This window comes from Aphelocoma coerulescens, chromosome 8 (genome assembly GCF_041296385.1).
Source record: "Aphelocoma coerulescens isolate FSJ_1873_10779 chromosome 8, UR_Acoe_1.0, whole genome shotgun sequence".
Lineage (NCBI taxonomy): Eukaryota > Metazoa > Chordata > Aves > Passeriformes > Corvidae > Aphelocoma > Aphelocoma coerulescens.
In genome coordinates this window covers 434,094-505,127 of record NC_091022.1, presented here as the reverse complement: position 1 = coordinate 505,127, position 71,034 = coordinate 434,094, and the positions used below count along the sequence as shown (strand labels likewise).

Here is a 71,034-nt window from a genome sequence, read left to right as displayed (position 1 = left end):
GTTCTGCACAGCTGCTTTGGCCCTGGGTCAGAGAGAGAGAAGGGAAATGACTTTTTAGGGCATTGAAATTTCTCCAGGCAGGAGTGGGACGTGGTCTTGCCCCTCCCCAAAGCCGTGCAGGCGCATGGGAGTAGCTCAGTGCCGGCGCAGCTCTCTGAGCAATAACAACGCTTGGGAGGTTCGAGTGTTGATAACAACTCTCCTGTCTCCTGGGGCCCAAGGTTCGGTCTCACGGCCCCAGACCGGTGAGGGAGAAAAGGAACTTGGGCTATTCCTGGGAAAGCTTCTGTTATTCCTTGTGCAGCCTTTTAATTCCGTGTTCTGATGGACTGTCCGCTGTCTTTCCAACAGGACTTGTCAGAGATTGAGATTTGGGAATTGAATTTGGGTCCGTTCACTACAGAATCTTGCCAAGCCTGAAGGCCTGGGGCGATGACTGCTCTCAGCGAGGGCTCTTTATGAATCCTCTGTCAGATTTCCCTCAGTGCTGGGCAGGAAAGGCGAGGGTTTGGATCAGGAATTCTGCAAGCAGGCCCTGTGTGACCGTTGGCCTCTTGTGTGTGTGTGTGTGCATCAGTGAGCCAAAGTCAAGAGCAAAGGCTGGTTTGGTTTTAAGAACTTACAGTAACTTTAAAAAAAAGTCATCAACTTTTTCTTCTTTTTTAAATTTAGGTGCTGGAATTGGCTCTCTGGACATGTGCTGAGCTCTCGCTGCTGCAGACTGTGCAGCCTTAATTGCTGCAGGTTCCTCTTCCCAGCCCAGGAGAAAGTTGGTGTTCCCTGAGTGGCTGCAGTTCCCTGGATGTGGCGGGAGGAGGTCTCTGCTGGGGAGTGGGAGAAATGTCCCTGCCCGGTGCCGTGTCCTTGGTGGGCAGAGAGCGCCGATCGTGGCAAGGGGGGTTTGTGAGTATGGAATCAGTCCTGCCTACGGCGCTGACGGAAGAGAGAAGCACTGGGGCAGAGTACGGAGAAACTTGGAATTTCAGGTGTGGCTTAACAGAAAGCTCAGGGTGCAAAAAGGGGGGTTTTGTGTGCCCAAATTGCCTTGAGACGGCTTTGCTGTCTGTTCTCTGCAATTGTGCCTTCTGAACACGAGAGCGTTTTACTCGTGGTGCCGTGCGCAGCAGTTCCCACAGTGCCGGCCGGGAAACAGACAATGCTGAAAATTGAAGGGATTTGGACGCGTAAAAACGAGCTGTTCGTTCTTCTCCGGTGCGAGGGGTTTGATGTTGGTTGGCAGCAAAGTTTCCTGGTTGTCTTCTACTCTTGCTCATTCTCAAAGTCAGTGTAGGATTTCCAAAGAACCTGCAACAGAGAAACCTCTCCTCGTGTTTGTTCCGGGCACACGGAGATACCGGGAGGGGAAGAGAAGGGGTAAAGATGAGATTTCCCTGAGAGAAGGTTCGGAGATCGGGGTGCGTTCACTGGCGCCACGGGCTGGGATTAGGGCTGAGCGGCACCAACCCCGGTGCGCATTATCCCCTCGGCTTTCCCCTCCTGTTCCAGCAGGGGATTCATGGCCCTGCCGAGAGACAGATGTTAATTAGTGAGTGCCAGGCCGAGCCGTGCCAGCAGCAGGTTCTGTTCGAGCCGGTGCTTTACTGGCACTTTCGTCAGCCACACTCTCTAATTAAAGTCCTGGCGTTTGTTCCTGATTTTCTTTCACTCTTGCATCCAACTTTGCAGCTCTTTTCTTCTCTCTGTCCAGTGTGTCTTTTGTGTTGCTTTCTTGTCCTGTGTGCTCCCCATGCCATTGCCTTTCACTGCCTCCTCTCTCTTGTTTTTCTTTTAAGAAATAAATACTCACTCTTTATTTAATAAACACCGCAGAGAGGAGAGGGGGGAGAAATGTTCCCTTACAGCTGTGAAGTTGAAGCAGACAGCAGAGTTCCGTGATAGGGATGTCCTGGTGTTCTTTTAAGAAATCCATACTGACCTTTATTGAATAAATTCTGCTCAATCCCTCTCCCTGTTCTGTCTCTCTCTGTCTCCCTCGCCGCCCGCATCTTTCTCTTTCCTTCTTTCTTGCTCTCCTTTTTCCTTTGTGCTGCAGTGTGACTGTATTTCTTTGTCCCTCTCACTGTCCTTTTGCCTGTCCCTGTCTGCATCGGCTGCTCGGTCCCTCTCCCTCATGGTGCCCTTCTCTTGAGAGCCCCCTGTCCTGCTGCCCATCCCTCTCTTTCCCCATCCCTCTGCTGCACCTTCCCTGTGTTTCCAGCCAAGCCCCTTTTTGGGGGATGTATGCATGGAAATGGCTTTATTAAAGTGCCGTTCTGCTGTCCAGGGCAGTTTGTCTCATTTGGTGCATTCTTTGGAGGTGAGGAAAAAAGGCTGGGGGAGGGAGTGGAGACTCGGGGGCTCTGAATGTCACTTGGGGCACCCCAATGTCCCTGGGAGAGCCACGATGCAGTGGAGGAGCAGGTGAGTGGGGAATGAGGGGGGCCAGTGCTGGGTGCCCTCCCCCAGAGGGGCCCAAAACTGCCAGAAAATCCACCGGGAGGGATGTGTGTATGACAGTGTGGAATCCCCAAACCTGTCAAGTTCTTTGTTTTTACATCTATAGACAAATGCTACTGATTTAGATGTAGATTCATTTTGAAATAAGCCAGCCCTCTCTCTCTCTACTCTGTTGCATATAGGAATATAAGAAACTGGGACTAGAGATGAGCAAGTTTTGAGCATAACGAGCCGGCGTTTTTCTGTAGGAAGGGAAGAAGCGAGTGCCTGGCGCCAGGAGCCGAGAGGCTGGGGCTGCAGGAGCTGCAGAGCGCCCTGAGCCGGCTTTTGCCTCTGCTCTGTCCGTGCCCCGCAGCGCGGCCCGGCCCCGGGCTGAGCTGGGCGGCGCTGCTGCCGCCCGGTGGCGAGAGCGCGGCACTGCCGGCCCCGGCACGGCGCCCCGGCGCTGCTGCCGCCCGGGGCCGGGGGAGCCGAGAGGGCGGCGGCCTCGGTGGCTGCCGAGCGTGGCAAGGGCAAGGAGCGAGCGGGGCCGCGTCTGGCAGCGGAGGGGAGGGGCGAAGGACGGTTCGGAGCGCCAAGGGACACGGGCGTGCATGAGCGGGGCCAGAGCGCTGCAAAGGAGCGGGCGCCGTGCGGGGCGGTGACCGCGACGAATGACAGCGCGGGGGGCGGCCCGGCGGGGCCGGTTTTGCCGGGCAGCAGAGGCGCGGTCGCAGCGCGAGCCGGGGCGGGGAGCACCGGGCGAGCACGGTCGGAATAGAGCCGCCCGCGTGCCGCTCTCAAGGGGGCGGCTCGGAAAGGAAGGCGCAGTTCGGCGCTTTCGGGACAGCGTAAGTGGCGTTTTTATTCGAACCTGCCAGGACCTTGCAGCGGGTGGATGACACTTCCGCCACACTCAAGATGGCGGACGCAATAGGCCCCTAAGAGAGGTGTCCCTGCCGATGCCTGCCGCCGGTCGCGGGACCGTCGCCCGCCTCCGGCGCCGGTGACCCCACCACCCGTGTCCTCGCACCGGGGACCACCGCGGAAAATCGCGCGGAAAGCGCGGGGCCGGCGTCGGAGTCCGGGCTGGATTCAGGCAGCTGAATAGACAGAAGCCCTTGTGAGGGGCGGGGGCCTTGTGCGTACCACACTAAAGATGGCGGCTCGACCGGAAGTGGCTTCTGCCAGCACCCAAGATGGCGGCAAAACCGGAAATTAGGTCATCGCCACACTAAAGATGGCGGTCGTTTACGCTATTTCCTGACCTTCTCAAGATGGTGGCAGGGAAGGCCCCCTCTAGCTGCGTCTATTCGGCTGCCTGAACGCGACGCCGACACCAACGCCAGCCCAGCGCTTGCACGCAATTTTCTGAGGCGTTTCCCGCTATGCGGACACCGACTGTGGGGTCAGCGGCGCCTGGGGAAGGCGGGAGCATTCAGGCAGCCGATTAGACGGAGCGGGGGGGGGGGGGGGGTCCTCCACCGCCGCCATCTTGAGAAGGTCGCATCGCCACATTGGTGTGGTACCGGTAATTTCCGCCCTTCTTCGCCCGACGCGGCAATGGCGGGGAGTCCGGGGAGCAGCGCTGCCGGGCCGGGGGCACCGGGGCGGGTGCTGCGGGCTCGGAGGTGAGCGGGGAACGGGGACAGTCCCGAGCGGACGGTGGGGGCCGCAGGGGATCGGTATTCCGGCCCAGGGATGGGTGTCCCGGGACAGGGGTGGGGGTCCCGGCCCAGGGATGGGTTGCTGGACCATCTAATAAGATTATATAACGATCGTACAAGGAGAACTATGTAAAAAATCCTCCCTTGTTACCCTTCTCCCAGCCCCGCTGTGTTTTCAGGATCCTGGGGGCAGAGTTTGGGTCTGGACAAGGCTCTCGGGCACAGGGTGGGATTCTTGGGGTGCAGGACCAGGATTTGGACTCGATGCTCCCTGCGGGTCCCTTCCAGCCCAGGGAATGCTGCGATCCTGTGCCTCTGGGGGTGAAAGAAAGGGGATCGCTGGGGTTTTTGCCCGCTGTGTTCACGGCCCCGCCGGCTCCGGGCGGGTTAAAGGCGCAGCTGCCCCGAGACAGCGGGACCGGCCGGGGCTGCTCGCTCCCGGTGCTGCCGCCTTGTGGGGAGAGCCCGGCACTGCAGCCCGGAACGGCGCTGGACACGGGATCGGCGTGGAACAGCAGCCCAGGGAATGCTGAGGCACCCCAGGGAATGCTGAGGCACCCCAGGGAATGCTGAGGCGTCCCAGGGAATGCTGAGGTGTCCCAGAGAGGGCTGAGGCGTCCCCTGCCCGGGGCACTCGGCAGCAAATCCCTGATGTTGAGCGGAAAAAGGAAGGTTCTGGGTTAGTGGGAGGAGGTTTCTGGAATGGAGTTGGGACAGGTGCTGATCCACGCAAGGAATCACGGGGTGGTTTGGCTTGGAAGAGCCACCAAGATCATTTATGCTCTGTTTGTTGTCCGATTCCACAGCAAAGAACATCCAGAACTGGCACCTCACCCTCACGGACAGCAGGAATGTCTTCGATAGTTCTTGTTTTGGAATGGGAAGGGCCATTGGGAGCTCTGGCAGGACCAGGTAAGAACAGAAATGGGATCATTCCGGCTGCTGCTGGAGGTGGTTTTCTGCTTTCAGGCTGTTCTTCTGATTGATCCTTTCACAGCACTGTTCTAGGGCACGTTTGAGGGTAATTCCAGGAATTTCAAACCAGATGAAAACTGGTGGGGAAAAAGTGTGAACCCGATCCATTTCTGGTAATTCCAAGCTTCTCGCACAACACCGTTCCAGGGGAAAGCTGATGAAAGGGTGAAGATGCAGAGGAGCAAGTGCTGTAAACCCCCCAGGCTCTCTGACAGAGCAGACCTTGCAGTACTCCCAGCAGATCTCTTGGAGAAAGTGTGGGATCACAGGGTTTTCCAGGAAAGCAAAAGGAGGGCAGAGATGAGGGAATAGGCTTCCAGTTATTCCTTTAGCTGAAAGCCTGGGGGAATTGAGAGGGGCCACAAGAACTGTTTGTGTAGGAAAATGGGAGTTTGGGGGCTGAATCGGAGTTTCTCTCTGGGGCATTTTTGAGGGAAAAGCTGAGGTGCTGTTTAAGGGAGGGAATGCACATTTTTGGGGTGGAAAAGGTTTAATCAATATTGTAGAGGAAGTAAAATGTTGGGGGTAAAAGTGGATGCAATCTGGAGGGGACAGAAGGAATATTTTGAAGGCAAAATGGGGAACTCAGTAGTGGACAGAGGGGGAACATTTTGGAGGCAACACTTGACAAACTCTCTGGGGTGGAGAACGAAGACATTGAGGGAAAAATGAGGTGGTGAGCAGTGGGCACGTAGGGAAGGTTGTGGGGGTAAATCTTGAGAAAAGCCCCGTGGTATTCAAGAAATTCTTGGAATCAGGACGGAGGAATTCAGCGGTGGAAAAGCAGGGGAATTTTGCGGGGGTAAAACTTTAAAAGATCTAAGAGTTGAGAGTGAGTGTTTTTAGGTGAAAAGGATGTCTTGGTGAAGTTGGGCATCTGGATTGTGGCATTTATGGATCAGAGGGTGTGTTTCCAGAAAGTAGAAGATAAAGAAGACTCCCAAAGCCTCGGTAGCTGTGTTAAGAAATCCCTGCCAGGGAAGAAAGGTACCTAAACCTCCTAGGAGTAGGGACTAATTAGCATGGGAAGGGAAAAACCCAGCCCAGTGGGAGAGAGCAGGCCGGGTAAGGGAAGAGAAGGATGCCCTTAAGAAGAAGCAGGGAAGGGGAATTTCTCGGTTTGCTCAAATGTATCAAAAAGTTTGGAATCTGGGTCTGTGCGGAGGCCGGGATTTTCTCGGCCACATCCAGAGCCCAGCACTAGGAATAAAGTAATTCCAGGCTTTACAACGCCAAAAATGCAGTACCAGAGAGTTCTGTTGTCCCGAGGACTTGGGGGATATTTGGCAAAAATTTCTGGGGGCCCAGGCTGGACCGAGCTTTGCACACTCCCCGGATTCACGGGATCGGGGATTCTAGCGTGCCCTGCACGGGTTTTTCAGGGAAGTCCCAAATCCGTGTGAGCACGAAGCAGAATCCCCTGGGAGCTGAAGGCAACGGGATATTTCTTGGGAATTTTGAAGGATTAGGTGAGTCCTCAGTGTTAGGTTGGAATGAACGCAAATTGTCCGGGAGTTGCTGGTTTAGGGATGGCCAGGTCTGGATTTGGATTTGTGGGCACCGAGCGTTCCTTGTGTCAGCTTTAGGTTTGGGTTGGTGGGAATTGTCGGAGAAAAGAGAAGGGAATTGCAATGCACAGCTCCATTCCTGGAGAAAGGATCAGGATGGGAGAGGAAAGGCTGTGGAGCTGCTGGGAGCTCCTGGAGACCAAAAGGATCTGAGGTCCAGAGGCAAAAGCTGTGGAACAAAGGCTGAAAAGGGTGCGGGGTGGGGCGGGAGGGGGAGGAGGGCACCGCGGGGGGTGGGGGGAAAGAGGGAAAGGATCCCTGCTCCGGGAATCCAGCAGGGACCAGGAGAGGATCATTTTCCATCCACTGCTCTCAGTGGAATCCTAATAAGGAAGGTCGAAGGAAAGTGATTCATTTGTTTGTTCTTAGGTTTGGAATGAAAGGTGCTCTTCCAGAGGGGAATATTCACCTGTTAAAATTCTGTTGGATCCAGGAAAAGAGGGAGGCAGCAGCTGGGGAATGAACGGGTGGATTTTTGGTGGATACAGGCAAAGGCATGGGCAGGGGCACTTAGGTAAAATACACTTCATGGGCAGCACCAGGAAAAGCCTCAACTGCCCTTTTTTTCCAAGCTCTGACATTCCAGAGGAGTAAGCAGTGGTCAGCACATCGCTCTCTAGAATTCCTTGGATGGCCAGTGCTTTGTTGGGAAGAGGTGACATTTGGAAAGGAACAAATCCGGGGATATAATTCCTGATAGTGAGGCCCTGGTTTTGATATCCTTCCAGCACCCGAACGCAACAGAGGGAATCCTGGAGGAGGAGGTGGAAAACGCTGTCACTCCGTTGGTGGAATTCCTGGGAAATGGAAAGCAGCAGAAGCAGCAAGAGCAGAGTTGGAAGCAGGCTCCAGCCGGGTAAGGCAGACACCAAATCCTTTGGAATTAGAACTGGGCAGGGGTGGGAAGAATTAATTCTTACATTCCCATGGATTCCTAAGCAGGATCCTGGCAGGGAAGACTGCAGGGATCGGCCTGGGGACTGTTCCCGGCTGGGGGCAGCGAGGCTTGGAATTGGCTGAAGGGAAGAAAGGGGGATCCTTTGAGCACAAGGATCAGCTGTGAAATGTGGAGATGGCATCAGACAATTCCTCGGGAGGGTTCGGTTCCTGGGTCAAATGGATCTCCTGCCTTGTGAAGGAGCTCAGAGATCTGGGAAGAGCCCAACCAACACAGGGAATGCACTGGCAGATAAAACTGCTGGGGAACGGTGGGGAAAAGCATCCGAACAGGGGGCCTCGTTTTGTACAGGAATGGTACAAAAATATCCAAAGAGCAGGAATCCAATGGGATTTACATGTTCCTTGGAGACCACAATCCAGTGGGAAGTCTGAGAGATGGTAACAAAACCTAAAAAGGCAAATTAGCCTAATCTGCCCAAAGCCTCCAATGGCCACATTCCCTGGCATTGCTGAGGAATTCAGCCGAGCTCCAAGCAAAAGGTGAGCCCCTATGGAATCCTTTCTGGGAGACCATATCCAGCTGGGACTCTTCCTGGAGAAGGCCATGGGATATGGGTTATCCCAGGTCCAGAGAATATGTCATTTCCTGGGGAAAAACACTTGGATCGCTTATTGTTTTAGGCTCACCAGTCACCCGGGCTATCCAAGTCCATCCTCCCCAGCAGGGAGAGCGGGAGCGCGTCCGGACATGGAGAATTTCTGGGAGAGCCCGGGAGAAGGAAGAAGGCTCCAGCTTCACAGATCTGTGTCATAACCCATCCTGTCGGCCGCTCCTGTTTAAACCTGGTGGATTGGGCCTCTTGGATTCAACCTGAGCAGCGCTAATTGCTGGGAATGAAGCAGCCTTTGGTACTTCTTTTCCACGAAACCTCTCCATCCTGCCCTTCAATCCTGTTGCAAACACGGGAAAAACCTAAAACTCTGGTTTTTTCCCCCTCACTCCTTTTCACTTTGCCTCCTCTTTTCTTGCAAGCTTTGGGCTATCCAGGCTTGGATGTGGATTAGGCAGAGCACCCTGTAAGCTCAGCTCCAGGTGGGATTGCAGCGGTGTTGGAAGCACCAGGGATTCTCCCAAGGTTTGGTGTGAGGAGCTGCATCTTGGGAGGGGCTGGGATTTTGTGCACTTCTGGCTGTCCAGGTACAGGGATGGGTTCCTGGGCGATCTAATGATATTATATAACGATCGTACAAGGAGATCTATATAAAAAATCTTCCATTGTCATCCTTCTCCCAGCCCCGCTGTGTTTTCAGGATCCTGGGGGCAGAGTTTGGGTCTGGACAAGGCTCTCGGGCACAGGGTGGGATTCTTGGGGTGCAGGACCAGGATTTGGACTCGATGCTCCCTGCGGGTCCCTTCCAGCCCAGGGAATGCTGCGATCCTGTGCCTCTGGGGGTGAAATAAAGGGGATCGCTGGGGTTTTTGCCCGCTGTGTTCACGGCCCCGCCGGCTCCGGGCGGGTTAAAGGCGCAGCTGCCCCGAGACAGCGGGACCGGCCGGGGCTGCTTGCTCCCGGTGCTGCCGCCTTGTGGGGAGAGCCCGGCACTGCAGCCCGGAACGGCGCTGGACACGGGATCGGCGTGGAACAGCAGCCCAGGGAATGCTGAGGCACCCCAGGGAATGCTGAGGCGTCCCCTGCCCGGGGCACTTGGCAGCAAATCCCTGATGTTGAGCGGAAAAAGGAAAGTTCTGGGTTAGTGGGAGGAGGTTTCTGGAATGGAGTTGGGTCAGGTGCTGATCCACGCATGGAATCACGGGGTGGTTTGGCTTGGAAGAGACCACCAAGATTATTTATGCTGTTTGTTGTCTGATTCCACAGCAAAGAACGTCCAAAACTGCCACCTCACCCTCACAGACAGCAGGAATGTCTTCCATAGCTCTTGTTTTGGAATGGAAATGGCTGTTGGGAGCTCTGGCAGGAGCAGGTAAGAACAGAAATGGGATCATTCCGGCTGCTGCTGGAGGTGGTTTTCTGCTTTCAGGCTGTTCTTCTGATTGATCCTTTCACAGCACTGTTCCAGGGCACAATTGAGGGTCATTCCAGGAATTTCAAACCAGATGAAAACTGGTGGGGAAAAAATGTGAACCTGATCCAATTCTGGTAATTCCAAGCTTCTCCCACAACACCGTTCCAGGGGAAAGCTGATGAAAGGGTGAAGATGCAGAGGAGCAAGTGCTGTAAACCCCCCAGGCTCTCTGACAGAGCAGACCTTGCAGTACTCCCAGCAGATCTCTTGGAGAAAGTGTGGGATCACAGGGTTTTCCAGGAAAGCAAAACGAGGGCAGAGATGAGGGAATAGGCTTCCAGTTAAGAATGGTTTGGTGGGTGTAGGAAGGATTCTTGTATGTGTGATGCTTCCCTTTTTATTCCTGAATAATTAAAAAAATCTTGCTTTAATAAACCATTTAAATTTAGGAATTCAAATTTGAGAGGGAACAGTGCAAAAATAATACCGGGGGAGGTCATGGAATGATGGAATGGTTTGGGTTGAAAGCCCCATCTCTGAGCCTGTTCTGGGCAGGCTCCTGCCCATCGGCCACTCGGTGCAGGTGGACATGGAAGTCATGGAGGCGTTCAGGGAACGCTGATTGTTTTTCCCTACCTCTGGCAGTCAGGTCATTACAAAGACTAATTGACCTCTTCCAGTGGGGAGACATTTGAACAAGAGGTGCCAAAAAGAATTGGAGCTTCTGCACGATGAAATCTGCAAGAATCCAACTTTAAATCCCCCCTGGATGGTCACCGGTGCGATTCCCACGGACTGGTCACCTTGGCCAGGAGTGTCCAATCCTGCAGTCAATGCACTGGACCAGGATGTCATTTTCATTTCATGTAAAGACCCTCTGGGTGCCCCCCAGTCACTGGAAGGACCGGACTGGGCTCCCAGGGCAGTAATTCCAGGTGTTCTCTTCATGGGAATAGCACAGGGGCCTTCCCCTTGCCCAGAGGAGCAGCCAGTGCCTCCCTCAGTCCACAAATCCCCAGGACAGAACACAGAGAAAGTAACAGGAATATGGAAATCCCCCACAGTGGGAGATTCTGGTGCTCTGGATTAAATTTTGGATTTATAATGTTAAAGGGAGGGGGGTGTGGAGGGGTTTTTCTCCCTCTCCTGTTCATTATTGTTACCACTGCTCTTGTTGCTCTCACTGTTATTATGTGTTGTCATTAATCTCAAATGATTGTATTTGTCTTGGTTTCCATTCTTAAACTGTTCTGAGCTGGAATTTTGTCTCTGGTCTCTTCCCCATCCCACGGGGGGTGAGGGAGCAGCTGCTGGTGCCCAGCTGGGGTCCAGCTGTGGCCCCGGGCACTTCTGGGGGCTCCGAACCCGAGGGACAGGAGCGGTTTTGGGCTCACAAAAAGAGACCCAGTGCTGCGTTTCGGGGGCTCAAAAGCAGGCGCAGAGCTTAAAAGCAGAGACTAAATCCTGCATTGTGGAGTCCTATTACCGCAGGCCGAGGCCCTAGGGTATATCACTGTGTCCCGCAGCCGCAGGGAGGAGGAGGAGGAGAGAAGATCCAGCAGGCAGGAATTGTGCAGCAAGATTCATTTATTTAATTATTTTACAAACTCTATTATAGACTTTTTTCTTCATAGTCTAATTGGACAAATGATCAGCCTCCCCTTGGGGGTGATTGGCTAAAATCCTAAAACATCCACTCTCAAAATATTTTTCTACTGTACCATTATCAAGACTTTTCAAGGTTGCAGGTGGTGGTTTGGTTGTTTACATTCCCTGCCACCTCTTCTGTGAGAGAGAGAAGTCTCTCACAGACTTAGAAAATAGCAAGAGAACCCTTGCTAACAGCATTTCTCTATCTAAAGAGTCCTGAGAGCAGGCTGGTATGGCCAGAGCTGGGACTCAGAAACAGTGACTAAATCCTGTTTTCAGGGCTTGAGGAAGAGAGTGAGTCCTGTGTGTTTGGGCTCACAAAGAGAAACTGCAGTGCTGCGTTTTGCTGGACCTGAATTAAAGCCTAAATGCCGTGTTTTGATGCTCAAAGCGGGCTCTTCGGGCCAGGGCGAGTCTGTGTCTCTGAGCTCCGAGTCCTGCCTTAGGCACAGCCCGAAGCCGGGCTCCCCGGCCTCACGCAGAGCTCGGGAGCAGCGACTCAGCGCCGCGTCCGGGGCTGGCGGCAGAGCCCGGGGCCGCGTCGTGGGGCCCAAGGCGGGCTCCGGGAGGGGCTCAGGGCTGAGCGGAGCCCGGCCCGGCGCGTCGGGCCCGGCTCGGGATCCCGGGGCTGCCCGGGCGCTGGCACAGCCCCGGCTCCCCGCGGAGAGCCGGCCGGAGCAGGAGCGGCAGCGCCGGGCTCGGCCCCAGCGCCCGTCCCGGAGCGGCTCCTCCCGGTCCCGATGCCAGCCCCAATCCCGCCGGGGAAGAGGCGGCGCCGCCCGGGACCCGCAGCGGCCCCCAGCAGGACCCGGAGCCCCGGTCCCGGGAGCGGCCCCGGTGCGCGGGGCGGGTCCGGCCCGGGAGAGAGGGGCGGGGCCCCGAGCGATGGAGCCGCCCCCGTGCCGGGCAGGGCGGGCCCCGGGGCCGGGCGGGGCCGGGGCTCTGGGGCGGTCCCGGGCGGGGCCGGGGGCGCGGCTTCAGGGGCGGCCCCTAATCCGGCTCAGGTGCGCGGGGCGGGGTCCGCACAGGTGCGCGGGGCCCCAGCGCGGCTGCGCGGGGCGGGGCCGAGGGGATTTAAGGCCCGGAAATCGCCCCCGCCGCCATTTGCGCGCTCAGAAATCGGTGAGGCTGCCGCCGGGCCGGGCTCCCCCTCTTTCCTCCCCCTCTTTCTCCTGCCCCTATCCTCCTCCTTCTTCCCCCGCTTATCACCTCTTTCCTACCCCCCCAGTTCTTTCTCTCCCCCACACCCTCCCTTTCCCTCCCAGCCCCCCTCCTGCCCTCTCCCCAGCGCCCCCCACCCTCTCTCCCTGCTCCCCTGCGCATCCCCGACCCCCCCAGCCCTCCTTTGTCCCCCAGCCCTCCTTTCTCCCCTCTCCGTACCCCGCTCCCCAACCCGACTCCCCTCTCTTCCCCTTCTCCCCCTCCTCTGACCATCATCCCTCGCCCTCACCCGGCCTTTCCCTTCCCCCCTCGTTCTCCCCAACGCACCCCGACTCCTCTCCCTACCCTATCTCATTCCTTCCACCTCCCCGTGTTCCTGTTCCCGCTTTCCCCCTCTGCACCTTGACCCCCCCCCCCACCTGTGCTCCGTCCTCGTCCTCCCCCCCCTCCTTTCCTGTCCCCCCACCCCGCCTCTCCCTGCACACCCCGAACCCCCCACCTGCCCTCCTTCTTTGACCCCCTCTGCTCCCTTATTCCCGTCCTCTGTCCCGTCTTTCTCCCGCAGCCGCGGGGCTCGGGGCGCCGGAGAATAAAGCCCAGAGGGCCGGAGCCCGGCGCCCCTGCCCTCGCTGGAGCCCCACACGGGGCCGGACCCGCTCGGCGGGTCCCCTGTGCAAACAAGAACACCGCCGGGGCTCCGGCTTTCCACACACACACTGGGGATCCCCTCCTCAGGAGGGGGTCCCGGGAGGGGGGGGTGGGTTTCAGGGAGGGTGGTGGGTTGGGGTGGGCCCCCTCCGGAGGAGGGGGTCCCGGGGGGGCTGGGTTGGGGTGGGCCCCCTCCGGAGGAGGGGGTCCCGAGGGGGGGGGTGGGGGGCGTGGGGGGGGGTGGGGGGGGGTGGGCCCCCTCCGGAGGAGGGGGTCCCGGGAGGGGGTCAGGGTGGGCCCCCTCCGGAGGAGGGGGTCCGGGGGAGGGGGGTGGGGCGGAGGGGGGGACTTTCCCCCCTCCAGTCCCCGCCCCCTCTCCCGGACCCCCTCCTCCGGACGGGGCTCCCCCAGGCCCCCTCCCCGGGGCCCCCTCCTCCGGACGGGGCCCCGGGGGGGAGGGAGGGGGGCGGGTGGGGTGGGGGGGAAGCAGAGGGGGTCACGTCACTCTGCAGCATGAACAGACATAGAGACCACAGGCCAGACCAACAGCCCCTCCCGTCGAGCCCCCCCACCCCACCCGCCCCCCCTCCCCCCCCCCCCTCCCCCCCCCCCCCCCCGGGGCCCCGGTCCGGAGGAGGGGGTCCCGGGGAGGGGGCCGGGGGGAGCCCCGTCCGGAGGAGGGGGTCCGGGAGAGGGGGCGGGGACTGGAGGGGGGGAAAGTCCCCCCTCCGCCCCACCCCCCTCCCCCGGACCCCCTCCTCCGGAGGGGGCCCACCCTGACCCCCTCCCGGGACCCCCTCCTCCGGAGGGGGCCCACCCCCCCCCACGCCCCCCCACCCCCCCCCTCGGGACCCCCCTCCTCCGGAGGGGGCCCACCCCAACCCACCCCCCCGGGACCCTCTCCTCCGGGGGAGGGGGCCCACCCTACCCCAACACACCCCCCTCCCTGAAACCCACCCCCCTCCCGGGACCCCCTCCTGAGGAGGGGATCCCCAGTGTGTGTGTGGAAAGCCGGAGCCCCGGCGGTGTTCTTGTTTGCACAGGGGACCCGCCGAGCGGGTCCGGCCCCGTGTGGGGCTCCAGCGAGGGCAGGGGCGCCGGGCTCCGGCCCTCTGGGCTTTATTCTCCGGCGCCCCGAGCCCCGCGGCTGCGGGAGAAAGACGGGACAGAGGACGGGAATAAGGGAGCAGAGGGGGTCAAAGAAGGAGGGCAGGTGGGGGGTTCGGGGTGTGCAGGGAGAGGCGGGGTGGGGGGGACAGGAAAGGAGGGGGGGGAGGACGAGGACGGAGCACAGGTGGGGGGGGCGTCAAGGTGCAGAGGGGGAAAGCGGGAACAGGAACACGGGGAGGTGGAAGGAAAGGTGGGAGACAGAGGGGGAGGATTGAGGGCAGGTGTGGGAAATTGGGAGGGGAAGGGGAGCAGGGTGAGGGGGCAGGGGGGACGCGGGATGGGGGGGGGGAGGAACGGTGGAGGAGGGGGGGGGATGGAGGGGTAGGGCAGGGTTGAGGCGTGTAGGGGGAAAGGGAGGGGGGATGGGGGGGACCGGGCCGGGGGGGAGGGAGGGGAGGGCTAGGGGGGAGAGGGGGGGGGGGGTTGGGGGGGGGGGGTGTAGGGGGTGGGGGAGGGGAGGCAGAGGGGGAAGAACAGAGAGGGTTAGAAGAAGAGAAGCAAACACAAATATAAAGAAAAAGAAATACAGAGACACAGAGATATAGAAATATAGAGATATAGAACCCGGTCCGGCCGCAACCTCTCCCACCGAGCACCGAGCGCGCAAATGGCGGCGGGGCCGATTCCCGAGGCTTAAATCCCCTCGGCCCCGCCCCGCGCAGCCGCTCTGGGGCCCCGCGCACCTGTGCGGACCCCGCCCTTCACACCTGTGCCGGCCCCGCCCCGCCCCGCCCGCGCCTGTAAATGCCGGCGGATCCGCGCCTGCTCCGCTTTGTGCGCTGGATGCTCATTCTGCTCGTCCCGGGCCGCGGCGGGACCGTCGTTCGGAGCGCTGTGCGGAGCCCGGCCCCGGGGGCTGCTCCCGGCGCTGCGCCGAGCCCGAGGCGCTGAGGTGGGACCGGGAACGGGGTCCGGGGATTCGGGTCCGAGTCCTGTCGGTGTCTGCTGGGGGTCCCGGGCCGAGCCGCTTGTCCCTCGGCGGGCGGGGTGTGGCTCCCGGGCTCGGAGAACTGAGGTGGGACTGGGGATGGCATTAGGGATCGGGATCGCCGCGGGTGGTTAAAAGCCGCTCCGGGATTGGCGCTGGGGCCGAGCCCGGCGCTGCCGCTCCGGCTGCGGCCAGCGCGGGGCTGCGGTCGCGCCGGAGCTCCGGCTACGGTCCCGCGGCGGCCGCGGGGAGCCGGGGCCGTGCCGGGCGGGCGGCGCTTCCCCGGAGCAGGCGCTGGATCGCGCCTGGAAGCGGGCGGGGCACGGGGACCGCCCGTGCTGGCCCCGGCACCCCCAGAGGCCGCCGCTCCCGCAGCGCCGCCCGCCCCGTGGGGCGGAACCGGAGCGGTGGCGCTCCCGGCCCGGGCCCGCCCGCAGCCCCCGCGGGGACGCGCAGCTCCCCCAGCCCCAGCGCTGCCGAGGCCGCCGCACCCCCTGCGCAGAGCAGCGCCCGCCTCCCCCCGCCCCGGGGCCGCTCCCCCGGGGGCCTCCCGCCCGCCGCGCCCCCCGCCCAGCGAGCGCGGCTGCAGCGCCGCGGCCGGGAGGAGCCGCTCCCCCGGGCCGGGCGCTGGCGCCGAGTCCGCTGCTGCCGCTCCTGCTCTGACTGCGCCCGCTCTGGGGCCGGGGCTCGGGCCGCTCAGCCGGTACCTGATGCTCTCCTTCCCCCCCCCCCCCCCTTTCTCTGCGCCTTGCACTCTCCAGTGCAAAAACCTCTGGCTTTGAAAGTCCAGTGGAAACTGTTTCTTCTTTATTTCCAGAGCACAGCATCTCCTGAGTGGGAATGGATACACAAGGAGCACCAAGTCGAACCCTTATGTGAATGCCTCATCTGGGCCTTGAACCCACACCTGGCCATTCTCAGCACCCTGCTCCAACCAAGCCAATCTCAGCTCCTGCCAATGTCCTGCCTGGCATGGCAATGCCAAGTGCCAGCAAGGTAATTCCTTTGCAAATACAGCTCCTTCTTTTATGCTAATGCTGCTTTACACCCCAGCCCCTGCCATGGCCACAGGGCAGAGCTCCATGGCCAGCACCTGATCATGGAACACCACAGGTGATCGCTTGGGGGACAGCACAAAACTCTTCCCATAGCCCTGATTTCCTGCCCTTTCCAGGATTTCCCCAACAGCTGTCAAGGTGCTCATTCCATGTCCCTTTCCAGGGAGAAAGAAGCAAGGCAAGTCCTGAGGGTTCACTTGCTCCATGGCCAAAGTTCTGGAGAGTGTCAGAGCTGCTCCTGCCTGCAGAGGGGCATTTCCCGCAGGTGAGTGTTCACAGGCCAAAATCACAGTGGCGGCTGAGGCAGCTTTTGTGGCCCAGAGCTGCACAGAGCTCTCAGTGACTCCTGCTCATTGCCAGGAGTGTTCCTTGGTGCTCCTTCTGTGTGTCCCAGCTGGCAGGGAACGGGGGGGAGGGAGAAGGCCAGCAGCCCCAGGAAGGGAACCAGCAGCTCTTGTGCTTTGGATTTGCAGAGAGGAGCTGTGCCTGCAGTGTCCTGCCTGTGGCACACAGCATGCCAAACACACATCCCGGGAACGGGCACTGGGCTGCCTGGGCAGCGCTGGGATGGACATGGATAAAGGGCGGCCCCTCGGCCAGGGGCTGCTCTGAACAGGCACCTGGAGATGCTTCGGCCCCGACAGACCCCACTGACGCCCCAAAAATACCCCAAGGAACAGCTGGCACCGGGGAATGTCGGCACGGGCTGTTTGCAGAGGGGCTCAGACAGCAATTCCCGCTGCCGACCTCCCACACACCTGCCAGCTATGTCCCAGCCACCCAAAATGCCTTCCCTTCCAGCCTGAGGACATCATCCCTCAGCAGCGTTAAAGCCAAGGCAAGCTTCCCCCACAGCAATGAAATGCCAAGCAATGCCCTCAGAGATGCCTTCAAATGAAAGGTCAGAGGCAGAGAAATCTCTTTGGATTGAGTTGGCAGTTTTTGGGGAACCAGCTGGAACTGCACAACTGATGGAAAGCTTTCACAGGTGGCTCACACTGCAGGTGCCCTGAAGGCAGGGATGTGCATCCCTTTCCTGAGGGAAAAGAACTTCCAGAGGCTCTGCAATGAAATAGCTCCTGCAGGGAGAGAACTCCTCCCATGGGCACAGGGGCTGCCTCAGCACGGGCTGGGAGCGCGTCCGGCCAGCGCCTTCTCCTGCTTCCAAATATCACCCGAGCCCGAGCTCGGGGGGTGCAGGCAGCTGAATTCCAGGGAACTCTGTCAGGTGCCCCAGGGACATGGTGGGGGGGGCTGGGGGATGAGGGTTACAAACAGCAAATTCTATGGAACATGAAGCTGTCCTTGCCCTGACCCTGCTGAGCTTCCCTGGAAGCTCTGCTGCTTCCTGACACCTGCTGTTAAATAGGCAGCTCTGCATGGGAATATCCATGCTCCAGGAGGCACTAGGAGGCTATTCCAGTGGCAATTCAGGGCTTTGGGTAGAATTCATGTGAACTAGCAAAGCCTAACCCCAAATCTGGGCACCACACAGGGAACAATCTTTGTGCTGCCCTGGCAGCCAAAGCCCCTGGGCTGGGAAATGTCAGCAGGCAAATGGATAGAATGATTTAAATCCCAGCATCCCCCAAAGGGACAATCCACTCACCTCCCTTTGCTCCCAAAGTGTCCACTCTGTTCCCCACAGGTGCCCTGGGGATGCCAGGGAGGTCCCTTTGCCCACAGTGCCTTTCTCCTGCCCCTCTCCAGCCCGAGGCCTCTTCTCCCTTCCCTGCCAGCTGCTGCCAAGGAAGGAGGACACAGTGAGTCCTGAGTTCACCTCCAAATAGTCCTTCCCTCACCTTGAGATGACCTGAGACTTTACCCCCAAAATGTCCCCATCTGTCTCCTTCTGAGTTCCTCATTTTTTACAAGGAAGCATTCTTTCTCTGCTCTGGAGATTACCACAAGATTTGCCCCCAAAACTTTCCCCACCTGTCCACTACCTCTTTCCTCATTTCCACCTCAATATTCTCATTCTTTACCCTACAGACACTTTCAATTTTTACCCCTCAGAACTTCCCTACCTGGCCATAAAACCTCAGTTTACCCCATCAAGTGCATTCTCTCTGCTACAGATCACCTCAGATTCTACCCCCGACATTTTCTGTACCTCTCCACCACGGAGTACTTCATTTTTACTTCAAAATACTCCTTTTCTACCATGGAGATTCCCTCAAGTTTTACCCCCCAGATTTACCCACCTGTCCACAGCAATTCCCTCAGTTTACCTCAGGATGCTCCTGCTCTCTCCTAGAGATGACCTCACATTTTACCCCCTCAATTTTCCCTACCTGCCCAATTCTGATCACCTCCTTTTTACCTCAAAATAGGAGTTCTTTCTTCTACAGATTAACTAGGATTTTATGACCAAAATGTCTATTTTGTCCCCTGTATACTGACCAGATTGTAAAACCAAAACCACGCAAGTTCTGTCTGTCTTATCCCCAAAATGTTCATTCTGTCCCCTACAAATTAGGTCTGATTTTTTCTCAAAAACACTTACTGTTCCTCCATAATTACCTCAGGGTTTGCCCCCCAAATTCTTCCTCCTCTTGACTACTGGTCACCTCATTGCTTCCTCAATATGTTCATTCTCTGCCCTACAGATCTTCCCACGTTTTACACCCCAAATTTCCTTGCCTAGCCCCAGTGACTGCCTCAGTTTATGTCAGTGTGTCATACTCTCCCTAGAGATTACCTCAAGTTTGACCCCCAAAATTTTCCTTAACTGTCCACAACTTACTACCTCATTTTTACCTCAAAATATTCATTCTCAACCTCTAGATTATTTCAAGTTTTACCCCCCCAAAATTCCCCTACCTGTCCACTACTGATTCCCTCTTCTTCCTTCAATATTTATTTACTTTCTACCACGTAGCTTCTATCAAGATTTACCACCAAAGTTTTCCATCTGTCTACTACTGATGACCTCATTTTTACCTCAACATGTTCTTTCCACAGCTTATTTAATGTTCTTTTTACACAAGTTTCCCTACCTGCCCACAACTGATTCCCTCATGTTACCTCAGTGTGTTCATGCTCTCCCCTAGAGATTAGCTCAGATTTTCCCCACATGCTCAGTACTCATCACCTCATTTTTCCCTCCAAGTGATCATTCTCTGCTCTTGAGATTTTGTCACGCTTTGCCTCCAAAATTTTCCTTATTTGTCTACTCCTCTATGCCTATGCCAAAATATTCATTCTGTCCCCTACAGGTTACATCAAGTTTTACCCCCCAAATTTTCCTTCCTCTACAATATTAACTCTTTTCTGCCCCAAAAATGTGCATTCTCTCTCCTAAACATCACCTCAGCTTTTCCCTCAAAAATGCCACCTCGCTCCCCTCGACATCCCCTCCCATTTTCCTACACAAACAATTCTTGTGTCCCCTCTCAGTCACCCCAGGTTTTCCCAGTGAGGAGCTGCAAGGAATTCAGGCAGGGCCAATGACACCAGGGAACAGCTGTAAATTCAGAGGCAGAGAGAGAAGATCTACCAGGAAAGGGGAAAGGTTCAGAAGACATTTCTGCAATTAATTAATTAATAATTATTTCCAGTTCCCCACTGAGAAGAACACAACCTCACAGCTGTTAAGGCCTGACGGTTCCCTGCAGGGAGAGCTCAGCACACGTGCCCAGAGGCAATCCCAGCATCTGCAAGAAAGAAAGAAGCAGCAAAAGGTGATTGCTTCTCTTTCCAAGTTATTTCAAGTGCTCACACCCAAACCAACCTTTGCTCTTGATTCTGGCCGGGTGCATGGTGAGCGGTGGGCACAGGTCATGTCATCCATGCTGATGTGAGTGATGCTTTCTGGGGGAAATCAGCTGATTTCCAAAGTTCCCTTCCTGCCCTGTGCCTGATCTGCACAGGAGAAAACCCCTTCCCTGAAGGGACTTGTGCTCCCTCTAATCCCATTTGCCCAGTCTGTTCCATGGGGATATTGCCAGCCTGGGGCAGCAGAGGCACCCGCAGCTCTCAGCACTCTCTGCTCCAAGCACAGCTCTGGGCTCCTTTGCAGACTGCCTCTGCCGTGGGGTTTTCTCCAGGAGAAGCCAAGGAATTGCTCATGGAAGGGTGGAGATTAAGTTAGCCCAAAGGGAAGCAAAGAATAAGTACTCCAGGAAGAGCCCTTGGGAGCTGCTGGGCTGAGGTGGGAAGGGGACGTTCCTTGCCTGCAGGGCCAATACACAACAACCTCCAACCCAAAGCACAGACTGGCAGGTGGGGTCTGACAGCACCACTCTGACAAACCTCCTTGTCATTCTTCCCTGCAGTGACTTTTGCAATCAAACTCTGAAGCTGACAAGCCCAGCAGCTCTGTCCATCCACTCTGGAAGGAAAGGATACTCCAGGGATGAGGCCCATTCCCAGCAAACGCTCCCAACACAGCCCGGAGGCACCGCTGGAGCTCGGGTGTGGGGCTGGGAAGGGCTGCCAGGAGCACGCAGCCCCCAGGTGGGGTGGCAGCGGCAGCAGCAAATTCCCACAGGCTGATGGCACAACAGAGAGACAAAGGCCAGCAGTGTCCACGGGAGGTGCAGGGTTAATTCTGCTCCCTGCCCTGCCCCATCCCTGCAGGAAAGCTCCAGGGGGGAGAGAAACTCTCAGGGTGCCCAAAATGCAGCATCTGTCACCCTGATCCCGCTTCAACTCAGAGTGTGGGGCCAAGCTCCCCCCACAGGTAAACACTGAGCTGACCTGCTCAGGCTCAAACACAGCCCCAGTTCTCACCTCCAGCCTGCTCCTGGGGCTGCTGCCACATTCCTGACAAGGTGCCAAAGGCCCCTTTGGACAGGGCTCTCTCTGTCTCAGGTGCTGGGCACTGCAGGGACCAGGGCAGCCCCCTCTGGGGACAACTGGGGATTCATCCCACACCACGGGCAGGACCAGGGGCCCTCCAGTACAGGCTGGTGGGGCCAGAGCTCCTTGGGTTTGGCTGCTCAAACACCAAAGCTTTTGGCAAAGATGGGACAAGTTAAGTGGGTTTTCCTGCCCTGAGAGAGAGAGGAAATTGTTAAAATTAAGCATGGAAATTAAGTTCACTGTGGAAGTCAAAGGCTCCTGGCTTTCCCACTCCTGTTCTGATTGCTCACTAGAGGGTTTTATCCATAAAAAAATGAGAGGTGGCACCGAATAAAAGAACTCTTTTTCAACATTTTTCCCCTACTTTCTTTCACACATAAAAAGGATGTCCATTTTTACTTAGTGCATTCTTTGCCTAATTTTAACAGAACTGTTTTCCTTCCAGGCCCCACTTGTGGGTTCTTCACTCCTTTGCCATCGGACTTTGGACAAAGGAAGAGAAGGATCGGCTCCACACGGGTGTCATCCAACGGGGAACACCCCCTGTACCAGCCCCAGCCTTCTCCAAGCACGCTGCCTCACTTTCCCCATTCTGGATGCTGGCTCCAATCCAGTCTGAGTTCTCCCCTGTTTTCCATGTCTAAGGACAGGAACTTGTCCTGGTCAGGGTGTAAGGCCTTAAACTGCACATTGATCTGGGGGGCTGTGACTGGGATTCCAGCAGGGAATTCACTGTTTTACAAATAAAAATTATTCCAGGGAGCTGCTGCTTCACCACACAGTGTCAGCAAAAGAGAGAAAACACTAAAGGTGTATCCAAAAACAAGGATGAAATGATTCCTCCTGCTTTTAGTGGGATCAGGGCTTATGCTGCCCTGGAATGACAAAGAACTTCTCCCTCAGCCCCCCAGAGAGCCCTCGAAAAGCCAAAGTGCAGCAGGGAAGGAAGGAAGGAAAGGCACCTGCTGGGGCAGCACAGGTCCAGCTGCTCATGGGGACTGGGAATGAGTGCGGAGCCAAAAGCACCTTCCCAGGCTGGAGGGGCTTGCCTAAAGCACCACCTCTGGGAAGCAAAGGGCTATGGAAGAAATGGAGTGGGAATTTACAATAATAATCATCATGTATCGGGAAAGAGCAACAACAGAAGCAACAATCATTCCAAGGGAGCAGGAGGGATGCTGAGCTTGAAACGAGGTTTGAGTGAGGCAGCAGCTCCTGGGAGTTCTAACCCACAGCTCCAGCTCTGCGATTCCAGGAGCACTGCAAGCTCCTACTGCCCCGTCCCCGGCTTTGCCTCCTGCCAGTACTCGGCCCCTCGGGCACGGCTGGGTGCGAGTGCTCCAGTGCTGCTGCCCCGAGGGAGTGGGAAAATGGCCATTAAGCCTCTTCCCACTGGACTGGCTCCGAGCTCTGGCTGGGGAAAACATTTGGCACCCCTGGCATTTCAATGAAATCAGTTTCCATCACTTTGAAGAGGCACTGAATAAACCCAGGGCACATAAGTAAACCTCTCCCCATAAGGACAGCCCCAGGGAATACACAATTATTCCTATGCCTGGCCAAACAAACCAGCAGCCAGGTTTTGGGAAGAGACTCCAGACTCTTATCTCCTTCCCTGGCTGTAAAACACTTGCAGAGGCTTTGGAGTTCATACAAGCTTGTCAGGATTTGGATACTTCATGTAAATTCCATTCAGATACTGGAATGGAAGTGTCCTAAAGGCACCTCCACTCAGACTTTAATTTTAAGCCCTCTACCACCAAAGAATTTAGATGTTCTTTTCTTAGGAACACCCCACCTCTGCTTCTTTAGGTGTCTCCACGTGGGACATAAATTAAATGTGGACAAATTTTAGAATGCAGCTTCCAAGTCAAGTTACCTGCTAGGAAATTACTTCAGCTCTCTGGTACCTTGGGCTGTTTTAAACACAGCCTGGCCCTTCATGGCTGAGGCTCTGAGCTACACAACTTGTGAGTGGGCAAGTAGCAGCAGCTGAGGTCTCATCCCAGCTGTACACAAAAACAGGGAGTGGGGGCTGCACTTGGATACGTGCAGGCAGGGTTGGGCCCCTTCTGAAAGCTTCAATCCCTGTTTTCCAGAGATTCAATCAGGGATAATGACATTTTCACAAAGCTCTCTTAAGGCACGTGAAAACCCGAGTAAGAAAATGGAATCAAACCCTTTGTTCCACTGGCCTCACGCCCCAAATTCCAACGGGACAGACAAGTCCCTCTCCTCGGAAGGCAACGTCTCCTACCTGGATCTGTGCCTTCCGCAGCCTTTGGTGGCCGCTGTCTCCATCCTCCCACACCTCCTCATCTTCCTCCTCAGCAGGCCTGGCTTCCTCATCCTGCAGAGCAAGCACAGGGACAGTCACCAACCTGCTCATCCCAAACCTGGCCAGCAGGGATGGACTGCTGGGACCCCCTGGACGGTCACCCCTCTGCTGGGCACCATCCCTGCTCTGCAGTCCATTCCCGTTCCTGGCCTGGCATCTCCTTTGAACGGGATGTTAAACCACAACCACTTGCTCGGCTGGGTTTTGGGACATCAGAGACTCCCCCAAGGCAGTGGACAAAGCTCCTGTTCCCACACCCTCTGCCTCCCAAAGCCCTGCTAGGGCCAGGCAGAGCAAAGGAAACCCCTCACTTCCTGCTGGAAATTTCCTCTTGTGCTCGGAAACCCAGGGAAATCGTGGCTGCCCCATCCCTGGAAGTGTTCGAGGCCAGGCTGGCCGGGGCTTGGAGCACCCTGTGGATGGAATGAGGTGATCCTTAAGGTCCCTTCCCACCCAAACTATTCTGCCATTCCAGGATGATTCTGTGATCTCTCCCTGCATTTATTTTGCATCGCTTCCTCTCTAATTTGAATTCCCAAATCAAAATGAGTTTTTAAAGAAATCATTTAAAATTATCCCAGGAATAAAAAGGGGTGCATCAAACATACAAGAATCATTCCTACCTCCATCAAATCATTATTAATTGGAAGCCTCTTTCCTCATCTCTGTCCTTAGTTTTCCTTTCCTAGGAAACCTTGTGATCCCACAGTTTCTCCAAGAGATTTACTGGGATTGCAGAAAGCTTTGCTCTGTCAGGGAGGCAGGGGGGTTGACAACACTTGTTCCTCTGCATCTTTATCCTTTAACCAGCTTTCCCCCAGAATGGTGCTGCAAGAGAAGTTCAGAATTACTAGAAATGGATCAGGTTCACCTTTTGTCCTCACTCTTTTCCAACTACTTCCAAATTCTTGGAATTATCCTCAAATGAGGCCTAGCAAGCTACTGTGAAAACATCGATCAGAGGAACATCCTGAAAAGAGAAAACCACATCCAGCAGCAGCCAAAACAATCCCATTGCTATTCTTACCTGGTCTCCAGGTGCTCCTGCCAGAGCTCCCAACACCCATTGCCATTCCATGAGGGTGAGGAGGCAGTTTTGGATGTGTTCTTTGCCATGGGATGGGAAAACAGAGCCCAGAGGGTCTTTGTGTCCCTTCCAAGCCACCCCATGATTCCATGATACCATCAGCACCTATACCAATTCCATTCTGGAAAGCCCAATTCCATTCCTCCCATCAACTCAGAATTTCTCCCTTCCTCTCTCTGCTCCACATCAGGCATGTGTTGCCACGTGCCACAGGCATGGGATGCCTCAGCATTGCCTGGGAATGCCACTCAAGGCTGCCCTTGTGGCCTCAGCGCTCCAAAATGCCCAGCTGGCTCCCGTTCCAGCTGGGAATGTCCCAAACAGCAGCGTGGGCTGTGCCCTCTGCCATCCCACCATTGGGGCAGCTCCCATAGAATGTGACTGACTTACTGGGTTTGCAATTCCTGGCTTAAAAGTCAGGTGGTGGAATATCCTCTCCTGGGAATATCCAGAAGACCAGAAGGCTCCCTGGAAGCCACAGGTCAGGGACAGAGTCAGATGAACGATCCTGAACTGGTTTTCAGGGGATGCATCCCCAGCCTGTGGCTGCAAAAACTCCAGAGCTGTTCCTTCCCCTTGGGACAGCCAGGGAAAACATCCCCAGCATGGATTTCTGACAGGAAAAACCTCACTGCTCCAGGCTACTTGGCTCCTCCCAAATCCAGGCCAGCACTCCAACAGGCTCTAAGGACAAAACAACAGGAAAGACCATCTCAGGGCACACGCCACAAGCTGGGCATCACATTCCTCACTGGAACTGGGCTGTTCCCACATCCCTGTGACAGTTGGGAGCATCTCCCATTCCTCGCTCTTCCATTCAGGACAAAGAGACAACAGAGCTGTCAAACAGCCAGTGTGTAACCCCAACAATCCAGGGAAAACCACCTTGCTCTGGGGAGAAACATCATGCCCAGTTATGGAAAAAACCAAAGAGCGGTACTGGAAACACTCCCAGGCATGGAGGCTCCCAGCTCCGGAAATGCAGCTCACAGGCTTCTTCCCATGGGAACCCCAGTATTGCCCGGGATTGGGCTCAGGGAAAAAGTCCTGCCCATTCCACCACTCTGGCACAGACACCCCAGGAAGGTGTCCCTGACCATGGCAAGGGGCTGAACAGGATGGTCTGTAAGGTTCTTCCCAGCACAGACCACTCCAGGAGTTTAAGGTGGATTCGAGCAGCTCCTGAGGACATGAACACCACCCACACCTCCCACCTGGCTCAGCCCAGAGTCCATCCAGCACTCACAGAGAGCTGCTGGGAGCTGAAATTCTCCCTGCTCCCCCTGCCTGGGAAACCCTGCCTCCAGCTCCTGGGAAAGAGGAGCTGCATCCTGCTGGGTGCTCCCGGCTCTGGGCAGCTGCCGCCGCAGAGGGATGGCTCGGGCAGCTCCGGTGACTGTTCCACCTCGATGATTTTGTGTTTTCCTGCATTTCCCTGGGCTGGAGGGGAGCAGGGGGTGCGGTGGGAGTGCGGGAAGGCAGCGGCAGGGAGGGCAAGGAGTGCGGCCGGGCACCGCACAGCGCAGGGGGGCTTCTGCTGGGAGTGGAGGGGCGCGACCCGGACGGAGACGTCCCCGCCGCTGCCGGCCACTGCCCATGGGGCTCCTGCCTGCCCCCGGCGCCACTGACCCCACACCCCGTGTCCCCACACTGGGAACCACCATGGAAAATCATGCTGAAACCTCTAATCCTGAGCCTGAGCCTTGACCTTTTACTCCCCCTGACCTTTGACCCCTCGACCCATTCCTTGACAACCTGACCTTTGATCCCTGACCCCTGACCATCCACCTTTACACCTTGAGCTCTGCCCTTTGACCCCCCCAACCTGAGCCCTTTGACCCTTGCCTTTTGACCCATGACACCTGACCCCAGGACCTTTGACCCCCCTGAGCCCTGTGACCTTTGCCCCAACCTTCTACATGTGACCTCTGTGCTTTGACATTGACCACCTTGACCTTCGACCCCTGGACTTTCACCTTTGATTCCCTGACCCCCCAACCTATGCCCTGACTTTTGTCCCTTTATCCCCTAACCTTTAACCCCCTCTACTTTATACCCCTCACTGCTATTGCTGCCTGGAACCCCTCACTCCTGCTCTACACGCCCCAGCCCTCAACCCGTACCTGTCACTCTCCAGCCTGCAGCTGTCATCCCTAACTTTTTGGTGTGGGGCTTGTCCTCCTCTGAGGGTTCCAGGGTTATCCCAGCACCAGGGTTACTGAGCTCTGCTGCAGTGAGGGTTCCAGGGTTGCTGCACTGTGCTGCTGGTGGGGGGAAAATGGTGCTGTCAGGGGTGGTGTGAGGGCTGGTGCACCTTTTCCCTGTATTCCTAACCTCCACTGGGTACTCTCCACCCTGTTAGGGAGGCTGTTTGTTTGGCTGCACCCAAACCTTGGCGATGAACATCACCTCGCAGACAGGACGGGACCAAGGAAAAACAAAACCCAGATGGGGGAAAAAAAACCTCACAGCTGGCTGTTTTCTTATTATAAAGTTAAAAATCAGTTGAAAAAACTGAAAGGCAAAAATCCCACACACAAGGTTAGAACCAGTCACACACGCTCTCACAGACTGACACACGCAGACACAGACAGACACACACTCTCACAGACAGACACCCTTCTTCAGCTTACACACTGACTGCAGCCCTTACTCACAACACTCCACCAATGAAGACGCTTCAACACATCTTCCAACTGCTGCTCCCTGACGTGGAAGGGTAGATTCTGGGAAAAGCGGTAGCATCGGTGACTGCAGGGATCAGAATCGGCCTCGGGGACCTGCAAGACAACATGAGACAGTCTACAAGTAGCTGACAGCTCGGAGTTATCCCCATACACCAGGCCCATAAGTTTTCTACACAAAACCCCACAGCCAAGAGATGAACCACAAAGTTTTACAACTGTTCAACCCAGCCATGACTCTACGTGCCAAGGCAGGGCAGCTCCAAGTGTAAGCACACCAAATAGAAGCAAAGATGACACGAGGACTTGAGATAACTCTCCAGAAGATAAATTCTAGACCCGATATGCTTTGAGGCAATGGAACCTATGGAACTACCACAGTGAGGAGGGTCTAATACACTTCATAGAGAAGTCCATGGCCCATGAAAGAAAAGATACTACCAAAAGTGAGAAGGAAGATGGAGGAGAACATCTTGTGTACTTCTCCTGGTCTCCAAAAGCAAAACTGTAAAGATGCCGGAATGAGCCCGATCTGGGAAAGCACGCGAGCAGAGACCCCCGCTGCCGCTACGGCCCAGAGCGAGGCCCATAAAGCACCGAGATGTAACAAAGGCCTGTGACACAGGAGAGGATGGACACAAACTACAGAACACAGACACCCATGACATAGCACAGACACGAGCTGAAACTGCCCAGCAACGGGCACAAGATTGCTAGTGATGCCATGAGGATTTTTGCCTTTTCTTTTATACCCCTGTTGTACCTTTTTACAAATTCTGTATTCCTAGTGCTTTTTGCCTACATTCTTGGACTTGTTTGTCAAGCTGAGAGACTCAACATTTTAGAAGCTTCGTAGCTAGGGATCAGTGTGCCCCAGACCCCACGGTCCTCTCCAGAACACATTCTGTAAACCAAGATAGAACCATCCAGGGGAAGGTTCCTTGGGGAGGGGGGCTCACTTGAGCCTCTCATTGGGGAATCTTTGATAGATATGCTAATTAGTAACACCTATAATGTTACACCTAATGTTGGGGGAGAGGGGGGGACACAGAGACTCGGCGGGGTGCATCTCGATGCATATGACCTGGACGTGTGCACCTAAGGATCCTTAAAATAAATACCAAGGTAAAATCCCTTTTCCCCTTCGAACCGTGTATGACTCTTGATTTTAAGACCAGGAAAAGGCATCATTTAATCACGTTTCCCTCATTAGAGGAGACAATTAAATGACCACTCAGGTGCACAACCACTCCTGCAGAGCACTTCACTAGACCCCGTTTTGCAATAACTCCCCCAGGCTGCAAAGCCCCGTTTGCCAGGGACCTGAGAGAAGAATTCGGTAGTTTTAAAGGAATGTCAGCAACTAGGAATACACCTGAGAGGAGTTCAGTAGCTGGGAGGGAGCCCAGGTGACAAATAAACACACAGGCCCCAGCAGAACCAGCTCATTCCAAAGAGTGGCACTGAGGAAGGGCCTGGGCAGTCCCACAGGGGCAGGTGGGTGCCTGGCTGCCAGCACTGGGAACGTGGGAATGCTTCAAAGCACCGGCACTCCTGAGAAAATGACCAAACAAGGCCGTCATAAGGCAAGAGATGAGCCGGGGGGACAGTGGGTCCCACACCTGCCCCTTTTCCCTTTCCACTGTACAGCATCTGCCCAGGCTGTGAGCGAGCTTTGGGCAGAAGCACTCAGTTCTCCCCCAGAATCCAGTGAACCACTTGCTCATCTCCAGAAGAGAATCACAGGCACAGCACTGAATGCACCGATACCCGGCTTACACCTCTCAACACTTTCTCGCTTTGGTTTGTTCATTGAAAAATGGCAAAAAAGGAAAAAAGTCAGCCCAGAGCCCAGGAACGTTAAGCGACTGCTCTTTTACAAAGTCCAACACAACCCCCCCCAAGGATGAGGCTTTACGTAAGAGCCACCTACTCCGTCCGGACGGGATTGTGTCCGGACCCGCGACTCTTCCCTCGCTGACCTTCGGCAGCAGCCGGCGGAAGCCAATTCCCCGAGCACGGCAGCCCCGCGGAGCCGCCCAGAGCCGCCGGCCGCCCCCAGAGCCCCGCAGCCCGTGCCGGTGCTGGCCCGCTCCATCCCGGAGCGGCTCCGGCCGCAAACCGGGAGAGCAAAGGGGAAGGAACAAAGCCCTGACAAAGCCAATGAGCGGAACACCATTCAACCCATCAGCGGGGAGGGCAGCGCAGCGGCCCCGCCGGCCCCGAGCCCGCCCCGAGTCCCCGTTCCAGGGAATGCCCCGGGTTGCGCTGCCCGGGGAGGGACCCCCGCCCTCCCGGGGTGTCCCCCACCGCGGGGCGCGAGCGCGGGGAAAGCCGCGGGTGCCGGCGGGAGCTGCGCCTGGAGCGGCCGATGCCGCCCTCGGGCCCGCCGGTGCCGCCCAGGGGGTGCCGGGATGTGCCGGGAGTGCCCGGGGCGGGGACGGCGCGGCCCCGGCGCTGCCCCGGTGCCGGCGGGAGGCCAGGCCCGGCCGCGCTCACCTGCGCTGGTCGCTCCGCTAGGCCCGCACCATCTCTTGGCTGCCGCCACCGGCGAACGACGGAGGAGCCGCGGAGCCGCCGGCGAGTCACGGAGCGCCGGGGGGGGCGCGGGGCGGGCCCGGCGGAGGGAGGGGGGGGGCGGCTGCCAAGCGGGCGGCCGATCCGGAAAGGTCCCGGCGGTCCATGGCGGGCTGGCGGCTCGCAGGGCTCGGGCAGGGCTGCGGCTGCGCTGGGCCCGATCCCGGCCCGGTCCCGCCTGGCGCTTCCCGGCGGCTCCCGCGCCGCCGCCGCCGCCCCGATCACGTGACGCGCGGGGAACCACGTGACCCCGGCGGAGCGCGCGCGCAGGGGGCGTGGCGTGGGTCAGGCCCCCCCTCCCCGCGGGGCGGTGGGAGAGTCACGTGGCGCAGCGCGCGCGGAGCGACACGGGGAACAGCGGGACAGACCGGGAAACACCGGGACACCCCGGGACAGACCGGGACGCACCGGGACACACAGGGACACACAGGGACACACCGGACACCCCGGGACAGGCCGGCAGAGGAGCAGCTTCGGGGTGACCCAGCGGGGGCCGCCCAGTGCCTGAAGGGGCCGCAGGAAAAGATAGAGAAAGGATTTCCAAGGGACGGAGGGACAGGACACAGGGAATGGCTTCCCAGTGCCAGAGGGCAGCGATGGATGGGAGATTGGGAATTGGGAATTCCTGGCTGGGAGGTGGGGGAGACCCCGGCAGAGTTCGCCCAGAGCAGCTGTGGCTGCCCCTGGATCCCTGGCAGTGCTCAGGGCCAGGCTGGACATTGGGGCTGGAGCAGCCTGGGACAGTGGGAAGTGTCCCTGCCCGTGGCAGCGGTGGCACTGGATGAGCTTTAAGGTCCTTCCAAGCCCAAATCGTTCTGTGAGTCTTAGAGCCCTGAAATTCTCATGACAGAGGTGGAACTGCAAGAGCTTAAGGTCGCTTCCCAAAAAACCCCCATTGCACGAGTCTGCAGCTTCTGGAGCCCTCGGTCCATTGAAATGCAGTTTCAGAGGAGCTCCGAGGAAATGGTGCTTTGGGGAGAGCAGAGCGGCTGGAACAGAGGAACAGGAACAGTCTCCTGGAGCGAGCCCTTGTGTCTCAGAGAGCGGGATCGGCTCGTTCCTAACGCACCTGGTGACTCCCAGAGCGGAGGATGGAAACGCAGCCCTGGTCCGAAAGAAACCCTGCCCGGGAGCGCGGGCTGGGATTGGGAGCCGGCAGAGGGAGCTCGGTGTTAAAGAGGCTCTTTTGGCTGTAAAGGTGCGCCTTTGTCTCTCTGCGAAGCACCCGGCCGTAGCGGCGTTTTTGCTGCTGTCTCCTGATTTTATTAAACTTTCATTAAACTGTCCCTTTTCTTCAACTTTCCTTCAAATTCTACAAAGAGTGAAGCTCGTTTTTCACGGCCGCGCGGTTGGAGCGGCACCAGCGCTGATCCCTCCGCGGGCAGGATCGCATCACAAATAGTCCCTCCTGGCGGATCACTCCGCGTGGGGCCGCATCACCGGTGATCCCTCCGCGGGCAGGACCGCATCACAAATAGTCCCTCCTGGCGGATCACTCCGCGGGCGGGCGCCATCACCGCTAATACGAGTATTTATAAATTCCAAAGAACTCGTTAACGCAGAAGAAAGCAAGTACGCTTCATGCTGGGTGGGAAACACAGGGTCTAAGGGATAAGAATTTTAAAGCTGTCAGAGACCCAAGGAAAGGAGCAAAGGGGAAACAAGAAAGAGAAGGGCTGGGACCCCTGGAAGCATCGCCCCCTCCATTGCCGCCTGCCCCCCCCAAGCCCAGGCTCCTGTGGCGCCGCTCGCAGCTGCAGCGCCGCTCCTGAGCCCGAGGTCCCGCCTGTCCCGGCCCTCAGGCACCGCCCGCGGCTCCACCGCTTGTCCCAGCGGGGCGGCTCCGCCGGTAGCCCCGGTGTTCCCGCCGCCCCCTCCAGCCCCTGCGGGCCCAGCGGTAGCCCAGCCCCCCCTTACGTTGTCCCTGTGCCCGTCCCTAGCCCAGGGTTTTAAAAATCCTCAGGATATTAACTGTGAATTTACGTTTTGTATTAAGAAGACTAAACATCATGGAAACAGCTGAATTTAGGACAAACAATAGGCCAATAAATACAATACTAGTGCTTTAAAATAATTAAATAACCATTTGTTCTTGCATCTATGTTGCTTCCAAATACTGGCAGAATTCCTTCAAATAAACAAACTGCTAGTTTTTTTGTTTTGTTTTGAATTTTTAAAGATTGCATTTTGGCAGTCATTCGGGCAAATCTGGACATTTGTTCCATTCGTCTGAAGTGAAAAAAAGCGATACATCTATCACATTGCACTTTCTCTCTTAGGAAGCCAAAACTAGGGCCCTCCAGGGAACAAGAAGTTTAATTACAAACTATCACTGTACAACAAGACAGATTATTGGGCAATAGTGCGTTCTGAAAGGTATTTGTCATAATGAGGAATGGGCAGGGTAATTGGTGTTTGCCAACTGACAGGCACTCGGTGATCGATGCATCTGAAGGGCCAACAGAAATTCTCCATCCTTGCTTAGGCTCTGCTGACAAGGCACTTTCAGCACTTCTCTCAGTGTTTGGTATCTCTCATTCCAAGTTCCTGCTACGTCCTGAACAGTTTTGGTGAGTGGTAATTTGTAATAGAGGATGGATGATCAGCAGGTGATTCTTCAGTCAAAAGGACTAGTTTTTCCAATTTATCTGTGGGATTTACTTGAAGTGATATGTCATGTAGTACTCAGATGACCTATTTCTACAAAGAATGAAAATTACTCAGCTGCATTAACTTACATATATGAGTGAAAATACAGTTAGATATTACTTAGCTCATAAATGTATAACTGAATAAAAAGTGTTCTCTGAAGGATACAAGTAATCTTTACTGCCATTTGGCGGTAGACAGAGAGAAGTGACACACCAAGGTTACTCTGCTCATCAGTGGCAGAGATGGGAAATGATCTCACCTGAGCTCCAGGGCAGCATCTTATGCATGAACTGTACTGCTCTCCTCGTTCATTTGGGAATAAGGTTAGCATCCAAAGATAGAGCAGAAACACATTCTCTGGTCAGGCCTGTAACTCTTTACAGTGCTCCTTGTACATTATTGTGAAGCACTTGACACCAGGCACAATCAAAAAAGGGATACTAGAATACCCTGACCCTTAATTTTATCTAGAGCAAAAAATTGTTACGTAGCAAAGTTCATGTCTTAGGTAGCTAAAGGACAGCAGCTTCTTCATTTCACAAGATTTAATAGAACAGTCAAAGCACTAGAATGCTACTGAAATTAGGAAATGCTGCAATAAATCACAGAGTTCTACTGCTTGCATTAAAAAAAAAAAAAAGTTAAAGTTTCTGGATTCCCATTTTAAAAATAGACTTCACAGTCATTAAAGAGTACTAGGGGTCTCTGAGAAGAATAAGCACAGGCTTTAATCTATTGTTTTTAATAAAGGAAGTCCTGCCCCATCTGTAGGGTCAGAATCACAAATCATCTATCTTATTATCTGAGAATAAAGACTGAACATTAGTCATATTCTTTTTATAACACAGAGTGACCGATACTTCAAAGCATTGTCATCACTGCTCTCTGGCTGTAAATGAAAACGTCATGGTGCTTCACTCTCATCTTGTATTCATATGCTTGACAGACAAGTTAAATGAGAATTGTCCAAAGCTATGAACCAAACCATGACAAAAGTAGCTCTTAGAGTGGTTTTAAATCACTCAAGCTGACATTCCTCGGCCCCAAATGTCAGACCACACAGTGCTGCGATGCACGCAGCAGGCAGAGCGCACTGTCCTGTTCCTCGGCTCCCAGCTTCAGAAGTGGCTACTCGAGTAAATAGAAACCTCAGAAACGTAGTTATGGAAATAGTGCATGTCAGCAGACTTCAAAGGGCAGAACATATTGATAATTGCAGAAAGAGGCCCAAAAGGGCTTCAATCACTCCCTGTCCCTGCAGGTTTTTTTGTTGTCCTCTTAAAGGAGCAATGACTGGGTGAGGATGAAACTGCCTTCCTGTCCAGCTGACAGAGGCTTTACAGGCATTCTAATGCTTCTGTTTGCACGGCTGCCCTTCCAGCTCTGTGCTGTCTGCAGCCTGAAGGCTTCCCCAGCTCTGAGAGCACAGACCAGCACTGGAAACACGACCAGCGCCAGAGGAGCTCCAGCGGTGACATCTGCTGAGCCCCCGGGCTCGCATCCTGAGCCATCGCAGGTCCGAGGGAAGCACCCGGCTCTGGTGGCTCCTTACCTGCCAGCACTGAAGCAAACGGCTGCTGGGGATCGAACGGCATTTCAACCTGCCAGACTCCAGGTTCTGGGTATCCAAACGGAATACCATTTCCTGAGAATAAACACAAATTCATTATCCTGGTGTGGCTACAGAGAAAAACTCACTTAGACAGCCTGTTCTGCTAATGTACAAAGTAAAGATGTGTTAGATCGTGCAGCTGTCATCGCAGCATTGATGTTTACAGTCTGTGTCTGTTTTACATCTGTATATTTTCATTCAGTGTTTTACTGTATCCTGGTCACTCTATAGGGAAACACAAATCTTAAAAAAATACAATTATTTTCAAAAAAAAGGAGATGCATTGTTCATTTCTACTCCAGTGAAAAGCTGGATTGTACTTAAAAGGCATTGGCTTCTATTTGGGAAAGTGCTGATAGACTGTGTTGCAACAGGAGACCCTGAAGGGATTCTGGCTGACTCAGAAATTTCTCCAGGGACTGCTGAATAATGTTCACAGCAGACACAGTTCAGACTCTTTTAAAATGAAAGAGCATATGCTCTCTCTTATTATTTTTAACAAGGCTAACGATACAAGAGATATCAGAATAGATTTTTCCTTGTCGTTTCCAAATACCGTGTGATTAATTCCTGGGCCACAGAACAAGGGCATAGAGGAAGATAAAGAAAATAAATTATTTAAAAATTATTCCCTATGTTTTCAGTGGGTAATCAACAAGTCGATTCCTGTAAGCATCCATTTGAAGCTTTATTATAGTTCAGAATTGCCAACAAGGGCTCTTTTACTTGCCCCTTTCAGTGGTTTCCTGAAAGCACACTTAAGCTGAAATCCACTGTGAGTCCTGCTGAAGGCAAATTGATAGCTCAGAGGAGTAAAGTGAACTCTCTGCAGGTATAGAGACTTGATCTTCAGAATTGTCCTGCCATTAAGAGAAGGGAGATTGCCTAGAGAATGGCTTTTAACATATTTTCATTCACCATGCTTTCCTATCTACTGTGATACTTAAAATCCCTCTAGTACTCAAAAACCCATTCAATGTGGATTTAATGTCTATTGTAGAGAAAAAACTTTAGAAGCTAGTTTAAAAAAAAAATCAAAACACCTCCATGGTTTAAACGATTAAAAATATGTGAAGTGATTTTAATTATTTGTTTCCATACCTCTGACTTGCAAGACGCCTGGAGAGTACAAATGACAAGCAAGTATGTCCAAAGATGGCCACATAGGATTAGACTTCACAACACATTAATTCAATTCATCCTTAATGGACATCAGATTATAAATGACCAAACCTTTCTATGTTATTGAGGTGCCTCCTAAACTCTCTAGGCTCAGAAGACAAAAGCCCAGGATATTGAATAATTAAGCTCCTTAAGAGAAAAGAAAAATCAATTCCAATCCGTGAACATAAATTCAATTTCCTCCAGCCGTCCTAGCTCATACAAAGCAGAATTCAACCAGCAAAAAACTCGTTACCTTCCCAAACCTGTGGAATATCCAGCAAACCAAATTCTCAGGCTCCTACAGTGAGCAGAGCAAGGACAGAACTAAACTGATTTTTTTTTTTTTTTCTTACAATGCTACGCTGGTGTCCAATTGTCCTTAGTTCTAGGATGTGCAACCCTGAGCTGCTCAGGGAACCCTTGCCTTATCACATGCGAAGAGGCTGTCTGCAAGTCCAGCAATACTCAGGGGACCAAGGGAGTTACAGATCAACATCAAGTATTTCAGGCTTCACCCCGACAAACTAATGGACACTACCAAGCATTCACACAGAATTAACCTCCTGCTTTCACTTCGGGCAAAGCTTTCAAAGAAAAGAGCATCCCTTGGAGAGCTGTGGCTAACAGCACCAACCGGGCCAAGCCTCTTCTTCACCAGCCAAGAGAAGTTTTGGCAGCGACTCGAGCAATAACAAGACAAGGACTTTAATCCCCTTTAATTGTGTGATTCTGTTGGGGATTTGTGCTGCTTCAAAAGCAGTGTCTGCTGTGGTTTTGAGTCACCTGATCCACACTGTTTTCCTCTCTGTTTTCACAGCTCTGGCATTGGCCAGGAGAGCACTGTGCAGATCCACGAGCAGCTTTCAAAGGTCAGCAGAGCACTGCCTGGTTTCACAGCCTCCGTGAGGCTATCTCAGGGCCTGGCTCTCCCAAGCATCCCACAGCTTCCTGGAGAGGTTGCTAATTACCAGACATTCATTATCTGTTCTTATAACCCAGAGATTTAAATTGAAAAAAAAAAACCAAATTAAAAAGGGGAGGGACGGAAGAATGAAAAAATACTAAGAGAATGGATCTGCACTAAAAGTGCTTTGACTTATCCTGTAGGACTCCTGGCTTCAGTTCCTACAAGGAGACATTTTCAACTGCCTGTCAAATTCACATCACTGGGCCTATCCTCAGCACCCTCCAGCCTTGTCACATTTATATGGAGAGGTGGTGGAAGGATGGTGGCTGAAGGGTGTTTGGGGCTCCAAGAAGGAAAGGGAAAATATGCCTGATGCCATTCAAGGCTGATAACTCAGTAGGAGGCTGTAGAAGAGCTTCTCTGTCAGAAGAGGCAGGAGCAGTGCTGAACACTGCCCAACCTACCACTGCAGCTGAGCAAGCAGGAGGAATGTGGGAGAGGCAGGACTGGGAAACAGTGAGGGGATTAGGAAACACGATGCCAGGATTCTTCTTCCATTTCCTTTCTAAGGTAATTGGTCCTGTCTAACTGAGACAGACCCCTTGTCTAGACTGGCTGCCGGACTGAACAGTCAGACCAAATCCATAATTTCATAAGGTCTGGTGAAAACAACCTTCACAAATGAAGTAGTTGAAATGAAGTAGGGCAATGGTAGAGTGAATAAGGAATCTTGCTAATGAGCCAGAGGTAAACCAGAGCCTTACTTACACTCTTGCTGAGAGCTGTTCTGTTCCATTCAGCTGTGTATTTGATCATTCAGCTAAGAAACCAGCATGATACAAGGGATCTAAAATTTCAGTTGCTTCAACCGGAATATCTAAAGTAGCAAAGCAAAGAAGCCAACAAATTATTTCATTGTAAGCCAAATTATACAGGATATACCAGACAATACCAGGAGCATTAATGGTTTATTAGGGAAAGAACACCACCAAGTAGATCTCTCATAGCTTCAGTTTTCTGTTGCATAGGCAGCCCCTCTGGGCTGGTCATCCAACACACAGATTGGGGGGTACATAATTATGGGTCTCAGTCTGGGCAAGCTTAATCACTTTTTTTTCCATGAGGACCTTCCCTCGATTCCATGTGTCAGTGATAGAACAAGGGGGACTGGCTTTTAATGAAATATGGTAGGTTTAGATAAGATAGCAGGAAGAAAATTGTTTCCTTTGAAGGTGGTGAGGCCCCGGCACAGACTGCCCAAAGAAGCTGTGGATGCCCCATCCCTGGAAGTGTTCAAGGCCAGGCTAGATGGGGCTTTGAGTAACCTGGTCTAGTGGAAGGCATCCCTGTCCATGGTAGGGAGGTTGAAACGAGATAATTTTTAAGGGCCCTTTCAACCCAAACCATTCTATAATTCTATTATTCTGTTTCAGGTTATTGCATTTATTAACTTTAAACCTCATTTCCTATATTCCTATAGAATTTCACCAAGCCCTGAAGAAAAGAGAAAGCTATTTCTATAGCAGCATAGGAAGCCTGCACCACAGGCAAGCAGAGGGACAGGTCACACACATCTCAACACTGTCTGAGAACAGTATCAGTGGGATAAATACAGCCAAGGTGTGATACATATAGGAGTTAAAAAGAGACTTGTGTACTAAGTGGCTGCTTGACACAACACTAAAATTCTTCTGTTGTGGGGGTTAGGTCTCAAACATTTACCACTTAGGATAGTGATTTCTTTGTCACCAGTAAATGAAGACCAGTCAGCTGCTAACTTCAGCTCAGGAATATGCCACTAGTGATGGAGGACATCCAAGACCTGCTTGGTGACCAGACTGCAACACACTGCAAAGTCCTGAGATGCTGTCTCTGGACTCAGGCTTAGAGAACCTTTTCAAAGTGTTTATTACTCTCACGCACAAGGCACAGGAAACCCTCTGCGGTATATGTACATTAAAGACAGAACCACAAGTTTCATCTTGAACTCTGAATGTGTATGCGCAAGGAAAGTATGTGCAGAAATGACTTACTAGAAAGGAAGACATCTGGGTCAGATGTTCTCTTCACTTAGTTAATCACATGGAAGTGTCATTCTGAAGAACTTTGTGTATTAAGCCTGAGGAAAAGTGCTTTGTTCAAAAGCGATATGCACATAGCAAATGTGAGAACAAGAGTTCCCGTCTGACCCACAGAATCCACCACTTACCCTGTTATTTATGCAAGCTGCTGTCAGGTCATTTTTTACACACTCACATAGTATTTTCCAATCTATGATGAATGCTACACAAGATGAGGGCTATTCCTTGACATGTCAGACTAGTGAGAAAGTTAAATTACCTCTTTGTGAGTTCCAAGCTCAATGTATCCACAGAGAGGGTGAAACGCTCCTGTGCCACAGACATAAACATGGGTCCAGTTGTACGGCTGAAGAACTCGGATAAAATTGGCACACTCTGTCTGTTGGGAAAAGAAAGATAAAGGTTACTTTTCATGTTTATTCTTCTCTTTCACATTATACATAGAATATAAGTTACAGCCATATAAGCTTATATAAGTTACAGCCATAGCATTGGTGTATTTAAACTCAGAACTACTGTAGCAGAAACTGTTTACAAGTAGTTCAAACCTGTTAGGACTATAACTTGACAGTGGCTATCTACCAGGCAGTTCATCAATCAGACTTGCAAACCTAATTCTGCTGTATGCTTACAGCCACGAGAAACTGTCTGCTCACACCACGGTTTGGAGGGAATCTGTTCAGCCAGTGTTGTAGCAAACACCACCCGTCAACAATTGGGCAGAGGTCGCAGAGCCACTGGGTTTGTCTGGCTACCAGTCTTCCTGCCTTTGCTCCCAGCTCAGGGTACTGCACATGCTTTAATACCAAAGATCACATGATTAAAGCGACTGTGGTGGGCTGAAAGGCTTCAACACACTTCCAAGGGCATGCTTTGTCTCTGCACCAACCACATCTTACTGGTGACTTTTATTTGGTCATTTCTGAGTCCAGTGGGACATCCTGGCTCTAGCTGGGCTTGCTCCATGTTGTTGTTGTTGGTAAGTAGCACAGGCATGCTTGCAAGGATGATACATGGGGCTGGGGGAAAAGCCTTGATTTAGCCTTGCCCAGAACGAAATGAACACAAAAACACATAACATACTTCAGAGGGAACACACAGGATTTGTTCATATGTTCAAGCCATCACCCTGCATCTAAGTGAGAGTCCGAAACAACTATTTCCCTCTCAGGACCTTCTCCTTTTTCTCTTAGTGTAGAAATAGACCAGCACAAATCTTCCACATGCACCAGTATCAGAATATTTCCAATGCTCAGCATTGTTTAGGTTCTGACTGCTGTAAAGGTAAGGGTAGTAACAAGTTAGAATAAAAAGCTAAACTCTTCAGGCAGAGAGCTGAGAGCATTTTGAGCTGGAAGATACCTTGGTAACCGACATGCTGGAGATTTTTTTTGGAGAGAAAAGGAAGAAATTTTATTTTACAGCCAGGAAATGTTTACATTTAGAGTGGGCTCTAGACACATGACGTAATCTGTGCTGCACAAAACATATAAAAGTTGTATTGTGTACACGTATGTACCTTAAATATACTTCCTAAAGAAGATTTGTGGTTTCTGGCAAAAGCCATTGAGTCTGAGATTTTTTTTTAAACCCCAACTGCAGCTGTCTGCAAATTAAGTTGATTTGTACACTGCTCTACTACTGTTTCTTTAATGAATTATAATGAAGTTAAATTCAGGATACACCCAAGAAAAAAGAAGCATTTTAATGTGAGAAAAGAGGATTCCAGGGAAATACTGCCTGGTATACATTTTTGAGGAAACGCCATTCATCTCTCAGCTGCATTTATTACACAAAAGAACAACATATCATGATTGATGCCTGCAAGATTGAATTTTTTTAAGTATTAATATTTAAAAACCAACAGAAATGTAACTTTGTTTTTCAATTAAGAAAAAACACTTAGGACATTAGTTCAGAAGAAGTGTAACAAGAGCTTACTAAAGCATTTTTTGCATTTAATAAAAAATACATAGATATGCATAATCCTCAGCCATAATAAAAAACATACATCATACTTACATGGGCATCTTTCCCAGCTAATTTGCATAATTCTACCTTTTCTTTTGCTGCAGGCCAGTAAATCTGTAATAGAGTTAAAACAAGACAAAGATGATGAAGATTATACACTGTCCTGTGACTGTAGATTATTCCAGGAATAAACAGTTAAAACAGATTTATGCATGTTGAAGGACCTTGCATGTAAATTGAAATGAACATGACTTCAAGTACAAGATCCCATTACAAAAAGTTAAGAGGCTTTAAATCAACCCCCCTGATTCTTGTTTATTTCTTCATTGGCTACATGTACTTTTAAAAAGCATTCAGTTAATCTGGCCGGGGCACCTTGTCACCATTATGTGTTTCTCTCAAAGTTATGATGAGCCAAATCATCTGGAAACTAAACTGATTGCAAAGCCAGGCAAATTACATTTGTAAGAATTTGGTCCAGTGGACTTGGCAGAACTGTTATAAAAAAAACACTTAGCTCTTTCTGCCAATTTTCAAATGAAAATAATTAGGTTCAAAAAACTAAGGACAGCTGGAGGGAAATTTGTAGAACAAAAAGTACATTTGGCAGGAATCAACAGTGCATGGTTTAAAAACATCAACATTAACTGAGTTTACTGAGAAAATGACACAGAAGTTTAGAGAAGAACTGTGGACCTTAGATAATTGCCAGTATATATTGATACTGTTTCTCTTTCTTTTTTAATCTGCCCTGCAGAATTCTACAAAATAGGTTTTGATGTAGATAAATCCAGATGACAACATACTATCAGTTACTGTAATCCAAATTGTGATGGTGAAGAAATGTCAGTGAACAACAGTGCAGGTTCTGCCTCACTGATTTCAATTAAGCAGTCAAAACTGGATATGATTGAGTACATCTGATTCTATTAAATTTAAAATAGAAGCTAAATACAGATTCTTCTCGAATCACTGTGTTAAATATGGATATTTTGTACTTCTAATTTTGACAAGAAAAAGCAATTGTTATTTCTCATGACTAGTAATAAAAACACCACAAATCACACTACTTTTTAAGCAAATATTGATTAGTAAATTGCCTGAAGTCCCAGGCACCAGTCAGCAGGTCATTAGTAGTCACAAATGCTTTATAGTAGTCTCCAGTCATGCTTTACAAAATCTTAAATAGCAAATGTATAGGAATGAAGAATTATTATAATATGCACTAGAAATAAAAACAACATCAAGGAAGGACGCACAACTCAGTGGCATGCAAGAGGAGTTGACTGCTGTCATATTCCCCTTCACCCAGCTGTTGGCACCTTACTGGAAGTGGCTTGACATACCCAGGCTCAGTCCCACACAGGTAAGGAAAGCAAAAAGCAAGTGGCCTCCCTCAAGTACCTTTATCACTTTCCAAAACCTACAGTCACTGTTTCTCTCAATCTGGAAACAGTCTGGATTTTACTTCTTTCTCTTTCCTTCCCAGTGAAAATGGATGTATTGGATTTCTGCAAGGAAATTAATTTCCTCTCAAGTGAACTCCGTTACCTTCCTGATAAAAAACCTCTTAGCAGAGACAATGTAGTTTAAGTTACTTAAACCTTAACCCTCTGCAACAATATTTACATGGAGTCAGAGATAAGACAGTGTAACAGCATTGCAGCACTGGAGCACAAATTTGCTTTCCCAGAGCATTTTCTCGGAAAGATCTGGTCAAAGCACCCAGGTATGGAAATGCAATCAGCCATCCCAGGGATGTGTGGATGGCACAGAGCACAGTGCCAGGAAGCACAGAGGAAAGTACTGGAAACATCATGAAGGGCTGAAGGTAGGTCCAGTCTGGTCTCCACTGCAACACAGAGAAGTTTAAGAAGAAAAGCTGATGAAAAGCGACCCGTGAAGAAAAGCTGATGAAAAGGAACAGATAGAGGAACGTAAGATCATGGATCTCCAAATACATTTGGCCACGGAGATTTGTCTGAGATCTGATCCTCAGTTTTCTTGTACATAAACTTTATGCCCAAGATCCCTGAATCACTTACAGGAAAGCCTCGAGGTCTTCAAGGGGTTTGGGAGATTTTTGGCCAAAGTTTAGTTATCCAATGAGGTAGACAAGATGTCCCTTTGTAGGCTTTTGAAAATGCCCACCTGTCCTTGCCAACTACACAGAAGAACTGGAGGAGTTAAAAACAGAGACATCTGCTTCAAGGCTTCAGAAGTGTTAATGGACTTGAGTTACCCTCAAATCTTCTACAGATTCGTTCATGGGAATCAGTGTTTGTCCTACAAGGCTGAAATACACACATCCCCCCTTCTATGATAATTGACCACAGACAATTATTATTTAAAAAATCAATTGTTTTACTCTCTAGTTACTCAACAGCCTCAGTATTTAGCATTATATAAGGCCACATTAGACAATGAAAAGTGAAGCTAAGTGATCTAACTTGAAAATCAATTTGCAATTATATATGGGGGAGTAAAAGTGATATTTATTAGCTTACCATATGAGAAATGAGAGATTCCCAGAAACTGTCAGTTCTAAATCGTAATAGATCAAGAAAATTGCATCATTTGATGAGTTGCATCATAAAAATTGCATAAAATAATGAGCTGATGTGCTGAGCAAAAAAGCATGAACTTCATTTTTTATTACAGGACATGCTGTGTAACAGTGCCACAAGCCTGGTTCCCTCAAACACTGGCACAAGCAACATTATACATGTGTACTGACTTTTCTGTAGGGGGTGAAATTAAATTGTACCATTATATTTTATTCCAATGTGTTACTTAGTTTCACAATATGCCAAAAAAGTAAGACTGGAGGCTCCTGTAGTTTCTTTCAGATTTAAAATCATTTAGCTTGTAAATGGTTTGAAGCTTTGAAGTTGGTCTTTTTTTTTTTTTTTTTTTTTCTATTTATATGCTTTATTCACAATGGTAACATCTTATTAACAAATTCTCTTTTATTCCCAAATTTCTCAATAAGTAAAAACCTCAAGGAATGGAAAAAAACCCCCAGATAGCCAGGCCTTATATATTAAAGGTGACAACAACATTGACTTGTAAAGTTACAATAATTTTGTGTTACAATCAGTACAAATTATATACTTAATATACTTTATAGTTGTATGTATCTGAAATGTCTGGAGAAATCTTAGAATAGCTAAGTGGAGTTACTGAATTTAAGGCAAGAATGCAACTAGTTGGAATATGTGAACTGTATACTTAAACAGGATTCTTTTCTTTTCTTAATCTTCGGTTTATTTTCCTTTTAAAATAACCATATCAAAATTCCAAAGGTCAGCTACTGTCATGATTTCTAGATTTTATCTTCTATTGCCCAATTAAAAGAAAAAAAACAACCTCACCATTAATTTTAAATCATTCTTCAAATATTTTCTTAAATTTAGGAATGGGAAAGAAATTAAATTCTCCTAATAAATGGAAGTTAATAAACTCTTTTCTATCAGAGAGAAAGAAAACCTCCCAGGAGTACAAAATTAAGCAGTACATAAGTGTAGGACAGATAAGGTATCACTTTAAAGGGTAGCTGGAAATTGATTTCTGATTAAAACAAAACATTTAAAACCACAGAGGTCTTTTTCAGATCAGGAGCAGTGAATTTCTAAAAGTAACATTTTCCCTTCCTCCAAATATGCATTTTACTATAAGAAAGGAATGAAAAAGGAAGTAATTTTTTTTAATACATTATTTATATATAAATAAATTGGTATGTGAATGCTATATATATATATATATATATATATATATATATATATATATGTATGTATGTATGTATATATAAAAATAATATCTGGATCCACCACTAAGAGCCAAATTTCAGCTGCCATCTGTCATGAATTAATAATACTGGTATTTTACTCATTTTCATGTATGCATCTTTCTCTATCAGATTTTGTTCCTAGCCTAACACTTAAGATTATAAATCTTCAGGAGAAGGGGTGCTCAAAGATAAAACAGTGAAATCTGATTACAAAAAAATGTGTGAAAGTACAGCTTTTTCAAGAATCACTTCTAATTAGGCTACTAAATCTAGGATGGTGCAGAACTTTACAAAATGAGTGGAAAATGCTATCTATTGTCACAATACAAAAGAGGAAGATCACAAGCTATCTAAACAATTTAGAAGCCCACTGGGTCTTTTTTCATCTGTTTTTAAGGTTTCAGAACAAGTTTTTAGTTAGGGAAGAAATAATACAAGTTTCCAATGAAAACGGAGTGTGGCAGAGAAGACAACAGAACTTGGTAAACAGCCACTATCCCACTCTAATATTGTACTTTTCTTAAATAACCTAGCTGAATTACATTAAGGTGGTAGAGCTGCTCTTCATCAGGGCTCCATTTAAGTATTCACTACATTGTCACACGGAAACTGATTAGCTCAGCTGCCAAAAACAGGCATTAGTACAAGAAAAAAAAATGGTCTGATAAGTAAAGAACTTGAGGTACAAAGTTACTCGTGCAGTTCCCCAAGAAACAGTGTCAGAGCTCATCCTATTTCATGCACCCTTCAGTAGCTTTGGTAAAAACCCAGAACTCTCCAACAACCCCTGCAGATGACACAAGGTTGGGAAGCATCACTAAAACAAAAGAAGTTAAATTATGCAGGAATAATCAAAGGGCTCTGAAGACCAGAATTATCAACAGCCAGAGGAAATGGGTATAAACTGCTAATAAATAAATATAAATAATAGATTGTAGATTTGAACAAAAATCAAATCTGAAACATCGGCGTAACAAGGATCTGTTCCACAGCAACAACATTCCTAAAGAAGTTGCATGAAGTATCCCAAAGGGCCGCTTACAACAGATGATGATTTGGGACCCTGAGCCAGTGCACGCTGGGACAGATGAAAACAACTTGTTCCAAAGCTGCTGTTGGGGATCTGACATGTTTATCTATTTGGCCCACATGGGGCTGTGTCTTCTAGCACCGACAGCTCCTGCACGTTGGCAGCTTTTCAAAAGCTTGTCAGGCCTTGACAGCATTCCTATTCCTGCGGAGCTGGGCGGGTCGCGCTGCAGATCACACCGTGATGATCGCGCTGACGTGTAACCCCGCGGGCACTGTTAGCACAGCCACAGAAAGGGGCACCATTGCTTTGCAGCTATTTACCCACTGTTTACCCAGCTGACAACATTTTGTATTTCGTATTTATTTAGCGCAAGGAGTAAAATAGAAAAGGCTTTACGCAAACTCACAAGAAACTTCGATGTACTGACGTCATGTTTCCAGCAGGATCCCAGAGGTTGGTGCTCCTATAGAATTTCTTTGCCAGCTTTCCAGCCTCTCATGCTATTAAACATCTCTCCGTTTTACACTGCACTTCTGGTGGTAATGGCACAGAGGCCTTCAGTAGAACTACTTTCCTTTGCTGACCATCTTTATTTTACTCACAGGAAGAAATCACAATTTTTCCAGTTTGCAAATAGCTTGCAGAATTTGTCAGGGACACTTCATAATGCCATTCCTGCAACAGGAGCTAATGGCTTCTGTACAGGAAAACTTCAGAGAAAATACATCCCTGTTACAGAAAGAAGATTATCCATTGCTATATTTTATATATTTATTGACTATAATCACTTTCGCTTTCTGCATTCATCTGTCATTCTGGAGGACTTGCTCATTACACTGTGGTACTTGCTGTTGTTTTATAATGAGGTTTACAAGCACTGGAAACCAGACAGATTTTTTTTCAAGCTGCCAGCTAAGGAAATTTTCAACCTATTACACAATACATTTCATAAAAACTACAATGATTTAAGAAATTCTGACTCCAGCAGAACTACTGATTTATTTCATCAGGAAAAATACACCAGGAAATAAAGCTATAACTTAATATATGGAAGTCAAATTAACTCATTTAGGTAAATTAATAGGTTTTAAAAAGGAAGTTATTAAATTATATATATGTATACATTAGAGAAGGGAGCAGGATACAATGCTTTGGATCCTTCTTTGCCAGAAATGTCTTAATATAGAGCATTAGACTCTAAAATATAATCTTGCCAAGTAATTATATCTACACATGAGAATAAATTGTTGGGGATCCTGACTTAGCTTTTGGAGGTATCAGTAGCTCCTAACAAAACAAATATCTGAAATTGAGAGCTTTATCAAAGTAAGAAGTTCATGTTCAGCTTTGTTTTAAAGAACGGAAACCCCAAACTATGCACAATCTTGCACTGCAGTCTCAAAGCTGTTATGCCTCTCTCGCCCCATCAGCGTGCTTTTAACACTCCTTCCACAAAGTCCACAAATGAACACATCATTTATCGGCAGAAACTTAATATTCTAATCAATTTCTACTCGTTTTAGTAGCTGTATGTAAGCAGATCATTTTTTCCAGATGACTCGTACTCCAGAGGAGTACAAAGGACACACTTCAGACCCTTGTAGTCCCAACATGTGTGGTTTCCCCACACTGGGAAGGCCTGGAAGTGAGCTGCCTGGCCCAGTGCCAACCCAGACCACGCTCAGTCTAAACACAGCACCGGCAAGTGCTACTTTCTGACACTTCACTGCTACTGTAGAGTATCCTTTAGCTTCCTCCTCAGGGGCTGAGATTTTATACACAGCTCCTCACGCAACTTCCTTCATCTCATCCCTTCCCTCCACTGCAAGATTCAACCAGCCAAGCACAGTGGAATTAAAGAGAAACACTCATGTGACATTGCCTTGTGTTACCTGGGCATTTAAGCAAGAAGATACATTTATAAAGTTGTTGAATGCCCATGGAGACCTGGGAAATCAGCACACCAGGACGTTCTGCAAGGCTTCTCACTCAGTTCTACCCATTTAAATATATTTTGCCTCAGTGCTTTTTTGTGAAAAGTTAAATATTATCTGAATAGTTAAACTATTATTTTACTACTAAAAGAAGTATTTGAACCTGCACACATATTTAGTCCAGATACGCAAGTGGTTAGGAATTTTATTCCCTCCTTTCTGGTTACCACAGATACGTAAGCATGCATTCTCTATTCATCTTAGGAAATCCAAATTTTCTTTCCAATACAAAGTAAGTCTTTTCTCTACCACATCTATACCAAATGGCACTGTCTGACTGCACATTAGTGCTCCTGGCTCCATCTGTGTTCTGCTCTTCTTGGAAAGCACAAGGTCCGTAATGAACAGCGCTGGTTTGGCCAAAGGGAAAATGTCACCAGCTTGGACTGAGGGGTGGCTCGCACAGAGTGCTGCCACCTCCAGAAAGGTCTGGGCTCAGAAAGCCCCACTGAACATAATGGGAGGTGACAGCACTCAGCATCTCTCAGGAGGCAAGCAGAAGCCCACAGAAACAGAAGTCTGCTTTTCACACAAACAAAATCTGTCTTCTACAGAAAGCCTACACCAAAAATCAATTTGTGGTCTGAAAATTTGCAGTTGTGAGTAGTGCTGTTATTAATGCAATATCCTGGGAGGGGTAGTGGATTTTGAATCAATTACTGAGATGACAGAAGCAAGGTAAGTGCTTGATAAAGCATGCCAGGAAGAAATTTCCTGAAATACCCAGAATCTGAGTTTTACAGAAACTGCCATGTGCAGCATTGCTGAAGTCCAGATAAGGAACAAGATATTCAGACTGGTACTGTATCTCTTCTATACAATGACAGCAAGCGTTGCTCTCAAACGTGAGGGCAAAATAGTCTCTTGTTCCACCTGTTCAGCTCCTGCCTGCAATCACATTAATTCAGGGTCAGTTACCTCTTCAGAGCTGGCAGCAGTACGTAGTAATTTAAAACCACCCTCTGGTGCCTAAAGAAAATACCAAACACAGCTGAGAATTCAGATTTTCTTCCTATCTGGGACAAGCAGGAAACCAGTTTTCATGTGTTCCTGTTGCAAGCATCTGGTTTCCACTCATAGCAGTCAACTGTGCTTACAAAAGCTCCAGTTCACCATGTCTGCTAGAAATATCGAAGGCTAAATTGTCATCTTATTATCTCAAGTTAACACACTGTCACCGGGCACAGGCAAGGGACTACAGCAGATCCCAGTGGAAGCTTTTCCTAAAACTAGTCATTCTAGATATTAACCAAAATGTTAAAATTGCCACTTATATTTTACTATGATTTAAACCATCCAAATTGCCTCTGCTCTGTTCAGTATTAGAGTAAAGTAATCCCAGGGATGCCAGGAAGCAATGAAAGAGCTGTCTTCAGTTATTTCCTTCCAAATGCTTTGAAATGAGGAGGGTAACCATGACCAGAGGAATTGAGAAGTGAACACTCTGAGCTGCATTTTTCCTGTCTGCTGATATTTTGATGCTATTTTCATGCACTGCAGGGCTCTTCCACACAGCTGATCTCTTGCAGGTCATCAGTCACAAAGGACATCAATCAGCACAAGAAACTCAATTGATTAAAGATAATCTGTATAACTACGGCAGGTGAGATGATCAAATCTTGGTAAATTTCATTGCACAACGAATCTGCAGTTACCCAGAGAAGAAAGAAAGAAAGAAAAACACAAAACCAACCAAACAAAAAGAATTTAACAAAATTTAACTTAGGAGATAAACTCCGTGGAAAAGGCACTGACCTTTTTTACAGTTTTGTTTACATCAACCAAGTTGAGCAGGAAGATGTGGTCCTTTGCCCCGACTAGTAGCCGGCCCCTCTCCTCATCCGGCAGCAAGGTTCGAAAATCAAGCCCCTCTGCTGAGCCCAGGAATGGGATGCAGCTGTTTGAAAGCAGCAAGTCTGTGGGAAAACGAAGAAAATCTTTATAATCAAAATGTTTATATATGACTCATCAGTGTCTTTTATAAATACATGCAACCAGCATGGAGTGTACCAGGGAAATGAGTGCAGTCTTGGAGCATGTCTTTCCAGAGTCATAATACAATTCCTGTTAACTTCGGGTTCTCTGGGGTTTTTCTTACTTCCAAATTGGGCAATATTTACTTGCACAAAATATTTTTCTACATAAAATTTTCTTAACAAATTATCTGTAAGGCATAAAGGAATGAGAAATTCAACAGAAATTAGAAACCAAGAAAGACATATCTTTGCAAGATGTGTGCTATATCTTTCCTTCATCCCAAGAAAACGAATTCTGTTTATATCACCATACTCATGGATACACATGATCAAGGATCAATACCTCACCGTATTTGGTGCTCCAGATATAAAGCAGCGAAGAAGGTCAATGCCAGCCAAGAATAATTAGGAGCAGGAAACAGTGGGTAGGAACATTTGAAGATCATCCAGTTCAACTCCCTCACTATGAGGAGGAACATCTTTCACTGGACCAGCTCGCTCAAAGTCCCACCTAACACAGCCTTGAACGCTTCCAGGGATGGGGCATCTGCAACTTCTCCGGGCAACCTGTACCAGTTTCTCACCATTCTCATCATAAAAAATGTCTTTCTTCTATCCAGTTTCTATCCACTCTCTTTTAGTTCAAAACTATTGCCCCTTGTCCTGTCCCTAAAGGCTTTGGTTAAAAAGTCCTTTTTTCCTTTTTTACATCTTTTTCACAAGCCCCTTTTATATATTGAAAAGTTGCAATAAGGTCTCCTCAGAGCTTTCTTTTCTCCAGGCTGAACAACCCCAAACCTCTCAGCCTGTCTTCATACGGAAGGTGTTACAGCCCTCTGATCATTTTCAGGGCTCTTCCTTCCAAGGTCCATGTCTTTCTTGAACTGGGTGCCCCAGAACTGCATGTAGGACTGTAGGTAATTAAGAAAAAAAAAAAATGCTCTATGAAACTAATGAAAGAACCTATACTGTTGCAAAAAAGCTAAAAAAGCTGTAAAATAAAAATTCTGTAGCATTTTGCCTAATGAATACTCTGCGGACGTAATTCTGGACGAGGACACAAACAACATATAGAAAAGAGCACAAGAATATTTAAGTCTTGTTGGGTAGTCATTACTTTGGGGAAAAGAAAATAAACATGTGAATCAGTTCTTCCACAAGCAAACTCTCCAAGCTAAACTATTTGGAAATCTTCAGACAGAAAGGCAAATCCTGTATTTAACGGGAAGATAAAATTAAGGGTATTTCCACCTTCCTGGCACTGGATGGACAATGTAACATTCCTGCTAGAAAACCCAGACTTACCGCACAAGTTATTGGCATATCCTGATCATGATGAAAATTTGGGCCAGTGTTTTGGAGAAAAAAGTCCTGAATTAAATAAAGGGAAAAAAACCCCACCCAAACATTTTTCTCCAAGGTCTTACACAAACCAAGTGACAGGCAAGAAAAGATTAAGTTCTAGTCCTGGCTAATGAACAGAACCATGGGAGAAAAATATTTTATCATTATTAATCTGACTACCTGGTATATAATTATGACAATTATTTTTTGGCTCAGTCACTTCTACTTAAGTTTGTGTACTTTTGTCTGGCTCAGTGCAGGATGTTGTTATGGTACAATCTGAAAACAAATTGTCATGCATTGCAGCTCCTATTCCCCTAGGTGAGATTTATTTGGCAGTACTTTGGGAAAAAATCTTGCTTCACACTGAAAAATTTTATCTGATGCTGAGCATTACATTACTATACACCAGCACTGTCCTTTCCCACATACCTTTCGTGAAGGCAAAGATGTCAGGATTTGTTTTCTAAACCAGTAACACTTTAAAAGATGTTTATTAATTGCCAGCAAGACCACTTTGGAAGCAGCTTATGGTTAACATGGTACTATAAAAACCTCAGTCCTCACCTGCAGAACACAAGTAACTAGCATACAGAATATGAGGAAAAATTCCTTCTCATCTGCAGTCACAGGAATTTGATCTAAGGATAAATTACATGCTTGTGCAAATGCTCTAAAGCACTTTCAGCACTTAAAGCCATGCAAAGCATGGGCCTCTGCAAGAGTGTCAATTGCAAAAATATGTGGATTTGATTCTTCTCCACATACATGAAGGACGATGACTGAGACTGCTGTCTACTTCCAGTTTCCTTATTTGAAAGGAATGATCTCTGAAGAGACCATCCCAAATGGACATTTGTCATCTGTTAATTAACAGTTCTAGAATTTCTCAGTAAAAAAAAACCCACCTAGAACAGCTACAACAGTGAGGGAAAATGCTGCCTCATGACTGAAATGCCCAAGTGGGAATGAACCCTGCCTGATGCCTTGTACAATCATTTATTTCACTGCATCGTAAGGAAAACATCTGTAGAATATTCCAGATTGAAATGACAACACTGCACACTCCTTTCTTACTGGTGCAAATGACAACACAAGCTGCAAAGTGGTGAAGAATCACGTTTGGTACCTACTATTGAAAACAGCTTGGAAATAAGACTCTGAGCATGGCCACTGATAAGATTATAACTGTAATATGATCTAATAAAACTTTACCAGTAAATATTAACAGAGGGTTGATTAAATTTCAGCTAGATTAATAATTGTTCTCAGTCTATAAAACAACGCATTTTATTCTTACGCATTGAAATTTCCCTTCACAGCGAGACATATTTACTATCACCAAGGATATTGCACTGGAAAAATTTACTGTGAAAAGCACATTTCCCAATGATTCTCAAGCTTAGAGCAAGCTGTTGATTTGAATCACTGCATCTCTGCAGCCTGGCTAACACAGAACCAGCATTCTCACAAGGTACAGTAACAAAGTTACAGGGATGGTCTTTCACGAGTACGTGTTCAGCACTCAGTTTATGGTCTCTATTTGCTGTTTTCCTCAAAATTAAATACTTTTTTCCAGCCCGGTGATTAACTAAGTATCCAGCTAACTCCCCTTCTGGGTTAATATTTCACTGCTGACTGATAGAAGCTGGAATAGTGACTGGGTTTTATTCATTTCACACAGTATCTCGGTGGACTTGGCTCAAAACAGCATGATCATTGCTTACTTATAAAATCTCCAGCAGCAGAGCCACAGCAAAGAGACTTCAAAAGTAAAAATCTCATTCTGTTCTGATCATATGTATTTGCATTTATAAAACATATTTACACTTGTTAGCATCAAGTCACATGTGTGGTGACCATGTTGCCATTCCTCAACTCCAGCATGCTGTCACAATGCAGCAATGTAGAACCACTTGGTTCAGAATCAGAATGCCCTTTGTGACTAGGTACAGATTTTTTTTAGTGACAAGCCATGCCTAAATTAGCAGAAAGGGAACATCTCAGCCACTTTCAAAACAGTTACAGACAACTTTGAAGGACTCTGAAACTAAAGGCTGTATAACTTTCATATACAGGAAAGAACAAAGGTTGCATCGCTTGCCTTTAGGGAGGAGCAAGTCCTTTCTCATGTTGGAGAATACACGTGAAGGTTTACATGGGCATTGTAGAAACTCAAGCAAATTTCTGGGATAAAGAAAAGTATTTCTAGCATGACTGCAGCAATTTATCCAATTCCTAAGGTATGCTGAGTTTAAAGTTGACCAGTTGACCCCAGATGTATTGGTAGGAAGGCAAAGAGAATAAATACTTCCGGACTACTACCAATCTCTACAATGTAGTGCAAGAAGTAAATTACATTTTGTTTAGCTGCATGTCACCATGGACAAAGCTGTGCATGTGAAGTGGCTCTCATTGATATACAATACTATTAGGCCTGGTGAAAAACGTAATATTCATAGAACAGTAGGGCCTCTCCAAAAGGATACAGACAACTGGGAATAGAGAAAACATGACTTTCTGTGTTCACAGTTTTGTGTTAAAACCTTGGTTATGAGAAGCCCAAAAAAGAGCTGTGTACTAAACCACATGTTTTGCAGTTAGGGACTTCTCTGTTCATCTTTCAGGACGGAATTGTTCCCCAGGAGGGTATTACAGTCATAAAAGTGACTGTGAAAAGAACACTTTTCCAAAGATTCCTAAAAAATTCAGGAGTACTCTGCTGTAGAATTTCAGGCATTTCAGGGCATTTTCACATCAACCTTCAAGCATCTCTATGGGTTTGCTCAAGAGAGAGCACACGCAACATATCCAACATCTCTGTTTGCAAAATGGCATTATTTCAGGCAGGTATATAGGAACGACGTTCTCTAAGATACAGAGGCTTAAATATAAAGAATGTCACGTTTCAGGCAATTTGAGACACTTCTCTCCTTTTATTAATTTTCCAAACATAGCTATCCAGATATTACTGAAAAGGAGACAATCTACTATAGTAGGGTAGCTCAATTTCCTAAACTAAGACCAACTTTGCAAAATAGTTGTACACTGATAATAATAAAGGACCTCTGGAAGCAATGCTAATAAAGAATTCCTATTAGAAAAATTTGGACTACCTATTCTCCTATGGTAAAGTGAGCTACAGGTCACTGAACAACTACATCAAGTCCCTAACAAGCCAGTTTCATGTCTTTGAGGTGTGCCAAGCAACCTCTCTCAGTCCGTAGTCTTCTGTAAGGATGTGCAGGTGGAGCCAGTTTCTGCCTCGTAGACGTAGGAACATCACAACAGCACCGTGGTAAACTGGAAGGTGAAGGGCAGGGCAATGCAGAGATGTGTGTCTGCACAGTGAATCCGTGTGCCGCAGCATCTTCCATCCACGGGAGCAGGAAAGCAGCTTCAGGATTGCCAGTGAAAAAAGGAAGAATTATGCAGTGCTCACGTGGCTGCCATCGGGTGTGAGCCCCCCCAGCACAGCTCTGTGCAGGGAATTCCTCTCAGTGGCCGGAGAGCAGCATCCAGAGGCGAAATCGCAGCTGACCGTAAGCTCGCATCGCCTCTGCGTGGGCGGCCGGATCTTGGGCCAGGTGCTCAAAGAGGTTGAGCGGCTCGACCGCTCGCATTGCCGGCGGCAAGCTGATCTCTGCAGGAAGCCTCTGGTTGCCTAGGACAAAGTGCTCCAGGCGTTTCAACTGCAGGCAGCGGCGCAGGTATGCCATGATGTCCCACAGCCGCCGTGCAAATTCCCTCCTGCGCCACTGGGACAGCGGTACGGTGGTCAGCACGTGCATGACCACAGTCTTCCAGGTCGAGCTGGAAAAACCTGTGCCCCTCAGGATGCAGGTGAAGAGCTGCAGGCATTTCAGGTGCAAGCTCTCACACGGCACCTGCCTGGCGACGTGCTGGAAGAATTTTGCCTCTGCCACAGCGTACGTCTCAGGCCACGCTGTGCTTGCGATGGAGTCGGCGGGCTGGCTGCTCACAAAGATGCTGGAGCCGCCTGTCTGGGCCTCTGTGGGCTGGCTGACCGCAAAGATGTCGGAGTCCCCGTGGCACACCCCAAACAACATCTCCACCACCAGGCTCTTCTTGCCTTTGCTCAGCCAGAATTGGCAGGACCGGCTGCGGGGCTGAAACACCAAGTGCCATGAGTACGACTGAGGCAAATGCAGCCACGAGCATCTCACCAGCTGGTAGAACCAGTGGGAGGTTTTCTCCACGTCCAGGTAGGAGCCGGTGCAGAGTGTCTCTAGGAGGCTGGGCTTCTGCTTCCACCGCAGCTCCTCCTGCGAGTGGTGCAGGAAGCACAACAGCTTCTCGCCCAGCTGCTCCCTCTCGCACGTGCACACCAGCTCCACACGGACGCAGAAGGTCCTTGCTGCCATCTGCCCTGCACTGTTCAGCTCCAGGTGGAAGGCGTGTCCCGGTGGGGGATTCAGTGGGACCAGCACGCGGTACACCCCATCCTGCTCACGGGGACTCCAACCCTCAAAGGCACTGCCCACCCCGATGGCTTCTTGAGGCACCGGGTAGAAACTATTGCTCACGCTGTCAATAAAGACACGCGTGAAGCTCTCCATCAGCTCAGCTGCCACTGAGCGACCTTTCTCCACGTCCTCGACGGGACACTGTATGCGATCCACTAATAGGATCCCTCGCTTAGTCCCAGCGTCACGGGCGTCTTCTTCAATTCCACCACGGCTGCCTTTGCCCTTGCCAGCATAGCCTTCTTTTTCACTGGTAGCCACATGACCTTGTTCTCCTTCTTTTGCATCTTCATTCTTCTCTCCATTCGCATTTGCATCACCCTGTTTCTCATCTCTGTTTGCAACACTGGTCTCTTCATTTCCAAGGTGAGTGATTTTTTCCTCAGTTGCAGCAAACCCACTGTGGTCTATTGCCTTCCCACCATCACTGGTGTCTTCCTGCCCAATCCAATCACTGCTTTGTTGTTCACTGGCATCACTGCTTTCCTGCACCTTCACATCTGCTTTTTCTTCCTTTCCATCTACCTCGTATACTCCTTTATTTACATCATCACTGTTGCCTGCCTTCATATACGCATCATCGGTTTTTTCTTCATTTCCATCTCCGTCTTCCTTTCCAGCATCCTTGTCTGGCTCCACCTTCACATCCTTGTTTTCTCCTTCATTTACTTCATCTAGGTCTTCCACACCTCCAGTAACATTGCCAGGTTCTTGTTCATTTCCTTCGGCAGTATTGTATCCTGGCATATTCCCATCACTCCAGCCTTCATCTTTCTTTGCATCATGGCCATCGTCACTTTTAACATCACTGTCTTTCTTCAACTTCACATCTTCATCTCGTTCATTGGCATCATCATCGTCTCCTTCATTTGCAGCCACAGGACTGCCTTCTCCTTCATTTCCACTGCCGCTGTCATCTGCCTCCACAGTCACATCTATGGTTTCTCCATCTCCCTTGGAATCCAAACTGTCTTCTTCCTTTTCTTTTTCCTTCTCCTCTCCCAAGGTCTTGCAGGAGCTCTGGTCCTTGCCACTGCTGTTGGTTTCGCTGGCTTCAGGACTCCTCCTGCAGCTAAACCACAGGCCCAAGAGGAGCAGGAGTCCAGCAAGAGCCCAGAATGGCCACTGCTGCAGGGCACCAAAGAGCAGGGCTCCCCAGCCCTCGTCCTGCTGCTCCAGGGGCCCTTGCTCCAGCTCCTGCAGCAGCCGAGCCATCTCGCGGTCAAGCAGCTCCTCACGCTCCTGCATTCGCCGGTGCGTGGCCTCATCCAGCCCATCCCCAGCTGGCTGGGGGTACTGGATCAGGCTTTGCACGAGCACGAAGAGCAATGACAATAAAGCCATGGTCTGCAAGAGGACACACAGAAGGGGTTCAGTAGGGCCAGCATGGAGGCAGCCAGTGGGGGGCAGGAGCCACAGGGACGTGGCAGCAGGAAGGAGAGGGCCCCCGGCAGCTGGCAGGAGGCAAGGCCTGCACCGCTGCCCCAGCAAGCACCGAGCCTGAGCAAGGCACTCCCAACCAGGGGCTGGGCCCTGGATGCAGGGACAGAACACACGCCCCGGGTGCCGGCGCTTCTGCCCCAGCCCTCCCCCAGCCCTGCCTCCCCACCGCCTGTGTGCACTCACCGCTTGCCCAGGCTCTACTGGGGCAGCGGCAACCCATGGGGCCTTTAATAGCTGCCCCCATTGTGACACGGCCCCTGTGCTGTCACAGGCCCCAGAGCGCATCACAGGCCAGCCCCACCCGCCATCCCCAGCCTGGGAACTCATCATGGCCCTGGGCACCCAAAGCCTCAAGAGACACAAAGTGCAGACCCATCAGTCGTGAACCTGGGAACCCCAGAGCTTCCCTGTACAAAGCAGGCACAAGTGCCCTCCCACACAAACCCTTGTCAAATATAAATATGGGTGACATGATCCATGGATGCTCTTGGTATATAGGTGTAAGCTTTTATTTAATCTTGGAGGGGGACATTTTTTATTAATAATATTTATATTGATTACTTTTGGGGCAGTATGTCATATAGGCTAATGTTTTGTTACAGATTTAGTGAGAAATCTTTCTGAAAGAAATCCAGGCTGCTTGAATGATGCACAGGAAGATCTAACACCCTCCTTTAAGAGGCTCAGTAAGTTAATTACAAAATTTTGGTGTCTTCAGCAACCTCTCAGCTCTTAAAACTCTATGGTTCAACACAGTGCAAAATTCTGGGATAGCCAGGATTTTGTTCAGAAAGTAGAATGTCTCCTTTTTCAAATTTGTAGCAAAGATGTACATCTGTCACTCCCACCATCTTCAAAATTGTCTGCCTTAAACAGAGTTAACCAATCTCTCTGACTTGTTTGATGTTGCGCTGGTTAAATAAAGGAAATTCTGACTCTTTCTGCTATCTCTGTGTATTTATCTCCAAAGGACTGTGAGTACGGAAGAGTCATCCCCTATATTCCTCAGCTCTTCTTTGGGGAACTCACCTAGAAATGGAACTGCAGAAATGGGGAGGGAGGAAAAAGAAACAGGATGTGAATCGAGCACCTGCATAGTGACCACAGATGTCCACTGCTAGACAGACACTGACGTCAGGCAGATCGTGCCCTCCAAATAGTGCTCAGAAAGAGAACAAGTTTGGGATTTCTGAAACTGCTCTGAATTGGATTTGCTTAAACAGATGTCATTAGTAAAAGTAATCAAAGAAAGAGTTTTGATCCCTCTTCCAAGCTGATGCCACTTATCATGTCTCTTCCCTGCATTCTTCTAGGGAAGCTGTTTTTGATGTTGTCCCGTCCTTCTTTTTATAAGAGAGCAAAAATCCTTTGTTAAGTATTACTCTTTCAGTTTTGTTTCCTCTCATCTTCTGAGATACAGTAAAGTGAACATTCAGCAGAATAGTTTTGTATTTTTTGAATACAATTCTTCTTTTATCCAATTGAGGCCCTTCTGTGATCATGAAAAAACAGCCTCCAGTCAGTGACATCAACAGTTTACACTCATAAGAGCTTGACATGGGTCAGTTCTCCAAGGTTATTCTTAGTTCAACTGCTATGTAAGCTGTTGATGTCACTGACTGGAGGCTGCTCTTCAGGACATGATATATATGATAATTATATGACAGAAAATGCAACATAGAGTTGAATCTGACCTTCAAGTTCACTAGCTTAAAAAAGGAAAAAAAATGTCTGCAAGAAATTTGCTGCTTTTCCCATTACTAAGATGTAATAAATGCCTTCAAGTTTATACTCAGTCGACGGCATATACACATGGACAGCAGCACCCATCCATCTTCAAGCTAGGGTACATTTTAAGTCTCAATGATCACTGCCTCCAGAAAGCATTTTTGAGACAAAACAGGCAAAGTCTTTTGCATATCTAGACAATCATCCAATACTAGGATCTTCACTCTCACATGAACACTTCATGTTTTTCCATAGAGGAATCTGAGATAGATTTTTCTGACAAATAACAGACCACCAAAAATTAATTAAACGACAAACAAGGGAAAAGCACCACTTCCTCACTCAGCACATTTTCCTTGATTTTCATTAAGCATTCAGATTTACAGACGCTGATATTGCCACAAGAGCAGTTTTTTTCTGGTTTTACTTCCTCTTCTAGTAGAGCAAGCACAGCTGCAAAATGCAAGCTCATTTCTAGGCTCTCTTACACATCACCAGTTTACCACATTCCAACCAGTCATAGCTGTGCAACACCCCGTCAGGGTACTGGGATTACTGCAGTGTCACAGACAGCTTAAGTGAGCTGTACAGTTTTAACTACGTTTTAGATGTATAATTAAATGATGCATGACATGGAAATAAGCCAGCTGTACTGAAACTGAACAAACTAACTGCTGTGATGCAACAGTTAAGCATCTCATCAGTTATAAAATGAAACAGGTTTAAAGCAAAAGCAATATAGAGAACAGAATGCTTGACACTGTTAAATAGCATGTTCAAAGGATAATTTTTGAACATTAAGGAAATGTACTCACCCAGTCAAATTTTCAAAAGAATTCCTGGCACCAAAATGTTCTCTGTTTGCTTTTTCACCATGTTTTAAGAATGGATCACTCTTAGGGGGAAGAAAATCCTGTGTGCAAAACACTGCGGGAAACTAAACAATCCTTAAACATGGCTAATTGCCACGTGGAGCTGATGGTTTAGCACGGTCATCCTTCAGCAGAGGAGAAAGAACTGCCTGTCTTTAGTTTACTTAGGTAAGATGAAAAAAGTGAGGAGTGTGAATTTGATCTCGCTTCAATTTACTTCAGTGGAAAAACTCTTGCCATGACTTCAGTGAGAGTGAGACTCCACCTTAATTCATTCTATATGGAGAAAAACAAACCAGCTGAGAATAATGCTTTTGTTTATTAGATTTAAATTACTACCATAGTCGTTTTGAACAGTGCTAAGTAAATCCTGCTTTAAAAGCCAAACCTTGCCTTCAGTCGTGCTTATTCCTCTGTACTGTGTCACAGTGCAGGATTCCTGGTCCTCTGACCAAGTCACGGCTGTCAAAGTAAGCATGGTTTGCTCTGGGGAATGGCCACATTCCCACACGGGAATGATACATGTTTGTGGATATCACTGGTGACAATGCCCAAATCTGGCCTGGTGCATGCCCCCCAGCCAAGAAACTAGGGTGCACGCTTTGGTAATATAAATGCATTCACTGAGAACACAGACTACACTTACTGAAATGTCCATGAAAAGCAGCCAAGTAAATCAAATCAATAGGGTTAAATTTGCAATTTCTCTCTTTCTGCAGGAAAATTTTAGGATAGCCACAAATTGAGAAAAATTTGATTTTTTTTCTTCTTTTTCTCAGAAGGCAATCAACATTCTGGGTCTGGCTATTCTTTACTTCTCCCTATGAAGTAAAATCTAAAAAGACACACACGATATTTATGGAAGGACCTCCCAATGAATTAGGAAAAATTATTACTCAGAAGATAAAACAGAAACAAGACTGTCTACACTGTATGAATTAAACATACGAGAATTAGGACACAGAGCCTTCCATTCTTTAGTAACAGAACTGATGCTGTCCTGAAAATGACATGAATGAATTAGACTGGTGTATGAAAACCTTCTGCATCTGCTCTAGAGGTTGGAATGAGGATGTTAAATGAGGCAGCAGACAACAAGGATGTGCTGCTTAGGGAAGCTGTGGTTGTGGAGTTCTGCAGTTTGGATGAAGGTCACAGGTTATCTCCATCTACATGAAAATGAGTGATAAATACACACTGTCGGTCTTAAGACTGAAAGAGTACTAGGCAAAGAGAGTTAAAATATGGAATATTACTCAAAATCATCCCCTGGTTTTCTAAAGATCCTAATCTTCTATTAGAAGACAGTTTGTTACCTTCTCCTAATATTAAAACTACAGTAATAAAAGCACCTCAATCTTGTAGAAGTATCTAAGATACACAGATTAAGTAAGGTATATGCACTGAGAGCACCCTAAAAACATCACAAGAGGAGTGACAATTTCTGGGATAGTAATGACATGAACAAGTATCTAACTTAAGTCTGAGTGAATAAGAGTATTTTTCAACTAATGGATATGGGAAAATGTGAAAAGATGAGATACGTGATTAAAGATCATAGTGGATTTGATTAACACAGGTGGAGAATATATGACTTTGACTCTGTACTACAACGTATTTTAATTGATTTGTGTGTAGTTTTAGTTTTATACATGCACAGTTTTTTAGAACACATCTTTAGACTGGGACAAACAATAAAGGAAATCCATTGTACGACTTTACATTGATCCCGACATCACTCACTGGAATATCTTAACATTTCCTGCACAGATTCCCATTCGTTAAGATGACGACCTTGAGAAGAAGGAAACCTATAGCTGCCATTCAGAGAAGGTCTAAAATTTTAATTGCTGTTTGAACACAAAGGAGCTTTGACATGCTGTGGTTTATTGAAGCACTCCTGCAGTTATAGACACATCTTTAACCACCCTACCCTCTCCCTCTTCCTCCATCCACCACTGATTGATGCAACTGGAAAATTCAGTAACTGCAAAGTCCTGCTTACTTCCAGCTCTCCTGCCCCAGCAAATGCTCAGCTCTTCTGGGAAGATGGAGCTATGCCATAAACTCATTGCACATGAAAGGAGACGAAACCTTCCCTTCAAAGACACGTGTGACCAGGTTTTTGGAACTGCCTGACGTGGCCAGTTCTCATCTGTTTTCCATAAAGAAGGAGAAGAGCCCTGTATTCTCCTCTTCATGATAGTTCAAGTATTAATTCCAAAGAACAGAGATGCCAGGACTTGTCAGTGACATGACTAACAATTTTATGACAACTGGCAAAACAGTTCATTTCTCCTACATCTTATTCTCAGAAACCTTGGAATTGTTTTGTCTGAAAGATTTGGGGGGAGGAAGGTAGACTTAATTCTCACAACTATATTAAATACTCAGTATATGTGATATCCTGTTGTCAACACACAAATATATAGTTTGATTATGATAAGCCATACTGGAATCATTTACAGTACATAAGTGTGAAAAAACAGCATTAAATTGTTTCTTGTTCCATGTGGAAAAATATACACCTTCCAACCCCCCAAGAAAGTAAGACAAAGCACAATAAATTCTGGTAATTCTCTTTCTTCCGACTTTTCAGTTCCATCACAGCTCTCAAAATTAAGATTTATGTGCTATTTTGCATCTGCATCTGTTGTTGATTTTCCCCCCCTACGGGGATATAGGTGAATAAGTTTGGACAGGAAACGGTATCCCTCAAGCCAAACTGAAAGGTTTATAAAGTTGCTAATAAAAGTTTGGGTCAGGGCCTAAATATCAATCATCTGCTCATCATCTTTTTAAACGAGCTCAGGCATTTCCCCAACTGTTCCCAGCAGGTCTCTGCCACTATTTTAAACTAAGATTTCAGCCATTTTTTTTCCCCTGTGTTGACCTCAATAATTTTTCTTTCTCCCCCTCTTTACCTGCCAAAGGCATCCATCAGGATTTTGCCAAAGGCTATCTGCTTTTGAAGTTGAGAGGAATTCACTAATCGTGAGTGTCAAATCCACAATAAATGCCGTCGCCATGTGGTACATGCTGCTTTTGGGAATTATCTCAAAAGGCCTGGCTGTGAGAAGGCCGGCTGTATGTTAGGAGGGTTTTACTGCTAACTTTCGTAACTCACGTCAGGTCTTTCAGTTTCTCTATTCATTGGCTTCAGTGAGTGCAACTGTTTCCCAAAGTAATAAAAATGTTGTCAAGATCCCTTGATCTTGCTTCCTCTGTCTCTCTCACACAAACACATCCAAACACATTTATATACACAGTGGAATAGCATGCCCAGTGGCACGCAAATCTAGCAAAAGAGAAGCTTGTAAATAAATAGCAAGTCATTCTGCTTACTCAATAAATTTCTCTGGGTGTTAAACTCATGATAAACATATCATAAGCCCCAATGAAGGCTTTACAGCCTGTCCCATCACACCATCCTGAGTGTAACTCTGCAATGCATAGGAAGACATAAGTTTGAAAAACAGAGCAGAAATAGCTCCCATAAGGGCAAGGTGCTGACACAGCTGAAACATAACTAATGGGAGAGCATTTGTTTTCACTAAAGAAGAAAGTATCAGTGACACACCTCTGTGCCTGTGCAGGTGTGCTGTACATTCAAAGCAAAAAGAAATCTACCTTCTTTAAAAACTTGTCCATTAATACATAAATATGTCTGTGTTGAAATCCCTCGGTACCATTCTTAACAAGAACTACACACAAGACTAAGAAATTCTGCAGAGAAACACGCTTTTGTGATCCAAAGAGGCAAGGAGAAAGAAAACCACCTATGAAGAGTTTAACATACCCACTTAGTGATAGAAAAAGAATTATTACAAAAATAAATGTCAGTCCCCTTGAAACACTTGAGTCAGCTCTCTCAACTTCCTCTGATGCTGTAGGAAGGTGTGAACGTCCTCCATGTCTCACATCATCCCCACCAGCCACATAGGAATGTCTCCAATGCACCTCAGAGTGTTTCAAGTACCACTCCCCTCTAATTTATGTAGAGTCTGTTAACATCCTCTTGGAGCAAACAGAAATAATACTTTTAAAAGACAGTTATACTTCAGAAACATGTGCCCCGACACAACAAAAAGCCCAGATTTTAATACTGCCCCGAGGCAGAATTCATCCATCTTTAAGGCTTCTATTATGTATTTCCTGGTTAGTAATACAAAAGAACTGCTGGCAGTATCACATCAAAACGAAAGTGGCAGAATCAGAAAAACTTCTGAAAAGTTTACCTTTATAGGAAAGCTTCAGTCTTGGGATATTTTGTTTTGACATTCCAGTGACTGGAAGGAACAGCATCACTAAAGACAGCAGGCTGCAGGCACGTGGCACTTGCAAAGCTCTCATTCTGCTCTCCTCTTCTGTATCTTCTTTTGTACTATGGTGAAGTATCTCCCCACTTTTCAAACAATCCAAGTTTGATCTGGAAGAAAAAAAGAAAACATCTGCAGATCTGCTTTACTGCATAAGTAACAATTCTGTAAGCAAGCCAGACCTATCTTTAAGGAGCACCTCAGTTAATTTCTTTGCTACAAAAGTATTTTTCCTCTAGTACAAGTAAATATGTTTTGTTTCCTTAATACTAAACTTACACATTTTGACATTGGAAAAATATGTAAACTTTTCAGACACCAGTGTCTAGCCTAGCTAAAGTTTAAGCACAAATTAAATTAATGCAGTATCCATAAAAAGAACATCTGACATTCAAAAGTGACCATGCAACTTGATAGTTAATACCAGTCCATTGGATATCTTATATGTTTTATAGCTCTTTTTGTCTCAGTACAACAGCTATTGTGTGTTTATGCTATGACTAGAATGAACTGTAATGTCTCAGATGCCATGGGGGTACAAGCTGAGTTAACAGTGAGTACATATCCATATCCATCAAAAACTTTTCATAAATAAACTAAGAAAACTGGACAGAGCAAGCAGTTGTGTTTAGTTTTAATAGAGAAAAAAGTCAAAGCGGATGATGGATTTAAAAGTGCTTTCAGTATGATATTTCCAGCAGAATAACTGCCTCAACTCATCCACCAAAATGTCCTATAAACTTTAATGAGTGTTTCAGGCTGGGGTCAATAGGCTGATATGGGATTTTGTTAGCACAGTGTGCAACTAAGCCAGCTTTGCAACACTTTTCACTTAGTAAGAATCATTCGTAGTCCATAAATCTTAAAGTGTTTTACAAACGAAAGCAATTATCACTGCCCTTATTTTCCCTATGCAAAAACGGAACCATAAAGCTGCAATGAACCTATTTCCTCAAGGTCACACAGCCAGCACAGGAGTTGAAAAGAAAACAGCAACAGCAGTCCTGCTGTCCTTTGTACCCAGCTATCAAGGATCCCTTTTGCCCAATAACTCGACTTTTGCACGTGAAATTATTTGAAACGGCATCTTGAGTTCTGAAGGCAAAACTTCACGGTTAATAAATCACAGAGATCAGAGTATGAAAATATTTGTGAGACCAGATCCTTCCCCCTGCAAGTGCCTGATGCTAGAGGTCAAGGGAGATGGCTGGTGAAATGACAAATGTCAGTGTTTGAGTAATGCTGGAAAACCAAGGAGTAAGGAAATGTTATGGTTAGTCGAGAGATTAATGGCTCATGATGTGCCATGAAAATTCTTTTCTGAAAGGTACTGGAGCTGCCTGATTAAAAGAGCAATCCTAGTGCCCACAGCAGCCAGCACTTGCACAGACACCAAAGGAGAGGTTCCTCGCAAGTCCATGAGAGATGCAGCACAGCTTGTGGCCCCTGAGCCTTTCCACTGGTCTGTTATTTGAACTCCTGCAGCACTAGGTCTTGCAATTCTGTGAGCTACAGCAGCACCCAGAACCAATTCAGCACCTCCTGATACAGGCAGTTCATCCTTCCTGGCATGAAAGGATGGAAACAGAATCCCTTCAGTTCTCTCTGACACAGGAAATCTTGCTCAGATGGGCTTTCTGAGCCTCCAGACTTTCGCTCAGTAGCAAAAGACAAGGAAGTGTGCAAGAAAAGCATGATGGTGAAAAAGAGGGAAACAATCCGTAAAATCCCCAAAGCATAATTCCTATTGCAGAACACTAAGCTTCTTTCTTCTCAGTCCCCTCTTCAACACTCATATTCAGTGTCTGAATGCACTACTCTTGGCCAAGCGTGAGTACACGTTCATGAAATGACATGGAGAGAAAACAGACAAACATGAAATGCCTGTTTCATCTTTCTCTTCCCTTTATTACAGTATCAGATCCTAAGAGAACACCCTTAACTTCTTCTGTGCCAACACATCTATTTGAGGGTGGACCACGAAGGACGGAAGTGGATTAGACCATCCCAGGGTTAAATCGCCTTTAAGAAATTTATTTAGAGGTGAAAAAGGGGAAAAGAAGGAGAGGGGAGGAGGGGGAAGAATATGTGAAAATGAGACACCAGCCCTGTTCATCTTCAGCAGGATGATAGTGACAAACCATACTTCAAAAAGAAGCAATTAAGAGGGAGCCAGTCTCACTGCAAGTATGTTGAGAAGTCATGGCCTGAAGGTCTGGGCCTCAGCCAACAGGGAACTCACCAAAGGATATGGGGCTCATTTTCTTGAGGCAAATTACTGTGAAGAATCAGGACTAAATTTGACTAAAAAACCAGTTGTGTCAATGCACTGTCATTTGCTGAATTGATTGAGAATCAGCACCAAACTCGGGCCTTCGGCCATAGCTCACAACCTCACTTTTTCATGTAGGCTTTTTTTGCTAATGGGAACCTTCCTTTGTTTTGGTTGGGTTTTTTTTTCCTTTTCCCCTTTTATTTGAATAAAGTCTGTGAAAAACCATTTGCTTTCACAAGGCAGTTAGTTTACACTCGAGGCAGCTGCTCTGTGAGCTCGAGCCAACCCTGTCCTGTCTTTAGATTCATTGCAATCTGGCCAGATTGTCACATATATTTTTAGTTTATGATGATCCTCTAATACAATTCCACACAGAGTCCTTCCAACAGTCTAGCTCAGGTTAATGAACTTCAGGCCAACTAACTTGCCATTAATCGTCAGGAAATGCCCTTCCTCTCTGTAACACATGCAATGTCAATCAGTGTCCTGTGCTGAAAAGACCCACGGTCACGCAGCTCAGTAGCAAACAGTTCCACGGGCAGAAATAAAACATAAAACCTAAACGCAAATTTGACTCCCCCATTCCTTCCTCCCCTCAAAAGTAAGAAGAATTTGGTCAGAGAAGGAAAAATTACTGGTTTGTTCAGTTCTTCGATACTTCAGCTAAGGACCAACACATTGTAAAACCTCCTCACCATGAACAGATCCAAAATAACTGAGGAAAAAGAGTCTGAAATGAAAAATGCTGAGGCTAAAGCTGGTTTCCCACCTTGGCTTCAGCTAGGAAATAGCACCGCACTGTGTTCATTATCACCTGCAAGACCGACCAGGGAAGGAAGCCAGGCATACACCTCGCTGAAACAGGGGCATTTCCAATGGAATAAAGAAGCTTTTATTTGCCCCATGTAGGGGTGGGAGGCACAAGGCTGAGGAGGGGCTGAGCAGCCTGGCTCCATCCTGCTAGGACCTCCCTGCGGGGCCCATAAATTGGGAACAGGCCGTAGGTTAAATGCCAAAAGACAGAAAGCTGAACTGCTGGTGCCCGGCCATCCTGACAGAGAGAGGGGCTGGACCTGACTGGCACATGTGGGATGCCACATCTCTGAAATGAGGTGTCACCTCCCTGCAATTGGTCAGATTTAGTGGAGCCTATAAAACAGATTGCTCTGAAGCTACTGTCTGAAACAAGAAAACCTGGGGCCAATTTACTAAACATAATTTATTCCAGGCCCTTTGTGGCAATAAACAGAGCTCTTCAGCCTTCTCAAACACACAGACAGTAAGGAGTTCTGTGCTTATGGGAGCTTTTTCAGATCGTTCAGCTCAAACCTATCTAAATGCAAAGTCTTGCATTCACAAATACTGTGTAGTTTCCGACTTCTCCTGGCATCATGAAGTCCAGAGCTGAAAGGACTGTGACCCATCTGCAAACACACGCTTTATAAACTGTATTCGTGTAACTCTTGGTTAGTTCTGTAAAATAAAAACCTTTATGGAATTGGAGGATAATTTAAAACCTGTTTCCAACACTAGGTTTCCGAGGTCATTTTGAAATTCAGAATTTTACATTCAAATAAAGAGTTACGGCTCAGTTTTAGTGAACCTAACAGCAATGCTGCAAATTGTGACAGCTGAAAATCTAGAGCAACCCAGTCATCATAAGCTTACAAATTCATTATAAACTTAATGAGTAAGTTGCCTAGGCCACGTAGCCTCAATATCTAATTTACTATCACTGATGCTAGAGTTTTTCTTTCTTTTCCTCATCTATCCTTGTTTGAGATGATCTCGAGGTTTTATTTTGTCTATGGAGTCAGAAGCCAGCAAAAGATGTCCCTTCTAGACATCAATAAAATAGCATGAGTGGCCTGTCAGACAAACATACTGCTTTAAAAGATTTAAAACTAATCACCTACAAGAAGAAACAAAAATTACCCCGCCTACAATTCAAATTGATTGAAAGGTACCTTATCTCTTTATGATCTCTTCCTTAAGTATATGTACTTTATATACATGCACACAAATTTAAAGCATGTTACTTTAACTGCAAATATACAAATACGTGTCCAATGCATTATGTAGATGTCTCACCTTGAAATTATCACACATATTCCAAAAGAAAAATTACTATTGAGTGGTTCAAAACTATACTATAATCATGAACTGGATATTGAATTGTCTTTGTTAATAAGAGAGAAAACTATAAGCATACATGACTCAGATTAGTAACTTATAAAATCAAATAGACTAAAAATAAAATTGCATCATTAGACTTAATATTCTTAACTTAGTTCTGCAATAACAAAGATGACATTCATCCAGAGCACAATGAAACTATGTTCTTGTACCACTTAGATAGATGGTCTGTTGATATATTATTTGGCAGAAGATGCTTTTCACTTTACCGTGTTCTATTTTATTTCATTGGCACCTCGCGCGTTGCGCCGGGCGGCTCATTCGGGGACATGCGCCGGCTCCCACAGCGCCCCGCCCGCCGCCGCTCCCCGCTGCTCTCGGGAGATCGCACACCGCAGGCGGCCCAAGCCCCGTCTCGCCGACGGCCCTCGCCACCCGCCGCCCGCCGCCGCGTTCTCCCGCTCCCTACCGGCACGAAGCGGCGCCGGAATCCCTCCTGTCCTGGAAAAGGTGCGCTAAAGAAAAAAGAAATGAACTCCGAACTTTCCACAAACGTCCCAAAAAACGAAGCCGCTGTGAGGGGCTTCGAGCTGGGCCTGGTCCCTCAGGGAACGGCGCTTTCCATTGGCTGCCGGAGTAGCCAGGGCTCCTATTGGCTGCCGCACGCTGCGACGCTTCCGATTGGCTGCTGCCCGACCCGCCGCCCCCGGGCCGCTGCTGCTGGGGGTCTCGCCAGGCGGGCTGCAGCCAGAGCAGGACACAGCGCAGCGCCAGCAGGCGTCCGGCGGTGCTCCGTGTCTGTCGGCGTCTGCACTTCAGACAGACAAATTGCATCCAAATTGCCGGCGATTTCCACCACCTGCTATTTCTCCTCTCTTTTCCTGGATGGATTTGACAGCGCTTTCTTTCCCCCCACAGAGTGGGAAAGCAAAATGCTCAGCTGCCCCTTGGCCATCTCCGCTTCCTTCCCAGCTCCAGCCTTGTCCCTCTTTCTCTCCCCTTTCCTTTGCACTAGGTTCTCCCTCCTCCTTTCCCAGGCAGCTCGCAGCAGAGACATTTCACCCACCGGCAGCACCTGCTTCCTCTCACTCCGTCCCAATTTGCCCACTTTGAACTACTGGAGCCGCCTGCCCGCGGAGCCGGACCCGCCGTGCGCCTGGGTAATGGTGGCGTGAATGATCGCAGGGATTATTGGGGTGGGCTGGGCCTGGCCAGGTGCCTGGTGCCAGCAAAACCGCTCTGTCCCTCTCCTCCTCACCCTGGGCAGGGAACAGAATACATCAGGAAAGGCCCGAGGATCGGGAGAAGGGCACAGAGAGATCACTCACCGGTCACTGGAATAAGAGACACGACTGGGGGGAATAAATTGAATTTATTGTCAAACAAATCAGAGCAAGAGAATGAGAGGTAAACCTGCAGGGCTTTAAGCCTAGGAACGAGGACTTTTTCCTCAGCAGCTCGCAGCTGTACGAGGGGGATAAAGGATCCCCCGAGCAGCGGCTCTGCCCCCCCTCAATGGGGATGTGTCCAGACCCGCCGGTCCATGCCGGGCTTCTTTTTCAATTTCTTAATGAATTAAGGGAAAACTCCCTTTAGTCACCATTTCAAAGCCTTGAATCAAGGGGAAAACGGAGCTTCCCTCTCAATTTAGACCCGTAATTGATGCATAAGGAGGGTCTCCCCTAAATATAAACCCAAAGAAAAAGTGAATCAAGGGGGACTTTTGCTCAAATTAGCCTCCTAAAATGAGGGAAAATGCAGCGTCCTCTTCACTTTCCCTCAAGAAACACCATTTTGGGGGCTTTTGGACACGTTTTTCCTCTATGAAGGTCCCTTCAAATGAGGGTCCCCCTCGATGGAACTCTTATAATGGCACATAAAGGGCTTCCCTTTAAAACCAGGGACGGTGGTGTTTTGCCCTCAGTTTTAACCTTAAGATTATGAAAATGGGGCGGTTTCCCTCAATTCAAATCCATCAAACAGCACCATAAAGGCTTTCTTCTTCCAATTAGACAGGAAAATTAATGCAAAACAGTGATTCCCAGCCAACTGAGATACAAAATCATGAAAACGTTGTGTCAATTGAGACCCTCCAAACAGTAGATGAAGTGGGATCCTCCTAAGTTCAAGCACAATTAAAGAAATGGAGTGTTTTCCCCTCAATTAAAATCCTTTTTCTTCTCGTAACCCCCCCCGCCCCCCTTTTTTTTGGGGGGGGGGGCGAGGCACTGGGAGCACTTCCTCCTCCTCACTGGTCGCACTTGGGGCTGCTGCACGTTGGAGAGTGGTGGGAAGTTTCCTCCCAGTTCCCTCCCAGCGTTCCCAGTATCTCTTCCAGTGCTCCCACTGGCAAAACACTGGGGGGCACTGCATGGTCTGATGATGGAGGGGTGCATTGTCGAGGATCACAGAGGGGCCCGGGGGGTCCCAGGCATCCCTGGGGGGGTTCCAGATTCAGCAGTAGGATTTTTCAGACTATGAGTGAGCTATGTGGCCTTTGGAGGTGTCCCTTCCTCTCCTGCTCACAAGAGAGCAGCTCAGAGGTGATTTGGCTCCTGAGCGTTTCAATTTAGGCCCCCAAAGAGAGGAGGAGCTGCTGCCCACATTACACCTTACAGCTCTGCCAAGGGGCATCTAACCCCATGTGTGCTCAGGAGGTGGGGATGTAAACCCCAAATCCCATCTCTGCCTCCCGCTGCAGTCCTTCAAGGGGTTCCTCTAGTCTGGAAAACCAGTTCCATAGCTATAGTAAACCCAGAGTCTCCTGAGTGAGAAACCACGTACTTGTAATTCCTCTGCAATAGCCTCATCCCACCTCCAGCAGCCCCTGGGAAGTTGCAGGCAAGAACACCTAACCTGGTAAGCAACTCCAATTCTTGGCAGATTTCCAGGACAATGCAAAAACATTTCAAAGTATTTTTTCAAAACATCTGCTTATTGTCCTTTAATGCAAAATAGTGATTCCATACCAGTCCTAAGAAGAGCAGGCCCAGAGAAGACCTTGCTCTCTACAACTCCCTGACAGGAGGGTGTAGCCAGGTGAGGACTGGCTGCTTCTCCCAGGCAACCAGTAACAGGACAAGAGGAAAGGGCCTCAAGCCGCACCAGGGTTGGGCATCAAGAGGACTTTCTTCCTGGAAAGGGTGGTCAGGCCTTGGCAGGGGCTGCCCAGGGAGGTTTGGAGTCCCCCCGTTCCTGGAGGTGTCCGAGGAACACCTGGACATGGCACTCAGTGCTCTGGGCTGGGTGACAAGGTAGGGATTGGGCACATGTTGGACTCGATGACCTTAGAGGGCTTTTCCAACCTCAGTGGTTCTGTGATTCTCATGATTCCAAATTCATTTGCAAAAGTTCTCACACCTCTAGTCACACCTTAGCAGGTGTGTAGGCCCAAGCTCATACATTTGAGAGATTTACTGCCTCCAGTGGGATCTACACCGCAATTTCAGGAAGAGGCAGGACTTGAGCCGTTACAAGAGAAAACTTTGCAAAAGCATTCCCTGGAGAGACATCCTGAAGGAAGGTGTCTCCCCCTCTTCTGACCATAGAGGGAGCTGAGTCTCCAGCGTTAA

The 71,034-nt window shown here is 48.8% G+C and overlaps 4 long non-coding RNA genes across 6 annotated transcripts; 1 reads left to right on the top strand and 3 right to left on the bottom strand.

The window, feature by feature from the left end:
* Window positions 1–15,913: 15,913 nt before the first annotated feature.
* LOC138113750 (uncharacterized) lies at window positions 15,914–23,684 on the bottom strand. Its single transcript, XR_011152321.1, has 2 exons — window positions 23,250–23,684; window positions 15,914–19,842 (listed from the first exon to the last, which is right to left on the bottom strand). It is a non-coding gene; the product is annotated as an uncharacterized lncRNA (long non-coding RNA).
* Window positions 19,786–21,168, top strand: LOC138113749 (uncharacterized). The gene is made up of 2 exons (XR_011152320.1): window positions 19,786–19,869; window positions 20,464–21,168. It is a non-coding gene; the product is annotated as an uncharacterized lncRNA (long non-coding RNA).
* A 7,961-nt stretch (window positions 23,685–31,645) lies between the features above and the next one.
* Window positions 31,646–46,848, bottom strand: LOC138113940 (uncharacterized). 3 transcript variants are annotated; one of them, XR_011152398.1, is made up of 6 exons: window positions 45,295–45,889; window positions 40,117–40,179; window positions 38,354–38,473; window positions 36,782–36,890; window positions 33,883–33,975; window positions 31,646–32,378 (listed from the first exon to the last, which is right to left on the bottom strand). It is a non-coding gene; the product is annotated as an uncharacterized lncRNA (long non-coding RNA). The 3 variants fall into 3 exon arrangements; XR_011152397.1 differs by lacking the exon at window positions 45,295–45,889 and adding an exon at window positions 46,781–46,848 and having other exon boundaries at window positions 31,646–33,975; XR_011152396.1 differs by having other exon boundaries at window positions 31,646–33,975; window positions 45,295–45,891.
* Window positions 46,849–48,658: 1,810 nt separating this feature from the next.
* Window positions 48,659–68,707, bottom strand: LOC138113941 (uncharacterized). The gene is made up of 3 exons (XR_011152399.1): window positions 67,932–68,707; window positions 62,971–63,161; window positions 48,659–48,798 (listed from the first exon to the last, which is right to left on the bottom strand). It is a non-coding gene; the product is annotated as an uncharacterized lncRNA (long non-coding RNA).
* Window positions 68,708–71,034: the final 2,327 nt, after the last annotated feature.